General features: G+C 45.1%; 1 protein-coding gene and 2 long non-coding RNA genes across 7 annotated transcripts; 2 read left to right on the top strand and 1 right to left on the bottom strand.

Moving 5' to 3' along the window:
• The first annotated feature begins 4,352 nt into the window (after positions 1-4,352).
• On the top strand, positions 4,353-11,975 carry LOC123093213 (uncharacterized). Of its 2 annotated transcripts, XR_006445168.1 has the most exons (4): positions 4,353-4,494; positions 4,580-4,835; positions 10,762-11,029; positions 11,109-11,612. It is a non-coding gene; the product is annotated as an uncharacterized lncRNA (long non-coding RNA). The 2 variants fall into 2 exon arrangements; XR_006445169.1 differs by lacking the exons at positions 10,762-11,029; positions 11,109-11,612 and adding an exon at positions 11,630-11,975.
• A 5,034-nt stretch (positions 11,976-17,009) lies between these two features.
• On the top strand, positions 17,010-21,095 carry LOC123093212 (uncharacterized). Of its 4 annotated transcripts, none has more exons than XR_006445167.1 (4): positions 17,010-17,632; positions 17,725-17,797; positions 17,900-18,026; positions 18,170-21,095. It is a non-coding gene; the product is annotated as an uncharacterized lncRNA (long non-coding RNA). The 4 variants fall into 4 exon arrangements; XR_006445166.1 differs by having other exon boundaries at positions 17,900-20,235; positions 20,582-21,095; XR_006445165.1 differs by having other exon boundaries at positions 17,900-20,245; positions 20,582-21,095.
• A 20,464-nt stretch (positions 21,096-41,559) lies between these two features.
• LOC123093211 (3-ketoacyl-CoA synthase 6) lies at positions 41,560-43,451 on the bottom strand. The gene has a single exon (XM_044515125.1). It carries the CDS (start codon positions 43,182-43,184, stop codon positions 41,745-41,747), a length of 1,440 nt encoding a protein of 479 aa, XP_044371060.1. The 5' UTR covers positions 43,185-43,451; the 3' UTR covers positions 41,560-41,744.
• Positions 43,452-72,089: the final 28,638 nt, after the last annotated feature.

Here is a 72,089-nt window from a genome sequence, read left to right as displayed (position 1 = left end):
AAACTGGATCAGTCAAAGAAGGAGTTCTAGTCTGTATTGTAAGGTGTGAAGTTGAGTAAGACTCAAAGTACGACCACGACAGAAGATAGAGAGGGAATGAAAGTCATTCCCTACGCCTCAGCCATAGGTTCTATAAAGTATGCCATACTATGTATCAGACCTATTATGTACCTTGCCATGAGTTTGGCAAGGGGGTACAATAGTGATCCAGGTGTAGATTACTAGACAGTGGTCAAAATTATCCTTAGTTACCTAAAGAGGACTAAGGAAATGTTTCTTGATTATGGAGGTGATAAAGAGTTTGTCGTAAAGGGTTACGTCGTTGCAAACTTTAACACCAATCCGGATGACTCTGAGTCTCAATCCCGATACATATTGAAAGTGGGAGCAATTAGCTAGAGTAGCTCCATGCAGAGCATTGTAGACATATAAATTTGCAAAATACGTACGGATTTGAATGTAACAGACCCATTGATTAAACTTCTCTCACAAGCAAAACATGATCACACCTTAATACTCTTTGGGTGTTAATCACATGGCAATGTGAACTAGATTATTGGATATAGTAAACTCTTTGGGTGTTGATCACATGGCGATGTGAACTATGGGTGTTAATCACATCGCAATGTGAACTAGATTACTGACTCCAGTGCAAGTGGGAGACCGAAGGAAATATGCCCTAGAGGCAATAGTAAAGTTGTTATTTTATATTTCCTTATTCATGATAAAGGTTTATTATTCATGCTAGAATTGTATTGATCGGAACATGCGTGAATACATAAACAAATACTATGTCCCTAGTAAGCCTCTACTAGACTAGCTCATTGATCAAAGATGGTTAGGGTTTCCTAACTATGTACATGTGTTGTCATTTGATAACGGGATCACATCTTTAGGAGAATGATGTGATGGACAAGACCCATCTGTTAGCTTAGCATATTGATCGTTCAGTTTATTGCTATTGCTTTCTTCATGTCAAATACATATTCCTTCGACTATAAGATTACACAACTCCCGGATACCTGAGGAATACCTTGTGTGCTAACCTCACAACATAGCTGGGTGATCATAAATATGCTCTACAGGTATCTCCGAAGGTGTTTGTTGAGTTGGCATAGATCGAGATTAGGATTTGTCACTCCGAGTATCGAAGAGGTATCTCTGGTCCCTCTCGGTAATACACATCATAAGCTTGCAAGAAAATGACTAACGGGTTAGTTACGAGGTGATGTATTACGGAACGAGTAAAGATACTTGTGGGTAATGAGATTGAACTAGGTATGAAGATACCGATGATCGAATCTCAGGGCAAGTAACATACCGATGGACAAAGGGAATTACGTTTGTTGTCATAACGGTTCGACCGATAAAGATCTTCGTAGAATATGTAGGAGCCAATATGGGCATCCAGGTTTCGCTATTGGTTATTGACTGGAGAGGTGTCTCGGTCATGTCTACATAGTTCTCGAACCCGTAGGGTCTGCACGCTTAACGTTCGTTGACGATATTGTGTTATATGAGTTATATGATTTGGTGACCGAATGTTGTTCGGAGTCCCGGATGATATCACATACATGACTAGGAGTCCCTAAATGGTCAAGAGGTAAAGATTGATATATAGGACGATGGTATTCGAACACCGGAAGTGTTTCGCGGGTTACCGGGTACTTATCGGGTCACCGAAAGGGTTCTGGGCAACCCCGACAAAGATATGGGCCTAATGGGCCAAAGGGGGAACAGACCAGCCCCTGGTGCGCCCCTTATTTGGACATCAGGCCCTAAGGGAAGGAAAAGGGGGACGGCTAGCCCTTCCTGCCTTTCCCTCTCATGGGAGAAAGGAAAAGGGGGGCGTCACCCTCCCTGCCTTTTCCCCACACCTATATAAGGCAGGAAGGGCGCGCGGCTTGGGATGGACTCCAAGCAGGATTCCTCCTACTTGGGAGCCTCCTATGGCTGCTCCTCCCTCCCCCCACCTATATATATGTGGAAGGGGGGCACCTAGGACATAACAGGCAATTGCCTAGCCGTGTGTAGCGCCCCCTCCACCGTTTACACCCACTGTCATATTTTCATAGTGCTTAGGTGAAGCCCTGCGAGATCACTTCACCATCACCATCACCATGCCGTCGTGATGTTGGAACTCATCTACTACCTCGCCGTCTTGCTAGATCAAGAAGGCGGAGGACGTCACCGAGCTGGACATGTGCAGAACGCGGAGGTGCCATACGTTCGGTACTTGATCGGTTGGATCGCAAAGAAGTCCGACTACATCAACCGCGTTATCTAACATTTCCGCTTATGGTCTATGAGGGTACGTAGACATACTCTCGCCCTCGTTGCTATGCATCTCCATGGATAGATCATTGCGTGTGCGTAGAATTTTTTTAGTTTTCTAGGCTACGTTTCCCAACATTCCCTTGCCGCCCTCCGTGTGCCTCTCCAGGCTGGGCGGGGGCTCCGGCATCTATTCGATCTGCACCCCCTGCGGAAGCGTTGTCTGCCTCGCAGCCCCCTGTGCCCTGGAGGCCTTCTTCACCTTCGATGAAGGGTCCCTGCGCTGCCAAGGGGGCTCAACCCATCGCCTCTTCTTCAGCTTCACGTCGGAGCGGCTGATGCTGCAGTTGTCGCTCCCTCGGGGCTCGCTCGAGCTGGCTCCTGAGGCCTCAGGCATGGGGCCTGCCAGGGCCTCCTCCCATGGTCTCGGCGAGCGCGCCTGATATGTCTCCAACGTATCTACAATTTTTATTGTTCCATCCTATTATATTATCTGCTTTGGATGTTTTATATGCATTAATATGCTATTTTATATTATTTCTGGGACTAATCTATTAACCTAGAGCCTAGTGCTACTTTCTTGTTTCCCTTGTTTTTTAGTTTTACAGAAAAAGAATATCAAACGAAGTCCAAACGGAATAAAACTTTCGTGATGATTTCTCTTGGACCAGAAGACACCCATAGGACTTGGAGATGAAGTCAGAGGAGTCCCGAGGCGACCACAAGCCTCAGGGGCGTGCCCTAGGGGGCGCCCTGAGGGCTTGTGGGCCCCTCGGAGCTCCTCCAACCCTAATTCCTGGCCTATAAATTTAGAAATATCCCCCCCAACAGCAGAAGCATCCACGAAAATACTTTTCCACCGCTGCAAGCCTCTGTTCCCATGAGATCCCATCTTGGAGCCTTTTCCGGCACCCTGCCAGAGGGGGATTCGATCATGGAGGGCATCTACATCAACCCTATTGCCCTATCGATGAAGCGTGAGTAGTTTACCACAGACCTACGGGTCCATAGCTAGTAGCTAGATGGCTTTCTCTCTCTTTGATCTTCAATACACTGTTCTCCTCGATGTTCTTGGAGTTCTATCCGATGTAATATTCTTTTGCGGTGTGGTTGTCGAGATCCGATGAATTGTGGATTTATGATCATATTATCTATTAATATTATTTGAGTCTTTTCTGATTCTTATATGCATGATTGAATATCTTTCTATTTCTCTTCAAATTACTGGTTTGGTTTTGCCAACTAGATTGATTCTTCTTGCAATGGGAGAGGTGCTTAGTTTTGGGTCAAAAGCCAGGTTAAAACAGTGTATATCACGGAAACCCATTCCACCTTGGTCTTTTGGAACACACATCTTCCACCACGCCATCCAGTGCATCCTTTTCTGATTGTCCTCGTCACCCCACCAGAATTGCGACATCGCGTCTATGATTCCTTTGCAATTTTTTTTAGAAATTTTAAAGACGGACATTGCATATGTTGGGATAGTTTGAACAACAGACTTAAGCAAAATTTCCTTTCCACCAGCCGATAACATCTTCTCTTTCCATTCACTAATCTTCATAATAATACGATCAATCAAGAATTGGAAACAATCGCTTTTGTCCATGCCCACATTGGCAGGTAGTCCCAAATATTTATCGTTAAGTGCCTCAGTCATAATATTTAAAATTATACAGATTTGCACTTTGTCCTCCACTTTTGTATTGGGACTAAAAAATATACTGAATTTTTCTACACTCACCATTTGCCCAGTCATGTTGAGTTAAGTGATTTCTGGTGGAGAAATCAATTTGAGCCATTGCAGCATCGGTACATGCCTTGAACATGCACGCAATCAATCGGATCCTTTTTTCTTGGTATATTCAAAAGAAATTATATTAACAAGGGACGAGGTGATTCGGAGCCCAGGCTCAGATACACGTGAAATACTGGGCGTTGAATTCTGCGTTGGGATGCTAGAAAATGGCCCTGGCCTGTCAGAGCGCTTGCATGGGAAAATGGCATACGAGAGGTATACCTGGGTGAACAGTGCGGTACGGTGAGGCATCACGTGGGTTGTTCCGTCAGTTGCTGGATATGAGCCGTAGCACAGGACGTCTGCATTCAATTGAGCCGTGGCACAGGATGTTGCATCAGGACCTGCGGCGACGTGTAGTTTCTCCGACGACCGCAACTGGAATCGAACGGGTTGGAGTTCTTACTCGATCCGGCAGATAGGTGAGCTAATCCCTCTTGTTCTCGCCTCCAGATTCCACTTTTACGGTAGATTGATTTTGTGTTCCGTCGGTGGTGTTCCCGGCAGGTTTCCTCTGAGATCTAAAGGAGGAGTTCGCCGACAGCTTGAAGCAGCCGAATCCTGTGCCCCTGGCGCTGCTCCCACGGGGTGCAGCCGAATCCTCGGCTGGAGCTGAATATAGTGGCGCCACCGGGTGTGCGCTCAATGCGGGACTTCCGACCAGAAGCGGAGAAGAAGTGCGGCGAAGGAAGAATGCATCGTTGACGCAGTCTGTCCAGTCCACGGGGAAGGTGAAGCCGGAAGCACCGGGCTGGATGAAGAGGTAACATGGTTGCTGCTCTTCTTAGTTGTATCTCTGAACCACCGATTCCGTAGAGTGTGTGCTGGGTAGAATTGCAGACTCTGTAGCAACGTGTTCCAGCAAAGGAGTATATTGTCTTGTTTGGGGTGCAGCAAAATAAATATAGCATATTTCGTGGTTTGCATACTCCTGATTTATGCTTGGCTTGTTAACTGTGGAAATGGTTTTAAGGCTTCGCCTTGGTAGTGCACCTCCAGACAGAATCCTTGAGATTCCCGAATTAGCGCTCATGAGAAATCGATCAGGAAATACGCCGAGGAACCATCAGAGTGCAATTAGGCCGGAACTGGGAATTGTGCGAGCGGAAAACGTCTTACCCTTGACGAGGGGCGACGTGCGTTTATATATTGCGGAGGAGAAGATTACATGCGATCTCAGGAGAGAAGAGATAAGAGAGATAGATCGGTACATCTTGGGAAACAAGAAAGAGAAGATAAAGAGAAGATAGTTACAAGAATATCTCTATGCAAACTACTTCCTAGACTTATCTCCATGATGCACCTAGCCGCACCGACCGAACCATATCTCCTGTACATAATGATGTTTAACACACCCCCTTAATCACAACTTCATGAGGTTGAGATTATGCTTAAATTCTTCAAAGCTTCGCATAGGCAGGGCTTTAGTAAATCCATCTGCAACTTGATCTCTAGAATGAATAAACCGAATATCAAGCTGTTTTTGTGCAACTCTTTCTTTGACAAAGTGAAAATCTATCTCTATATGCTTTGTTCTGGCATGAAAGACTGGATTTGCAGACAAGTAGGTGGCACCAAGATTGTCACACCACAGACATGGAGCTTGAGAACTGCGTATACCAAGTTCCTTTAACATTGACTGAACCCATATAATTTCAGCTGTGGCATTTGCTAAGGCCTTGTATTCTGCCTCTGTGCTAGATCTAGACACTGTAGCCTGTTTTCTTGCACACCACGAAATCAAATTTGGTCCAAAAAATATTGCAAATCCACCAGTAGAGCGTCTGTCATCCAGACAGCCTGCCCAGTCATAATCAGAAAAGGCACTGACAAGAGTTGAAGATGACTTGCTGAAACTAAGACCAATGCTCAAGGTATGTTTCACATATCTGACAATGCGTTTTGCAGCAGTCCAATGCACAGTAGTAGGAGCATGCAAGAACTGACATACCTTGTTAACAGCAAAAGAAATATCAGGCCTTGTTAAAGTCAAGTACTGAAGTGCACCTACTAAGCTCCGGTACTTTGTACTGTCCTCTTGATTCAAGAGTTGCCCTTCTGTAAGAGATAATTTTTCTGTGCTGGATAATGGAGTGAATGATGGTTTACAACCTTGCAGACCTGCCTTTCTTACCACATCAGTTGCATATTTCTCTTGAGAGAGATGAAGTCCATCTTTGTGTTTCTTCACTTCAATCCCAAGGAAAAAATGCAAATCTCCAAGATCCTTGAGAGCAAATTCCGCACTTAGATCCTTCAACAATGATGCAATGGCCTCACTAGATGAGCTTGTAACAATAATATCATCAACATAGATGAGAAAAAATATGCATGTACTGAGCTTATTGTAAATAAACAGTGAGGTGTCTGACTTGGAAGGAACAAAACCAAGTGATTGCATCTTGTGACTGAGACGTGAGTACCACGCTCTTGGTGCTTGCTTCAAGCCATAGAGTGCTTTATCAAGTTTGCACACAAATGATGGATTAGACTTACTCTCAAACCCAGGAGGCTGTTTCATGTAGACCTCTTCTTCCAGAACACCATGAAGGAACGCATTCTGTACATCTAGCTGTCTGAGACTCCATCCCCTAGAGACAGCAATAGACAGAACAAGACGAATGGTAGCAGCTTTCACAACTAGACTGAATGTATCCTCATAATCAATCCCATATCTCTATTTAAAAACTTTGGCAACAAGCCATGCCTTGTATCTGTCAACAGTTCCATCAGATTTTCTCTTAACTCTGAACACCCACTTGCAGTCTATGAGATTTTTACCTTGCCGTGGGGGAACTAGGTGCCATGTTTTATTCTTTTTTCAGTGCCATAAATTCTTCCATCATTGCTTTTCTCCACTTTTCATCTCCAAAGGCCTCGTCCAAAGTTCTGGGTTCAACTTGTGCATCTGTACCGGAACAGACGAGACCATATTTGCTCATATGTTTATAATTGAGCGGTTTAGTTACACCTTTTTGCAGCCGGGTGAACCGCCGAGATTGTGCTGCAGAGTCAACTGGCGCAAAGGATCCATAATCGCACACAGGAGTTCCTGCCATGGGCGATCCCGAGACAGATTCGCCCGCCAGCTGCACGGGATCTTCTGTGGCTTCAGTAGTTGATGGAGACGTCGCAGCAGCCGTAGAATATCCCGGCGCACCGGTCGGCTCATCACGAGCCCATGATTGCGCGGGGCCCCGTAGATCTGCACCAGATCCCGCGTCCTCCTGGACAGGCGAATCAGCACGAGATTCCACGCCTGTCGGCCGCACCTGGACGCTGGGTTCCGCGCCGGTCAGCTCCGCCTGGGCCCGCCTCGTGTAGCACCGCGGTTGGTCACCAAACCGCGCCCCGCCTGGGCCATCAGGGTGCTGCCACATGGCATCTGGCGATTGGCGCGGAGACGAGGCGGGGCTTCCGCCAGCCGCAAACTGGCGCGTGGCAGGCGCGGAGCCATGGGAGCCCGCACGCGCAGCAGATTCTGCTGCGGTCGGGGCTGACGCGTCTACGGGCGCTGATCCCGGTGCGGATCGCCTGGGCGCCTGATCTGGCGCTGATCCCGAAGGGGATTTGCTCCCTGATCCGTGACACAGCAAATATGGCGCCTGGAAACCGAGTTCTGCGCTGTTTTCGTCGCTGATTTTTCCTGCAACATCACCAGAAGACTCGTCTGTGCCATTAGGAGGGTTAGTCAGCATTGAATCATCACAAGTATTTCCCCCATGATCAAGGCCAGTGAGATGAGATGGCAAGAGAAGAATTTCTTTTCGAAGCAGGGCACCTACGTTGGGATGAAGGGCAGCAAACGGGAATTTTGTTTCGTCAAAAACAACATCACGGGAAATATATACTCGTCCCGTAGACACATCAAGGCATTTTACACCTTTGTGTTGAACACTGTATCCAAGAAACACACATTGTTTTGAGCGAAACATGAGTTTGCGTTGATTATATGGACGAAGATTGGGCCAACATGCACACCCAAAGACACGAAGAGATGTGTAATCAGGTTTGGTGTGAAGGAGTCGTTCTACTGGAGTTTCATTATTAATGACACAACTGGGAAGCATGTTAATGATATGAATGGCAGTGAGAAAAGCTTCATCCCAGAATTTAAGAGGCATGGAGGCGCCAGCTAAGAGAGCTAAGTCAACCTCAACGATGTGCCTGTGCTTGCGTTCAGCTGAGCCGTTTTGTTGGTGAGCGTGAGGGCATGACACAAGATGGGAGATGCCAACAGTTTGAAAGAAAGAGTTTAATTTCTCATACTCCTCCCCCCCCAGTCCGATTGGACAGCAAGTATCTTGCTGTCAAACTTGCGTTCAATGAGGGCTTGGAAATTTTTAAAGACTTGAAAGACAACGGATCTTTTCTTAAGTAGATAAATCCAAGAAATTTTACTGTAGTCATCAATAAAGCTCACATAATACGTATGTCTACCAACTGAGTTGGGGGCAAGACCCCAAACATCGAAAAAATTAATTGCAGTGGTTTGGTAGACACACTAGTTGATATAGGATAGGGTAGCTTATGACTCTTAGCACGTTGACAGGAATCACAAATAGTTTCAATATTGCGCTCACCAACAAACGGGAGCTTATTCTTTCTAAGTAATTTTTCAACTAAGGAAAAAGAAGCATGTCCTAAACGATCATGCCATCGTGTGGATGAGAGCTTGATAGCACCACAAGCTTATTTATTTAGTCTCCTAAGCTCCGGAATCAACGGGTAGAGCCCACGAACGCATCTACCTCGATAGAGAATTTTCTACGTCGCCTGATCCTTGATCAAAAAGAAAAAGGGGTGAAATTCAAGGAAGACATGATTGTCAAGAGCAATTTTGTGGACAGAAAGAAGACTTTTGTCGGCTCTAGGAACATGCAAAATTTTCCTAAGATGAATTCTACGAGAAAGGGTACTAAAACTTGAATGACCAATGTGACGGATCTCCATACCTTCACCACTAGCTGTGTGGATTTGGTCTTTGCCATGGTACTTCTCCTTCATGGTCACCTTCTCGAGCTCGTTGGTGATGTGGTTGGTGGCGCCACTGTTGACATACCAGTTTGTGTCTACTCCGTAGGAGCCATCCGCGGCTGCCACCACCTTGTCATCATCTTGAGAGGAGTCCTCATCCTCTTCATAGCGGTACCAGCAATCTTTTGCTGTGTGCCCCACCTTGCCATATATCTGGCACCGCGGAGCGTCGGGACGTGCACGAGGGTTGCCACCGCCGCGGCGATTTTTGTTGGAGTTGCGCCCGCCGTTGCGGGTGTTGGAGACGCCGCCGTTGCCGCTGCCAAACCTTCCCCTGCCACGGCCGCCACCGCCGCGGCGAGAGAAGCCACCATGACCACGAGACGCCGAGTTCGCGGAGGACTTGAAGCTGCCGCCGCCGTTGCCATGGAAGTGTGCCATCCGCTGGTCAAAGTTTGACAGCATGGCGAAGAGCTCATCGATGGTGACGGGCGTGACGCGGGCATCTAGGGCAGAGACCAGCGGCTGGTAGTCGGCGTCGAGCCCGTGGATGATGTAGGAGATGAGCTCGTTGTCGAGGATGGCCTTGCCCGCCGCAGCCAGCTCATCGACGTAGCCGCGCATGGTGGCGAAGTAGGTGGCGACGGAGAGGTGGCCCTTCTGCGCATTGATGAGAGAGGTACGGATGTTGTTGATTCGACTCACCGATTGCGACGAGTACATGCCCGCGAGCGTCGTCCAGAGCGCGCCCGCGCTGGTGACCGTGGTCACCGTGAGGAGCACCTCCTTGGTGAGGTTGCTCAGCAGGTAGCCGAGGACCTGTTGGTCCTCTCGGACCCAGATCGGGTGGAGAGGGTTGGGCGTTGATGTCTCCTTGCCTTCCTTGGTGGTGACGAGGAGGCGCGCCGGCTCCGGATGGGTGCCGTCGACGTAGCCGAAGACCCCGGCGCCACGCAGCTGCGGTATGATCTGCGTGCGCCATAGCACGTAGTTCATGCGGGATAGCTTCTCGATGACCTGGCCATTGAGGCTAGGATGGAAGGAAGCGCCGGAGGAGAAAGACATGGTGAGGCTTCGACACAGGTGGTTCTGGTAGCTAGATGAGATGAAGAAGAGGGGCTCTGATTACCATGTGCGAGCGGAAAACGTTTTACCCTTGACGAGGGGCAACGTGCGTTTATATATTGCGGAGGAGAAGATTACATGCGATCTCAGGAGAGAAGAGATAAGAGAGATAGATCGGTACATCTTGGGAAACAAGAAAGAGAAGATAAAGAGAAGATAGCTACAAGAATATCTCTATACAAACTACTTCCTAGACTTATCTCCATGCTGCACCGAGCCGCACCAACCGAACCATATCTCCTGTACATAATGATGTTTAACAGGAATTACTCCCTCCGTCCCATAATGTAAGATGTTTTTTGACCCTAGTGTAATGTCAAAAAACGTCTTAAATTATGGGACGGAGGGAGTAGTTCCAACTCGCGGTGTCAGAGATATGACTTCTTCAACATGTATTCTTGGGAGATAGGGTTTGATATACGTTATGGGAGGAGCAGACTAAACCCAGAGATGACTAAATCCATGCAGGAGATTGTTTGCGGGTGTTCAGTGAGTCTTGCGTACTTTGTTGCTAAATTATGTCACCATTTGTAAGTGCATCCTAGAGTATGGACCTAATGGTGTTCCAATTTGTTATGCAAGGGAAGCTAGAGGCACAGAACAGGCTGTCTTGCAGATCAGACTGTTCCTCTTTTGTTCCAATTTGTTCGGTGAGTCTTGCGTACTTTGTTGCTGAATACTGGACCAATCTGTAGGACATGCCCTCCGACCTTTTTGTAGGAGCGAGCAATCATTTTCAGAGCATTATGTTGGCTGAATTTTTTATGAGGGATGAGCAAGTCGAGAGTCTTGAGTGGGTATTTTCTGAGTTCCTAAATACGATGGGCAGGTTGGTGCTGAAGTCCATCTTCACAGGTATGCAAATTCAGATAATTAGTATGTCTCAAGGTTGTTATGGTTCGTGTCTCAAGGATTTTTAATGTACACTCCACAGATCACAATAGAGCCATGGAGGTAGCTATCAGGAAAGTATATCCAGGGAAATGAACAATTGTAGCTCACCTTGCTGGTGGGTCTGCTCTTAATGTTTATTATTTCATTGCTCGCAGTTCTTTCGTTAGATCTGTTGTGTGATGATACAATGCGTATGTGTATTTGAGGAAAATGACAATTGACTGCAAGTGAACTCCTTGGTATGTTTAGCTGAAATTTGCTGAACTGAGCACTGGTGTGTAGTAACATCGAAACCATCATGTATTGGCCGAAGAGTTCAGTCCTTTAGATTGTTTCTGAAATAGTTATAACTAAAAGATTGCCTTCATTTAATATTGATTTCGAGAGTACTGTTGTTTTGAACAATACTAGTTTAGCAGCATGTTATGTTGACATGCACTTCTTGAAAACAGTCCCTGCCTAGGAACACTAGAAGCTGGAGAGAACGGAGAAGCCCAGTTTTTAGAATTAAAAGAGAAACTAAAAGTTGTGGACTTGATCGGTCGCTCTATTGCGTTGTAGGCAACCGAGGGACAGATGAGGCCCAGGCATTGCAGCAGCCGTAGTCGCCAGAAGTGAGGGTGTTGGGAAAGAACTACAAGAAGCTCTGCACCTGCAATAGTGTCGCCATTTGGGAATCGAGCCAAATTCTCCACGATGGATTTTCACCCGCAATATGTTATACACACAAGTAAATGTAGAAACAAGCAACCAGTTACTGAACATTTGGGATAAGCGTGAATACATTTGATGAATAAAGCTTGTTTCGATGGAGCTTGCCAATGGTTTTCTTCAGTAAGTGCTACTCCTGTGCTGCTGCACGCAGCTGATTCTTCAACCTTGCTTACGAAGGGGCCAGGGCACAACTGTTTGCTCCCAGCCTCAGAACCCCCTGTTCCATGCGACGACGCCACCGTGGTGGCGTGCTCCTCGCTTGGGGGCTGCTCGAGCGGTGGTGGTGTTGGCGGCGGTTCGTGGGCGGCGTGTGGTGGCCAGGTTTCATCGTCGGCAGCTAGTTTGTGCTGCCATTCTCGGCCTTCTCCGTGGTTCGGCACCTTCGTTCAACATCTCTCGTCCGGCGTTCTGTCTCGCCACTGCCGTCGACGGTGCTTGGGTGGTACGGTCTTCGTTGCGTGTGGGTCTGCCCCTGATGTCACCCCTTGGGCAGCTTGGGCGCCTTGATTTGGGTTCTTGGGGAACCACTCTGCTGGTCGCCGGTGCGGCACCCATCGAGCCTGGGTGAAAGGGTAGTGGCCCTTTGCGACCGCAGAGACAAATCTGATGGCATTCTGCGATCACAATACTCGCACGGTGGTGCCCTCCACCCGTGGCCTTAGTTGGTTGTTGGTGTAGGTGTAGCGACGGGTGTTGGCAACGGCGTGTTGTTTGTTGCCTTAGAGTTGTTCTACTTTGCACCTTGTATCCCTTGTTTTCGCTTTTTTTCTTTATGTTTGTTGTTCCCTGTAATCCTGGCCGGTTGACGGCTTTGTTAATTTAAAGCCGGGTTAGGTTCGAGCTCCCCTGGGGCTCGGCGGACGCCTTTTCTCTAAAAAAAGTGGCAGCCATGAGAGAACCAGGGGACTCCGGACTATGTGAACGCCATCGCTCCATGGCAGAGCTCTCCATACTTTGGTCTCTTCTGAGCGACCTTGGTTTTCATGTTGATCTTGTAGGCAAGTTTCTGGTTTCCGCTGCTGAAGTGCAGGGTGCTTGGCTCGACGATGACCGTGCCTTTGAACTGTGTGACCTTGACATGGTAAGCCGAGGACAGACGACCGACATTTATCACGGTGCGGCGCACCAGCAGGTTTGATGGCTGGTCGGCGAAGACGGCCAAGATGGCCGGGTAGTTGAGGTCGCTGTGCAAACTAAATATGTGCTTGCCTTTTTTTTTTTTTTGAACAACTGAAAGGCGCATAGCACGCCAAATCATTCATTATAACAACAGCTTACATGATTAATGGCATAACCCTTTTGTGATACATCTTGGATAACCTGCTTCAGGGAATGATGCCAGCGTTGATGTTCAGCAATAGTACAAGTAGTTACACAGTGTTGATTTGGATTAAATTCCTGCGAATAAGCTAGCTTTGCTGCATCATGAGCTACCGAGTTTTGGTTCCTTCTTACATGGAATACCTGGACATGGCTTGAGCTTGTGAGGGCACAGAAATCTGCTAATATACCTCTAATCATCCAGTGTCCAGGCTGCCTGGTTGGTTCCCTTGCCGCTGCTGCTTTTGCTAAAGTTAAATTATCCGTTAGAATGGCAGCCTCATGTATTCCTGCCATGTTTATGATGATGGCTGCTAACTTGATCGCCAAGGCTTCGGCATGTATCGCTGATTGAGCTTGCATTGCTGTTGCGGAAATCTTGATCTGCCATTTTGTTCGTCTTTCTTGTCCTTCTATGGATATCCCTATACCTGTTTTCCCTGTTCCGTTCACACTTGATTGTTCCTGTTTATTCCAAGCTGCATCCGTGAATATTTTCGTTGAGGTTGAAATTTCAGTCAGATTAACTGTATTCCCTTGAACATATTTGTCTTCCTTATGCTTGCAATCCTTTCCTGTTTCAGAAGTAGCTGTTTCCTGCATATTTATATTTTGTTCCAAAGACAAACTGTTTATGATTGCTTGAGCCGCATGGAAGACCTGTATTGGAGATGCATCTTTTCTTTGAAAAACTTTGTCATTCCTGAACTTCCAAAGGCACCACAAAAAGTGAAAATATTACTTAAGGTTGCATTTGGATGATTTGAATTAGCTAAGTTTAAGATGGTAGTAACTAAAGAATCTAAATTCTGACACAACAAATCAGTTCTAATGTACCAGGGGTTTGCAAACCATGCAGCTCTAGCATAAACACAGTTGAAAAATATGTGCATCTCATCCTCTTCTAAGCCACATCTTGAGCAGAACTTACTAATGTGCTTAGAATACTTACCTGCTCTCTTCCCTGTAGGTAAAGCTTTTCTTACCAGTCTCCATGCAAATGTTTGGATTCTAGGAGCCATATTTCTGTCCTTCCATACCTGCTTTAAGAGTTCTTTTAAATTATTGTTTAGAGTTCTAGGTTGTGGCTCTCCTTCCTCTTGCAAGACCTGGAAACAAGTTTTATATGCACTTTTTGTAGTGAATTTCCCTGTTGGTGTGTGTTTCCAACATAAAATATCTTCACCTTCTTCCTGTATGATTGGCACCTGCTTGATGGAATTAGCTGTATCAGAATCAAATAAAAGATCTATGAGATTAGCATTCCATTTTTTCTGCCCTGGAATCCAAAGATCTCTAATAAGAGCCGGATAGATAAAATCATTATCTTGAATTATGAGATGATCATAAATACTTTCCCAAGTGTTAAACCACGGAGAGCTCCAAAGAGAGATATTGCCAGCCCTGATTTGGAAAAAAGAATTTCTAATAAGAATTGGCCTAACTTTAAGAATGGAGGCCCAAAAGGCAGATTTGGGAACATTATAATTGGCTCTCCAAAGAGAGGAGTCAGGAAAGTATTTAGATTTGAAGATTTTTGATAGATGGCTGTCAGGCTTTTCAACAATTCTCCAAGCAGCTGCAAGAATGAGACACCTGTTGGTAGCTTGAATATTCTTGATTCCTAGCCCCCCTTCATTTTTTGGAGCACAAATGTCCTACCAAGCTCTAAGACAAAGAGATTTGGCATTAGCTTCTTCCCTAACTCCTGTCCACCAGAAGTTCCTAATGATAGCAGTAAGTTTAGCCAAGAATTTTTTGGGGAAGAGAATATTTGACATATAATAAATGGGAATAGAAGCAAAAACTGAATTAATAAGAGTGAGTCTACCAGCATGTGAAAGCTTTGAGCTGGACTTCCTGGTGAAGGCTTTGAGCTGCTTCGGCGTCAGGTTCTTCGTGTGCATGAACTCCAATAGCCTGTAGAATGGCGTGGACGCCTCGCCAGTCGCCGCGTCCTTCAGCACACGGTAGGAGTTGTCGTAGACGTACGCGGTGGTCATCAGCGCCGGGCTCTGGTCGGGATGGAGCAGCGCGGCCACGCCGGCCGCGTTTGGGCTCCCGTCACAGACCAGCGGCTCAGGCTAGCTCACGAAATGCTCCCGAATGTGATCCAAACTTCCGGTCCGGCTGCACCGTCAGGTCACCTACCCTTCATAATGACTGGGTTGTATTCTTTATTTCCCAACCATACGGTGTGGATACGACTCATAATACATGTAAAGCCTTGAATCCCAATGTGTATGAGCGGCTGTAATATAGGGAGCATCTGAGCCCGAGCTCAGAAACTAATGTTCGTATTAACAAGGCACTCCCTACTCTTTAGAAAAGAATTATTTATACGCGAGCACCCATCATATATAAGTGCTTCTATATGCATCTTTTCTCCGGTGTTCATGTCTCATAACAAGATTTTTTTCCCTTATGTATAAGTATATCAGGCATGCACGTGGGATAAATCATAATGCAAGATAATAGTCAATTATGCAATTTGATAGAGCTTTCCAAGAAGATTTCCTATGAAAAAATTGTCCCGGGTTTAGAAAATATAACTATTTGTTTTTCCGGTTTTTGATTTTTGATTAATGAACCAGGGAGAACAGTTAACCTATCACAATATGACAGGCCCTTCTATTTCTCACGCTACACATGTCTAGCATTAACCATGGATAATTAGTACACCACTGTCAGTGGATAGCACATGAAATAGTGGAGGTCAAACTAAAATAGAAAAGTTGCAAACAAAACAATCCATACATCCCATAGCAGTTTGCCAAAAATGATTTCGTTGAAAGCTTAATTCTTTTCCATGTAAGGAAAAATTGATACTTATTCGGGTAGGGGAGTGCAACATTTTTTTCTCCCAGTTGCAACGCACGGGCATATGTGCTAGTCTCTACCTAATAATAAAACAAATTGGGTTTCTGCTCGTCCGTCATGTCATTTTGCAAAAAAGTCCCTGCAATTTATTGAAATCAACCCGCAGTCATATGTTAAGTGGAATCGTTTTCTGGATTTTACACAAAACCCCCTACACTTTCAGGTAATCAACCTGCAGTTCACTTTTTTGCGCTTTTACAGAAAACATCATGTCATTTATACTAATTAACCCACAGTCTACGTACAATAAATATTTTTATTTTGAAATATCCATATCTTTTAAACCATAATTTCAAATTTAACATGTTATATATGAAATTTGATTAGAAAAATGTGTAGAATCCGAATATAATGTTATCTTTTACCACTTAATCATTTTTATAATGCTATTTACAGTGAAACCAGTCTACGTACAATAAATATTTTTATTTTGAAATATTCATATCTTTTAAACCATAACTTCAAATTTAACATGTTATATATGAAATTTGATTAGAAAAATGTGTAGAATCCGAATATGATATTATTTTTTACCACTTAAACATTTTGAAAATACTATTTACAGTGAAATCTTAATAAATAGCGCATAAATAAATTGAAGACGAAATAAATATAGCAAGAAAAAAAATCTCATCTTATGTCACAAGAGAGACGGCTTACAATTGACCACATTAAAGCATGTTGTGGTTCTGTAAGCACTATGATCATCATATGCGAGAATGCGATGACGGACAAATGACAACAAGATGGGATGTCATGTTGAAATAAAAAACATGGACCTATTGGTTTCTTGACTCATGTTTTTTGGTTACGGATACGTGATATCTTTTTCTCCCGTTGCAACGCACGGGCTCTTTTGCTAGTCTTTATCTTTACCTCTTTACGTACTAATAAACCAGCTATTGCTTATGGTCGTACGTCATTGCAATTTTTACAGAAAAGTCCCTCCGTTTCTGAGAAATTAACCCGCGGTCCTCATCATAAGTCACCCCGAACCGGTATACGGGCGAGAAAAAAAAAAGAAAACAGCCCAGCCAGCCGCACGACCCTGCCTCACGCCCACACCTCCTGCCCGACCCGCCTCACCGCGCGCCGCGCCGCCGCCGGCCACCCCCCGCCGTTGAGCACCGCCACCGGCTACCCTCCTCCCGTCGGGATCCCCGAGCACCTGACCCGGCCTTCGTTCGTCGTCAGCACCTGCGGATACGGCCGCCCCTCGCCTTCCCTGTCGGTTGCACCTCCGAGCGCTGTCGCCCCTGCCAAGCTCCGCCGCCTGGATCCACATCCCCACGGCCGGAACGGGTCCCCCTCGAGGAGCCGCGCATCCTCTACCTGCTCCAACTGCACACGCGTCCTCCGCTAGGTTGACTCCCGCCGCCTACGACGATCGATGCCGTCAGATCTGCTCTGCTCCAATTTGAGCGCCCCCCCCCCCCCAAATTTTATGTTCCCCGATCCAGTGGGATTTCCATGAGTGTCATGCAACAAATCGGGAAGTAGCAGGGCCCGTCTAGCTGGTGCTCCAGTGATGAATTTTGTTGAACTAGGTAAAGCTTTAGATGTCAGACATGCTGTGAACTTTACTGCACAAGCATTCGACAGCATGGTTCTATTAGTGACCGAGGGATTTGGAGGTACAAGTACTGAAGGGTAATGGATTTGAAGGTTGCTATATCTTGAATTGTCCCATTTTGTCTTACTAAATTCAGGATTCAACTTAGGAGAGTGTACATAATATGCAGGTTTGTATTGCTTCCGATGAATGTTGGTCATGCATCGGATGTCACTCAGTTTCTAGGAAATTCAAGATGTCATGTAAGCTTCTCTATTTGATGTATTTTTACTTTCTCAAAATCTCTTTATTAATGCCAATGGTGATTTTATTTCTGCCTGATGACATGGTGTCATATTGTTTAGCAAAGAAACAGACAAACAAGGAGACAAAACTTAAACAAGAGAGATGTATGAGGATGTCAGTGTCTCATCAAACACGTATTGTGTGAGGACACCCTTCGTCCGACCTAATCTTGACGATCATCCGTAGGTACACACATACATGTTCTTCCCTGCCGCCTCTTGGTTTAGTTCACATGTCTTGAATTACTTTGATCCTTTTGGTAACATCAAACTGGGTTGCATAGAAGTAACTGCTAACTGGGTTTGACCTTTGTGAGGAATCTACAACAGCACTTCAAAACTCCCAGGCTGTTTTCATCAGCAAGCTTACAGCTGACCACATGATGGAACTCGATAATACAACACTGTACGATGTACTTGAGATCCAATGAATACCTGTTGAAGCGATGTGGTCATCAGCATGTATGCTCTCAATCTCCTGGTAGGGTATTTTCTCTTAAACGATGCTACTGTCACATGATGCATATCATGGTTTTATTGCGTGGTAATTTGACCAGCACAACACTTGTTGCTATTATCCTTTCGAGGATGCAGAATGACTCTTCAATTTGGGGTGCCAACTATGCTAGCTTTATATTGCTGAATGTAGGAGCTTATTTATTTTTCTTGTTAGTTATTCAATGATATTGAGCAGGGCATCTCAATGAACTATTCTTTCTGATTCCTGGAGTTACATGTGTGATTGCTTAGACTCTTCTAATAGTGTCATAGTCTGGTTGGTTGCTTGGCTGAAATAGTTTCTTACTGGTCTCGTTCTGGACCTGTTCCCGCGTATATAGAATATATTTTCTACTGGTTTCATCAAACAAAGAAGTCATAAACATTAAATATTTAAAGTTTTGTCTCGTTCATACTTTCTAGAATCTGAAACTATATTGAAATCATCATCGAAATTCCGCAAGAATATTAAAGACACCCGTGTCATTCATCCCTACTAGATGATGAATGCTATTGCTAATTTTTTTTCTCAAAGATGCCTCATTTTCATGAAGAAGAAAGCTCAATAGACCAAAATTCCATATCATTTCTTCTTTCTTAAGGAAAACTGACTGCAGGCAGCAATCACAGATGTGCAGCCTATTTTCAGTTGACAATATACTGAATAATTTGGCAGTGAACAAGTACAGAAAACGCTGTTAAGAGGCGATAGTTTTGAACCTGAGTTTATAAAAGAAAATGTACCAACTCGTGTTGAAAATATCTTAGGTATCAAGTTCACCAGGTTTGAGATGTTCACAGAAACATGTTAGTTTCAGGCAGCTACAATTCAGAATTGTTTGCCACACTGTAACGTTTCAGGAAATCAGAAACATTTCCCATGATGTTAATATGTTGACTAGGGGCCGTTTGTAGCTACTTTAATGAAAATTGTAGTACCAAAGTGTCCTGCTGCATATATTAAATTGCAAAGGGAAAGTAAAAAAACTTAGGACTTGATTGTCTATCTGATCCATCAGTAAGCAAGCAAGGGCCATGTTGTCAAGGAACAGAGTTCAAAAACCATCAATCTCAGGAACACTCTGACCATGCATTTGATTCTGTTAAAGACCCAATATATGATAAGATGCTATTTTCATTTGCTAGGCAACCATGAGAACGTTTCTGTCCAATTCATAATTTAAATTAGTCCTGTGTGTTCTTTTATCCAGTTATTACAAATTTACTCCTGTGTCTTCTTTTATTTAGTTCTGTGAGGAAGAAGGGATTACATTGATGTGTAATATGTTTTTTGTTCTACAACCATACCTACATGGGATTATAGTTCAGTTAGAAATCTGAGATTATTTTCCTCTAGAAATGAGCATTAGCCCTCAGAACAGAAACGAACTGCACAACTATGCTCCTACTTAATTATGTATTAATCAATATGTTCATTATTACAGTAAGTTTAGAAACTGCATTTGTGTATTTGTACCAAGCTTCCTTGCTCATCTCATTATGTGCCTACCATGTTGTATGTCGGAAAGCAGTGGTTTTGATATAGAGCTATAGTTCTTCTATATGTTTCTGCTGCTTATATATTATTGATGTGTTTCCCTCACCTGCTATTTGAATGACATAATCCTTCAGATCTTTCCCAATTTTTGTGTTAAAGCTAACAAGACCCCCCCTTCCTGTAAATACAACTTTGAACGAAGGGAAGCAATATAGGGCCGCCTTTATATCTTGGGTCACTCCATAGCAGGGAGCAAGAGTGGGCACATCCGAGTTTAGATATTCAGTCACTGTTTTCCAATCCATCTGAAGCTCCACGGGTCCTCTGAAAACTTTTGTCAGAGCATGCAGCCAAACCAGGGCTATCCAGGCTTCAGCTTCCTCCACACTATCATAAACTGGTAACTCACAGTATGTCGACAGATACACTTAGCCTCTAATGACTATTCCGAAGGGACGCTGCATGTTCCTAGATGCATAGATTTTCATATATAGATTTCATTACACTGAGATTTTTTTTAGGGATAACAATGGGATTTAAGACATATTTTTTTCTGTAGAATTCTCAAATTGAAATCTGAATAAACCATACCTTCAAAGGCCAACATAGTGGCACTTAAAATAAATGCTAATCTGCACTCGCGCTGCTATCTGGTGCCCATTCTTCTGGTGATTTGGTCAAAGCTACAACCAAGCAAAGAAATTTTACATGCTATAAGAACTAAGTTATGGATTTTGTGTTCCCAGGTCTATATTATGCATGCTTTGCCGGTTCCCTGCAAGCGCTTTCGGCCATGACATCAAGTTCAGCAGCTAGGCCGTGAATGTTTTGATCCTTCTCACTGTCCACCGATGATGGCCCGACAGAAATCAGGGAAGGAGAAAAGGATGTTGTTGTCATGGTCGTCGGAATGACTTGCCGTGGACGCAGTCACGCACTGGATGACATCGACGGCTAGCCATGGATGAGCACCTTGCCGCGTCCGCAAAATGTGGATGCACGGGATTCTGCTACTAACATTTCAGTGTGTTCTGTTGCGGTGCTGTGACATATACACCTTCAGTGTGTGTATAATGTTGTCAGATACTACTTTAGATAAATAACCACTCTATTCTATTGTATGTGTAATTGAAATGTTCATATGTGTTTAACCATCTGGCAAAGAGGCTCACTGGATGTTTCTTATAATATTCTATCTGTAATAGACATGTACGCATGTATTTAACCATCTGGCAAAGAGGCTCATTGGATGTTTCAAAATTTACCTTTCTGGAACACCATTTCTTTTCTTCTGAACCAAGAGGTTCCAAGCCAATATGTTGCCAAACCATTCACTATGTGGGCAAACTTTTACTCCCTCTGTTCGGAATTACTTGTCGGAGAAATGAATGTATCTAGACGTATTTTAGTTCTAGATATATCCATTTTTATTCATTTTTGCGACAAGTAATTCCAAACAGAGGGAGTACTTTCGAATGAGGCTCTGACTATTGCCACTCCTACCCATCACTTGCAATCAATTCTTGAAGGGAACCATGCAGCCTAGCTGTGCCATCCGTGTGTGTTAAATTAGTTAATTTCTCCCCTGGCTGGATCGTGCCGAACTCCGCATGTAAAACATTTCCCGTCTAATATATTTTGCACAGAGCTCACATACACAGTTCTAAGAAACATGATCTTGATGTATCTGAAGTTGTACAAATTTGTGCAGGAGAACAATATGTGCTTTCTGAATGTTTGCCTGCACACAACCAAGTTCTCTAGATGAGTGTGTACGAAACTCTACAATCTGAAGAATTAGCTCCTGCAAAATAGGTCATCCACGTGGTTGTTGTGAATGTTTGTGGCACAATCCAAAATTCATAATGCACCAAAGTTATTGTGGTGATGATCTGATCTAAAGCTTTTAAATAATGGATTGTACAAATCAGCATTCGAATTTGTACTCAAGGTCGTGAGTCATCCCGAGGGATGCACCGTGTATACTTGCACAATATTGTCTTTCATTTCACTTTTCTGAGTATTGCACAAGCCTAAGATTGATGGATGGGATTGACAGCTGAGATTTTTGTGTTATATAGTAGGATCTTTTAACTATCCGTCCGTCACAGCCCTCGCCTTGCGTGTGCATGGTTTCCGACGTCTCACCTAAGACCCCGCATGGAAAAACAGTAGAAATGAAAATCGGGAAAACCGACCCACGCACGCAAACGAGCTAATGAAAAAGTCCTGACAACCAACAAAAGATTCCCGAGCCCACGTGCCCACACAATAGTAGAAAAGGAAAAACATGTCACCCCAATCCGATCGTTCCATGGCCATTGCGTCCATGGCGCTCCAAGCGTTTCAGGCCGAGCCTGCCATTGCTCCTCTGTTCCTGCCTCGGGCGGATCTCTGTTTATGGTGCCCTCAAGCGTGCCAAGGCCGGGAGGAGCACCCGCAAAAGAGGATCATGCACGTGGCCGAGACTACAGTGGGAATCTTGGATAACAATTTTTGTTTTCAAAGATCTGATTCATGGGAAAATTACATGCTAAAGACTTCTCTTATGTCCATAAGCCAAAACATGGAATAAACTTTGTTCTCTCTTGTTGTAACGCACTGGCATATTTGTTATCTATTTCTATATTTATATCTATACCTACTAATAAACTATCGATTGCTTCTAACCATTCATTGTCAGCATTTTTACAAAAAAGACAATGCAGTTCTGGGTAATTACCCCGCAATACTGTTTTAAGTTAAAATCCTTTCGTCTTGCATGCTGGTTCATTTTTCTTTCTTCTCTCCCGACTTTTTAACACGAGCTATGTGGTGCTAGGCACGAGACGAGCGGCTGACGGCGGCTGCGGGGCGTGCAGGCGAGGTGTGGGAACACATGGACAGATTGGGCCTGGCGCGAAGCCTGGCGGCAGAGCACGTGCCGTGGAGAGGTTGCGCAGAGGCAGGTGACGTTGAGCTCGTCGGGAGAGAGCCTTGGGGCAGGAACAACCAGCATGCTGGAGGCGGTTGAGGCATGCGTGGCTGGGGCGGCATCGGATGCGCGCTCGCATAGGAGCATGGAGGTAAGAGGGGCGACTTGAAGGTGGTCGTCGGTGTGCGAAGACGCTTTGCCATGGCGAAGCAGAGGTTGTCGAGACGTCCGCAACGGCGGGAGTGCCTGCTCGCTTTAGGGACCCCGACGGTAGGGAGGCAGAGCCGCGGGAGCCAGTGAGGTCAACGGAAAGGATGAGGAAGAAATGAAAAGAGGTGGGGAAGGGAACTAGCAGAGGCGCCGGAGCTGGGCAAGTAGGCCCGGGGGCCGCGCTAGGTTGGGATCGATGGGAAGACTGCGTGTGGTTGTGAGCATGTCCATCACAGCGAAAATGTTTGCAAATAGTTTAAAATGTTAATGAGTTAAAAAAATGTTCTTGATTTTAGAAAATGTTCAAAAATTTGTAAAAGTGTTTATGAATTTAAAAAATGTTCGCGAGTTTAAAATAATGTTCATAATTTCACGAAGTTGAGAGCTACATTGTATCTCGGTGATGCAGCATAATGTGATCATGTCTTAAAGTTATGATTTTTTTTCTCCCGTTGCAACGCACGGGCCCTTTTGCTAGTAATAATAAAGCATGGATTGACTTCGTCGGGTTCACCGTCGTAATACGCTTTCTTCTCATGTCATAGTACGCTTCTTCCTATCCATTTATTCTTAATTTTGATATTTTTCTTAATATCCGAGGTGGTACTATCTATTTCTTCAACAGTGCGTTTGATTTTCATGTACATTGCTCCATTGGGCCTCCGCATGGCTGCTTTCTTCACTTAGTTGCGCCTCTGGCTGGGCTGCATCGATGCCTCCGTCACATATATCGTAGGCTGCTGGTAATTGAGCTATAGAAATTATCAATACACCGGTCACGGTATACAGAATAGCCCCCCACCTTGCTCCATTGAACCGACTCAAACCAATTATATACGTTGCAGTTTATCTGTAGTATCAACCAACCTAAGAACTGAGGAGAGACCATGAACAAGCACGGGCAGAGTCTTGGTTGGCCGGCTGGTTGGCTCGGGGCCAGAGGAGGAAGGCGCGGGAGAGGGGACAAGTCAATAGATGACTACGGCATCGACGGATGTTGTTGAATGCGGCGGCGCGAAGATGAGCTTCCGAGGTCGACGAAGCTCGTCAGAAGATGACGAAGGCAGCGATGGAGGGGACAATTCAGAAGGCACGGGATTCGGCAGTGGTCAAACGCGACGACACGAAGCTGGCGGCGGCGCGAGACGCGGAGCAAGATCCTCATGGAGGCCGGCAAAGTGGCGGCGGTTGGGACGGGCCGCGCGAGGCTGAGGAGGCGCAAGGCACTCGGTCGCTCCTGCGCTGCTCTCCTGGATGCCTGGCGATGCGTGAGGGAAGAGACTAGAGGGAGGTGAGGGGTGAGGAAGATAAGTGGGGATCGGGCTAGGTTTCTAGAGGGGGGCTAGCTGGGCCGCTGGTGGGCCGGTTCGGAGGCTAGGGAGAGAGAGAAAATGCTTGGTGTCAGCCGGCCCACCATTTAAAGAATAGAAAATGCAAAAAGTTCAAAGGGAGGGGTTTAGAGATGGAATTTATTCATGAGACTCCAAGATTTATCCCATAAAATTGGTTCCACAAATGTTTGGAAGGTTTGAGATAGAAATATCCAAAATTGTGAAAGTGGACCTTCGTTATATGGCAAAAAATAATTACGGGCAAAGTTATATGATTTGTAAAAAGCTATGCGGCTTTGTGAAAATGGACAAGAATAGAAATTGATGTGAAAGAAATAATTGGAAACATGAAAGTAATTCAAAAACCAACTCACACAATCATCCATAACTTTATTAAAATTACAAATAGATCCTTTGTGGCAAGTAATAGGTTTGTGTTGTTACAACATCGAAGGGGAGCAAGTCACGGGGCGACATCGACATCGGTTGTGATATGTTTTCTTCTCCCGGCACGGGCATTTTTGCTAGTACTTACTATATCTATATCTATACTTAATAACAAAAAGGCTATCGTTTCTTATCACCGTAATTCCGTCCGTTTTTGGTCCTTCCATCTTGCTCTCATATCTATACCTACTAATAAAAGAAATAGGTATACTTAGTCCGTTTTACTATTTTATAAAAAAAACCTAATGTTTTTTGACATTAAACCCGTGGTACACATTAATTGGTTTTTTAAAATAATCATATCTTCTAAACCGTAACTTCAAATTTAACATGTTATATTAACATGTTATATAGAAAATTTGATTAGAAAAATATATGTGAGGTTATATAGAATCTGAATATGATGTTATTTTAGTAGGTATAACATGTTAAATTTTCTATATAACATGTTAAATTTGAATCTGAATATGAGAGCAAGATGGGATGTCCGCTATGAAAGAAATAAAAGAGAAAATGCAGTGGAGATCAGATAAAGATGAAATATTGCGCTATTCTCTTATATATAAGAAGAAAAAAGACAGGATGTGCATGAAAAAAAGTAAAAAGAAGGCATGCATGACAAAAAATAAAATAAAAGACAAGTTTGATAAGATATAAATAGTGATGAAACGGGGACCAATACCTATGACATGTATGGCAGGAAATAGTGATGAAATAGGGGTGCAAGTACATGCGTCCACAGGAGACCATACAAAAATGTTCTTTTTCAGACAAAACGAATCTCTTTTTATGATTAAAAAATCATGTATCTTTTTAACAACCTCTTTAACAACTCTTCATGTATTTAAGAAATATGCATGTGACAAAATTTTCAAGAGTTACCCTAAGTTGGTGATTCTTAAACTGTAAAGTGCCATTGATGTACACATGTTAATGTGCCATCGTTTGTTTTTGTCGTTTTTTCTTTACTCACCGGTAACAACACCCCATTCCGAACATGACATGAATAAACGCATGATCGCTTGCATGTTTCTTTGTACAAATTATATTTACATGCAAGCCGTGTTGAAATAAGACACCTGTAGAATCTTAAACCGCGCTTTTATAAGTTAAGACCATCTTTATTTGGATCGTAGCTACAAATTCTCAGATTATAGACCATTTTTTGTAAATTAAGAGCGTGTGATACTTTTTTCCTTCCGTTGCAATGCACGGGCCCTTTTGCTAGTTATAGTTTAAGAATCTATAAGGTGGTACTGAAATTTCTGCCTGTCCAAGATTTTCCCTACACCACTCTCAGCGTCGTTTTCAGCCCAACGAAGCACGGTCCAGTGCAGTCCGGTTTCGTTTTCCTACACCACATCTACCTGCATCGTTGTCAGCCCATCTTCTGCAACCCAACAAAGGATGGCCCAGTGCAGTCCGGGGGAGGCAAAAAAAATAGTGGCTAGTTTGGTGATTTGAAATCGTGACCTGATAGCAAACAACTACTGTCACAACCAGCTATGCTACCTCGCACTATGTGTTGTAAGAAAAGCTTGATTCATATATTAGTCCCACCTTTTTCCCTTGCACGCAATCCTCTCAACTTAATTTTTTTTGGGTATCAACGAGCCTTCTCAGGAACCAATAAGGAAGGAAATAATTTGTCATGTTCAGATAAATAAGGAAGGAAAGGAGAATAAGCCGCTGGTCCGTTCCTCTACATGATTGGAAAGAGAATAAGGAAGGAAATAAGTTGTCTGGGCGAAAAGAGAGAAAATAAGGATGGACCCTGCTCCTGAAATTAAGGAAGGAAGCAAAATTGAATCCTACTCTCAAATTAAGGAAGGAAACGGAGGATTTCATCTCGAAAATCAGTAAGTGAAGGGTAAAAATTGACTTCTGGCTCTTTGGAGAGGATTTCAACCGACCATGTTGTGACGCCCCCGATTCAATTGTACACTAATCATGCACGCAAATGTATACGATCAAGATCAGGGACTCACGGGAAAATATCACAACACAACTCTAAAACATAAATAAGTCATACAAGCATCATAATACAAGCCAGGGGCCTCGAGGGCTCGAATACAAGTGCTCGATCATAGACGAGTCAGCGGAAGCAACAATATCTGAGTACAGACATAAGTTAAACAAGTTTGCCTTAAGAAGGCTAGCACAAACTGGGATACAGATCGAAAGAGGCGCAGGCCTCCTGCCTAGGATCCTCCTAACTACTCCTGGTCGTCGTCAGCGGGCTGCACGTAGTAGTAGGCACCTTCGGTGTAGTAGGGGTCGTCGTCGACGGTGGCGCCTGGCTCCTGGACTCCAGCATCTGGTTGCGACAACCAGAAAGAAAGGAAAGGGGGAAAAAGGGGGGAGAAAGCAACCGTGAGTACTCATCCAAAGTACTCGCAAGCAAGGAACTACACTACATATGCATGGGTATATGTGTAAGGAGGCCATATCAGTGGACTGAACTGCAGAATGCCAGAATAAGAGGGGGATAGCTAGTCCTATCGAAGACTACGCTTCTGGCAGCCTCCGTCTTGCAGCATGTAGAAAAGAGTAGATTAAAGTCGTCCAAGTAGCATCTCCAAGTAGCATCTCCAGTAGCATCGCATAGCATAATCCTACCCGGCGATCCTCCCCTCGTCGCCCTGTGGAAAAGCGATGACCGGGTTGTCCGTGGAACTTGGAAGGGTGTGTTTTATTAAGTATCCGGTTCTAGTTGTCATAAGGTCAAGGTACAACTCCAAGTCGTCCTGTTTCCGAAGATCACGGCTATTCGAATAGATTAACTTCCCTGCAGGGGTGCACCACATAACCCAACACGCTCGATCCCATTTGGCCGGACACACTTTCTTGGGTCATGCCCGGCCTCGGAAGATCAACACGTCGCAGCCCCACCTAGGCACAACAGAGAGGTCAGCACGCCGGTCTAAACCTAAGCGCACAAGGGTCTGGGCCCATCGCCCTGAGCACACCTGCACGTTGCGTGGGCGGCCAGAAGCAGACCTAGCCTAGTGGCGTTCCAGTCCAATCTGGCGCGCGCCGCTCAGTCGCTGACATCACGAAGTGCTTCGGTTGATACCATGACGCCGGGATACCCATAACTACTCCTGCGTAGATGGTTAGTGCGTATAGACCAAATGGCCAGACTCAGATCAAATACCAAGATCTCGTTAAGCGTGTTAAGTATCCGCGAACGCCGACCAGGGCCAGACCCACCTCTCTCCTAGGCGGTCTCAACCTGCCTGTCGCTCCGCCACAAAGTAACAGTCGGGGGCCGCCGGGAACCCAGGCCCACCTCTACCGGGATGGAGCCACCTGTCCTTTCAGCCCCCTCATCAGAATCACTTGCGGGCATTCATCGAGCTGACCCGACTTTAGTCTCCATCTGTATAGTATGTATGTATATATAGTATATACCCGTGATCACCTCCCGAGTGATCACGGCCCAATAGTATAGCAAGGCAGACTGACAAGAATGTAGGGCCAATGATGGTAAACTAGCATCCTATACTAAGTATTTAGGATTGCAGGTAAGGTATCAACAGATGTAGCAACAATGTCAGGCTATGCAACCGAATAGGAGTAACCGAACAGTAACATGCTACACTACTCTAATGCAAGCAGTATAGAGAAGAATAGGCGATATCTGGTGATCAAGGGGGGGCTTGCCTGGTTGCTCAGACAAGAAGGGGTCGTCAACACCGTAGTCGATCGGGGTACCAGCAGCAGCATCAGCCTCGTAGTCTACCGAAGAGAAGAGGGGGAAGAAACAATAAATACAATGCAAGATAAGCATGACGATGCGTGACAAAGCAAACGGTGGTGTTAGGTGTGCCCTCACGCGGTATTAGGTGATACCGGCGAAGGGGGAAAAACATCCGGGAAAGTATCCTCGGTGTTTCGCGTTTTCGGGCAGATGAACCGGAGGTGAAATGTTGCAGGTTCACTATGCTATGGACGCGTGGTGGACGAACGGGCTGTGTATCCGGATTCGTCTCGTCGTTCTGAGCAACTTTCATGTAGAAAGTATTTTCATCTGAGCTACGGTTTATTTTATATGATTTTCTAAAGTTCTAATCATTTTTAGAATTTATTTACTATTAATTAAATTAACATTATCCAGAATAGTGTTTGCTGACGTCAGCATGATGTCAGCATGGCGTCAGCAGTCATCGTTGACCGTTGACCTGGTCAACCTGACAGGTGGGTCCCATTTGTCATTGACTGAGATTAACTAAACAGGTTAGTTAGCTTAATTACTTGATTAGGTTAACTAATTCTAATTAATTTAGTTAAACCAAATTAATGAACTTAATTAATTCACTAATTAATTAATTAATTAATTAATTAATTAATTAATTAATACTTTTACTAATTTCATTTTCGTTTTCGTTTTTCTCTACTCTTTTCTTTTTATCTGATTTACAAGGGGGAGGGCCCCACCTGTAAGTGGCTCAGGCCACCTCCCTCCTATGCACTAACGCGCACAGAGGAGGGGCAGCGGCGGCCAGACCTGGCCCGAGCGAGGCCATGGTCGAGGCCGGCAGCGGGGTTGGCGGAGCAGGGCAGAGGGCGGCCGGAGCCGGCCAGTAGCCGAGGGCCGGCCACGGTGCGGAAGCGACGCGGCACCAAGGCAGAACGGAGTGGAGGCCAGGGGCAGAGCGGACACGACCGCGGCCGCAGGTGAGGGCGCGGTGCGGGCGAAGGTGCGGTGCGTGCGCTGGCCGCGGGCGCATGCCGTGGGCGCGGTCGTCCCGGCACAGGTGGCAGTGGCCGGAGCCGGAGAGGGGGTCACGGCTGGAGGGAGAGAGGGGGAGAGGCCGGGGCTCACGGCGGTTGTAGGGTCTTGGCAGTGTGCTCGGGGAGGTCGGGGACGACCGGGTGACGGGGAGGAGGCGCGTGGAGCTCCGGGCGGCGGCGGATCGGTCCAGCAAGTCGGGAAGGGGACGAGAAGGCCACAACGAGGTCGAGGATGGCGACCGGCGAGGCGAAGTAGAGGTGCGGGGCAGAGGCGGCCATCCTCGGGCGCGGGCTCGCCGGCGAGATGGTTCTTCGACGCGGCAAGGGGGCCGGGCACGGGGTGCTTGGCGATGGGGACGGGGCGCCGGCGTCGCGGGGGGGGGGGGGGGCGTCGGCTCGATCCAGATCCAGAACTGGATCGGGGGAAGGGGGAGAGAGCGAGTGGGGGTGTGGGTGGTTAGGGTTTGGGTGCCCAGGGGAATAAGGGAGTGCGTGGGGGCCTAAGTCGGCCAGTGGCGTGGGCCGGCCGGCTGGGCCAAGGCCCAGTTGGGCCGAGGGGGTTTTCTTTTCTTTTTCTGTTTGTTTTTTTATTCTAATTCTTTTCTGTTTTCTTTAGTTTAGTTTTATAAAATTTAAAAGCGACAACTAATTTGGTGGTATTAATTAAGTCACATCCCCAAATATTTTGGAACCTTAAATAAAGTATTTTGCATTTGCTTATTATTTAAAAGCATTTTAGATAATTGTGTTATCATTGTTTTAGTTTATTTAGTGCATTTAAGTGTTTTATTAAAAGATGATTTCTTCACCAACATTTATCAAGGGTCATTTGACACATGAGGAACAATTTAGTTTTGACTTTTGAAAACTTTAATTGTTTTGACTTTAATTCAGTTAATGAATCTGGATCGGTTCTGAACTAACGCAAGATTATCAACAATAATCGAGGTGACGTGGCATCATTACCACAGGGTTACTTTAGCTTGATTACCCGGGCGTCACAATTCTCCTCCACTACAAGAAATCTCATCCCGAGATTTAAGCGGTGGAGTAAGGGGGGGGGGGAAGGTGCTGGTAGCGAAAAACCTAACGAGTCTTCTCGGTCTTGGCTGCCCTTTCGAAGGGGTTGATCCCTTTCGTTGATGTCTTCATTTCTCTGCTTCCGGTCATCATGATGAAGTCGACATCCTTTATTCGGGATCTTCATCGTACTTACGAATAGGTAACAGGGCAGATCGGCAACGACAGAATGCTATAAGGGTAATAATCTAGGATTAACCCATGAATGAGTATAAGAGTACCTCTCGAGTTGAACAAATAAAACACATCGAGAGTGAGGTTCGAAGGTACAATAAGAGGTTCCAAGCAGATAGATAGTGGCTCGAAGTCTGAACCAGAGTGAGAAAGGGGTTCAGAGTAGCGAGAGTAAGTATAGCGTCTGATACCAGAATAGAGCACTCGGAAGGTGGCCCGTGAATTAAATACAAAGCCAAGCATGGGGAATAACCATTAGAAACAGGGTTGTACAGGTGAGTCAAGTTTCGATCCTGTGAAACTGTGGGTTATGGGCCCACCATGTGGGTTAAGTAGGAAGGGCAGTAATGTCTTGCACGATCGTGTAAGCAAGGCCTGTCAGAGGATAGCCTATCAGTTATGTTGGCAACAATATCGGTACCAAGGGCGAGGGACGAAGAGAACCATTTTCCTGCTCGTTGAACGAGGCGGACCAATAGGCAAAGTTCTCGTCCATCAGTGGTTAGCAGAATGCTATCAACAAATGCAACAGGGTCTTGCTGACAGAATTGTACACCGGGGTGTTTACATAAGCAGGATAATATTACTGCTTAGATTATATAGATCACAAGAAACGTTAAACCAACCAATGGAAAGGAAAATATGATTACCAAATTAAACAGAACAATGGAAGGGAAAATGTGTTTAAACACATATTTCAAGGGTATATCCTTCCCAAGGACAAGCAGAGCATGATATCCATGTCAGGATATAATGTAGAGAACTCTTTAGGTAGGGGATAGAAATTTTCCCGACATTACCCATACAACAGTGTTTGGATAATTGAGCAGGAAACATTTAGCATTGGGCTTCAAATGTTCTTGTTGAAAATCGGAGTACCACATACATGCTTCGAGATAGCATTGACATGGCCATCATGTAAGGGTCAGATTTAGGATACACAATTGACCCATCAGGAACAACTTATAGAATATGTCTGACGATTTCCTCATGGAAGAATAGGTCCTACGGCCAGGTGTGCTAGGCATGACATCATCTTACCGGGTCAAATAAAAGACCAATGTTATAATGGTGATTTGATAACCAAAAGACTTAGAATGAAACTATCAGCCATTCACTTCAAAGAAATAGGGTTGCTAGAAGTTTTGAATTTGCACATCATAGTTCGATTGTCGGGTTTCCGGTTAGAATAACACGGAGACCAAGAAAAGAATGGTGATGTTAATAAGTATCACTTGTATCAATAATTCTTAGGGGTGGTGAAATTCTCGCTACATTCTTGTCATAAAAGATGGCAGTACTCAAAGGTAAAGGAGAACAAATGCTGGATAGCAAGGATCTCAAGGTATACACAAAACACGAACAAGTTTGTGTTGAACGGAAGTCAATAAAGTGGCCGATGATAACACCAATCATCGAGGGCAAGGATGGTATTTCTCATCATGAATTCGATTGATATCATGTAAGAGCTCATTAGGTTGACGATGATCACGACACATTTGTCGAGAGATTTCATGAAGATGCAATCAATCAGCGACGACAACAAGTCAAAGGAATGATGAAGCGGAAGGTTATTGGAACCACGGTTACGACACAAACTCGAAATCAAGCTTGCGATTCAAGGCGAAATGATATGATGAGGAAAATCGATGTAAGCTTAGCTCATCATCAAAAATTGTGCTCCGAAAGGACCAGGTAGCACAGTTAAAATTAACAAGATAATGATGTAGCCGATCAGGCTAGGAATGAGGTGATCGGGTACAAACTCGTAAGTAAGGAAGATTACTAAGAGTTGTTGAACCATAGTGCGGACTCGATTCATTTATTGGGGTACTCGAGTGACTAACCACTCAAAACCCAGGAAAAATTGGAATCAATGAGAATGTAGTACTTGACGAAGAACTCATAAGAGGTTATGCAGTTCCATGATAATCTCGAGATACCAGGGGGTAATACTCAACGACAGATCAAAGTAGAGGTTGGATTGGGGTATTGCTCTGCAGAAGAGAAGTGCTTAAACTTGCACGGGAAATGGTATTTAAAGGAGAACATGGTCGGAACCACGATTGGAAAAGGCCATATCCCAGATATAAGATGAACTTATACCAAGGGAATAATTAATTTTAAAAGAAGCTTCGATGAGAAGATCTACATCGTGTCTATGGGCATGAACACAAAGTTCAAGGTCGACTCCCACTTCTCCAATGCATAACCTTTCATTTTCTTCTCGCGTTCGATGAAGTTTTAGTGTTGAAATTTTATCTTGGTAAAATACCAGAAGATAAACTAGCATCCTATACTAAGTATTTAGGATTGCAGGTAAGGTATCAACAGATGTAGCAACAATGTCAGGCTATGCAACAGAATAGGAGTAACCGAACAGTAACATGCTACACTACTCTAATGCAAGCACTATAGAGAAGAATAGGCGATATCTGGTGATCAAGGGGGGGGGGGCTTGCCTGGTTGCTCAGACAAGAAGGAGGGGTCGTCAACACCGTAGTCGATCGGGGTACCAGCAGCAGCATCAGCCTCGTAGTCTACCGAAGAGAAGAGGGGGAAGAAACAATAAATACAATGCAAGATAAGCATGACGATGCGTGACAAAGCAAACGGCGGTGTTAGGTGTGCCCTCACGCGGTATTAGGTGATACCGGCGAAGGGGGAAAAACATCCGGGAAAGTATCCCCGGTGTTTCGCGTTTTCGGGCAGATGAACCGGAGGTGAAATGTTGCAGGTTCACTATGCTAGGGACGCATGGCGGACGAACGGGCTGCGTATCCAGATTCGTCTCGTCGTTCTGAGCAACTTTCATGTAGAAAGTATTTTCATCTGAGCTACGGTTTATTTTATTTGATTTTCTAAAGTTCTAATCATCTTTAGAATTCATTTAACTATTAATTAAATTAACATTATCCAGAATAGTGTTTGCTGACGTCAGCATGACGTCAGCATGGCGTCAGCAGTCATCGTTGACCGTTGACCTGGTCAACCTGACAGGTGCGTCCCATTTGTCATTGACTGAGATTAACTAAACAGGTTAGTTAGCTCAATTACTTGATTAGGTTAACTAATTCTAATTAATTTAGTTAAACCAAATTAATGAACTTAATTAATTCACTAATTAATTAATTAATTAATTAATTATTACTTTTACTAATTTCATTTTCATTTTCGTTTTTCTCTACTCTTTTCTTTTTATCTGATTTACAAGGGGGAGGGCCCCACCTGTAAGTGGCTCAGGCCACCTCCCTCCTATGCACTAACGCGCACAGAGGAGGGGCAGCGGCGGCCGGACCTGGCCCCAGCGAGGCCATGGTCGAGGCCGGCAGCGGGGTTGGTGGAGCAGGGTAGTGGGCGGCCGGAGCCGGCCAGTAGCCGAGGGCCGGCCACGGCGCGGAAGCGACGCGGCACCAAGGAAGAACAGAGTGGAGGCCAGGGGCAGAGCAGACACGACCGCGGCCGCAGGTGAGGGCGCGGTGCGGGCGAAGGCGCGTCGAGTAGGACCGTGGCGGGCGCGGCGCATGTGTGCACTGGCCAAGGGCGCATGCTGTGGGCGCGGTCGTCCCGGCACAGGTGGCAGTGGCCGGAGCCGGAGAGGGGGTCACGGCTGGAGGGAGAGAGGGGGAGAGGCCGGGGCTCACGGCGGTTGTAGGGTCTTGGCAGTGTGCTCGGGGAGGTCAGGGACGATCGGGCGACGGGGAGGAGGCGCGTGGAGCTCCGGGCGGCGGCGGATCGGTCCGGCGAGTCGGGGAGGGGACGAGGAGGCCACGGCGAGGTCGAGGATGGCGACCGGCGAGGCGAAGTAGAGGTGCGGGGCGGAGGCGGCCATCCTCGGGCGCGGGCTCACCGGCGAGGTAGTTCTTCGACGCGGCGAGGGGGCCGGGCACGGGGTGCTTGGCGATGGGGACGGGGCGCTGGCGTCGCGGGGTGGGGGGGCGTCGGCTCGATCCAGATCCCGAACTGGATTGGGGGAAGGGGAAGAGAGCGAGTGGGGGTGTGGGTGGTTAGGGTTTGGTTGCCCAGGGGAATAAGGGAGTGCGTGGGGGCCTAAGTAGGCCAGTGGCGTGGGCCGGCCGGCTGGGCCAAGGCCCAGTTGGGCCGAGGGTGTTTTCTTTTCTTTTTCTGTTTGTTTTTTTATTCTAATTCTTTTCTGTTTTCTTTTATTTTAGTTTTATAAAATTTAAAAGCGACAACTAATTTGGTGGTATTAATTAAGTCACATCCCCAAATATTTTGGCACCTTAAATAAAGTATTTTTCATTTGCTTATTATTTAAAAGCATTTTAGATAATTGTTTTATCATTGTTTTAGTTTATTTAGTGCATTTAAGTGTTTTATTAAAAGATGATTTCTTCACCAACATTTATTAAGGGTCATTTGACACATGAGGAACAATTTAGTTTTGACTTTTGAAAACTTTAATTGTTTTGACTTTAATTCAGTTAATGAATTTGGATCGGTTCTGAACTAACGCAAGATTATCAACAATAATCGAGGTGACGTGGCATCATTACCAGAGGGTTACTGTAGCTTGATTACCCGGGCGTCACACGTGTGCAGCAAGAGAAATAAAGAAGGAAGGATAATAAGGAAATTTAGACATAATAAGGAAAGCAGTGGTGAACCAACCTGTGGTTGAGATGGTTAGGTCGACAGTGGTATCCCCAACCCACCAGGGTTCAAATCCTGGTGCTCGCATTATTCCTGGATTTATTTCAGGGCTTCTGGTAATGTGCTTTCAGTGGGACGAGACGTTCCCGTCGACGCGTAAATCTCAAGATGATATGCCGGCTCAGTCTCTCGGAGGTGCTCATAGGGGTAGAGTGTATGTGTACGTTCATAGGGGTGAGTGTATGCGTGTGTATATGAGCGCTTGTGTGAAAGAACTTGCGGTGCCCCCATGTTTGGTTTTGGTAATTGATGACAATCTCTATGGACTAATGGTTGTCTTGAGTTATATTTGAAGGATCTGTCTATAGGCTTCTCTTGAAGTCCATGTGTTGGTTTCAAGGAGTTTATGAGTTGACCAAGGTGCTATTAAGGAATTATCCAAAGATTGGTCATGTGAGTGTTGAGCTTATTGCAAGCATGTCTTGAAGAAGAAGATTGTGTGATCATTCATGTTTACCTTCAAGACATCATCCAAATGAAGAGAGTTGGAAAGATTCAAGGTTGATCAAGACTAAGTCAAAGAGTGAATCAAGTTGATCAACACACAAAGCATAGAATATGTACCGAGAGGGATTAAGCGATCCCATGGTATGGTAAGCACTGTCAATTATGCTGTGTGTACTAACCCATGATCTTCGTGAGAGTTCTTTGTGGGGTTAGGTTGTGGTGTGCAAGTTCAAGTGAAGCATCACGAAGAGATCAAATGCTTGAAGCTTGCCGTCCATTGTGGTGACAATGGACTTGTGAAGATGTGCGAAGAGAGGCTCACCCACAGTGGAGTATGGGGGAGCAATCATCTAGTCTTCATCGTGCCAACACAATCAAGAAAGGTGGTCCAACTTGAGGGAGTCAAGATCGTCATCATCTAGCTCAAGTGGACTTTGTGCAAGGCAAAGGTTTGCCCTTGATAGGTTTTCTATTTTACCGGTCTCATGGTCGTAGTTGGGAGACCGGGTTTTAGGATCGATTGTCGTACTATCAAGGGGGGCTCTCGATGAGTTGCTTGATCGTATCGTTCGTAGAGAGCTCAAACCATTGCATCCTTGCATCATCTTTATTGGTTCTTCTTTGGTTCTTCTCCTTGTGAGATTTGGAGCTTATTGTTCGTAGAGAGCTCAAACCATTACATCCTTGCATCATCTTTATTGGTTCTTCTTTGGTTCTTCTCCTTGTGAGATTTGGAGCTTATGGTCATCTTGATGACAAGCTCGAGTTCATCGAAAACGGAGTTCACATGCATCTTCTATGATGTTTTTGATGTTGGAGGTTCTGCCGGTTCTTCTCTGATGGAGTGTTCACTCCTCTGCCGGTTTTTGATGTTTTTGATGCTACTCGTTGTCTTGTATCCAACAAGCTTGAGTTTGCTCAATTCGGAGCTCATATGAAGAAGTTATGGCAGTTCTGTTTTCTCCTTGCGGTAGTACCGCGATGGTAGCGGTAGTACCGCTTGTAGTGCCAAGCGCTAGTACCGCTCCAGTACCGCTCTACTACCGCCTCGATTTTGGGTCTTGCTCTTTTCGTGTCGGGTTTAGCAGTAGTTGCACGACAGTAAGGCATGACAGTTCCGCCTATAAGCGGTAGTACCGCCCCGATTGGGCGGTAGTACCGCCTATAAGCGGTAGAACCGCTCTGGTCGGGCAGTAGTACCGCTACTGCATTACTGCCGCCATACTCTGCTCTGCCCTGCCTCTTTTGGACCCGTGTTCTGCTCCTCCAGCGGTAGTACTGCTGGGGTGAGCGGTAGTACCGCTTATAAGCAGTACTACCGCCCCAAGGTTCATGTTTTGCTGCTCCTTTTCCCTGCTTCTTCCACCCGAGCGGTAGTACTGCTCATGGAGCGGTAGTACCGCTCGTGTGCGGGCTGAGCACATAACGGTTGGATTTTCCCCCTTCTATAAAAGGGGGTCTTTTTCCCCAATGAACCTCATCCTGAGAGCTCGTGTTCTTCCCCCATTGTTGACCTTCTTCAAGCTCGCTAACTCTCAATCCCTTCATGGATTCTTGCTAGTTTTTGAGGGAAAAAAGAGAGGAGATCTAGATCCACATTTCCACCAATCACTTTCTCCTCTATGTGAGGGGAACCCCTTGGATCTTGATCTTGGAGTTCTTGGTGTTCTCCTTCTTGTTCTTCCTCTCATTTTCCTCCCTAGCATTAGTTGCTTCGGTGGGATTTGAGAGAGAAGGACTTGAACACTCCGTGTGCCCTTGCCATTGCATTTGGTGCATCGATTTGAGTTCTCCACGGTGATACGTGGAAGTTACAAGTTGAGAAGCTTATACTCTTGGGTGCTTGGTACCTTTGAGCTTGTTCCTCTTGGGTGCTTGGGCGCCCTAGACGGTTGGTGGTGTTCGGAGCTCAATCATTATGGTGTAAAGCTCCGGGCAAGCGTCGGGGTCTCCAATTAGGTTGTGGAGATCGCCCCGAGCAATTTGACGGGTACCGGTGACCGCCCCAAGGGTTGCCAAAGTGTACGGGTTCGGTGACTGCCCCCAAGGGTTGCCATTTGTACGGGTTCGGTGACCGCCCTCAAGGGCCCCTTAGTGGATTCACGGCATCTTGCATTGTGCGAGGGCGTGAGGAGATTACGGTGGCCCTAGTGGCTTCTTGGGGAGCATTGTGCCTCCACACCGCTCCAAACGGAGATTAGCATCCGCAAGGGTGTGAACTTCGGGATACATCGTCGTCTCCGCGTGCTTCGGTTATCTCTTACCCGAGCCCTTTACTTATGCACTTTACTTTGTGATAGCCATATTGTTTCTTGTCATATATCTTGCTATCACCTAGTAGTTTATGTTGCTTAGCATAAGTTGTTGGTGCACATAGGTGAGCCTAGTTGTTGTAGGTTTTGTGCTTGACAAATTAACCGCTAGGATTATTCCGCATTTATTCAAGCCTAAACCGTAATTATTTTAAAACGCCTATTCACCCCCTCTAGGCGACATCCACGATCTTTCATTGCGTCTGTACTGATGCTAAAAAAAAGGAAAGCAGTGCAAGCCTGCCTCAACATGCACGTTGGGCATAATAAGGAAGATTTGAAAAGGGCATAATATTGGGAGAGAGCCGGACCTTGGGGTGTTATAACATGCACGTTGCGCATTAAAATACTCTACTGTAAGCTGGTTTTCTGGGTTTTTTTTTTCAAAAGCATTATGGTGTTACTCATTAGCGAAGCATGGGCCGCAAGTTGAACAATACATATATTTCCCCCCAGAAAAAATATGTAATTTCGTTATATGTTTTGTAAAGATGGTCGGCTTGAAAGAACAATTTTTCATCATATGCTAGGGGCATTTGACTATACTTCTTTTAGAAACAATGATAATTGGATTAGAAGTGTTGGAGTACGATTAATTTTTATCATGTTTTAATGCACAACATAGATGTAGTTTTTGATACTTCGAATGCTCTTTATATCGTCATGATATTTGATAAATAGATCGAAAGTTTTTCCTAGAAAAAATATTATCAGTCAGATCAATTTACTTCGAATCATACACCATGTCCTAAGCTCTAGGTGGTGATCCTCAAATTATGCATCTTTTCTTGTCATAAGCGACCGTTGTCCCTTGACATAGTTCCTTGACCTGGCAAATCGTGATTCATAAAAACTGGTATTTTCTCCCGTTGAAATGCACAAGCATTTGTGCTAATATATATAAACATAAAGCAAAGATGGCTAAAGGTGGTGTTGCCTTCACTCGCCAACTTGTGCATTAATGTCATTTGAGTCGGTACGTGATGCGGCCGGGAATAGCGCTTGATTGCCCGGCTAGCAAATCATTTGACGTACGTCAACGACATCTTTGCCACGTCCGTCGTCAAGGCATTGATCACAGTGAGAGTGGCTTGCCACATGGGCATGTAAGGTTGATAAGCCCAGGGGCACTGTCCGGCAGCTGGTGTCCTGTACGGGACAACCACCGGCACCCGGCGGCTACGCACGGCCAATTAATCAAGGGCTTGACGGCCTTGAAGGTCTCCGACTTCCAACCGTAAACCGCAACCTAATTCCCGTGTGTGTGACATATAGGCTACAGGCTCCAAATTGGCCTAGGTGTACTGCATTCCATTATGAAAGTTTTGAACGTTCATTAGGACGAGAGCGAAGGTAGTTATTATTTTCGGCAATGTCCATGTCGAGCAACGAGTGAGACGGACAGGGATCACGCTCAGCTTGTATGTAAGCAATCATTCATGCCTTTTGCAACAACAAACACGCCGACGAACTTGCATATTGGCATGCACCATGTTGAGCAACTACTAGTTCGTATTAACCCTTCCTTACGTACATATAGGTCAATTAAATAGTTCTTTTTTCTAGTTCAGGTAACTAGAATTCCGGCGCTGGAAACGTGGTAAAAATAGAGTAAAATTGGACCTCATATGCAAGAACCACTGAATTAATTATAAACGAAGAATGTTGAGCTGTGGTTTGGGCGAGGTAGCTAGAGGTGTGGTGGCTAGATATAGCTTCCAAACTTAGGACCATAATTCTATCGTCCCTCTCGCTAAATATAGGTGTTTCTATATAATGAGTTTTTGCGTTAGAGGTTAATCAGAATTTCAATTGGGTGTTGGATTTGGAAATGTTTGACGTCCTGTTGATTCGGTCCGCTCCTCTAGTTTTAAGCTTTGTGGGTTTAGTTGTGTCATTTTCTCTGCTTCACTCTCTGCTCCAGGCCCATGTCCTTGAGTTAGGCGAAGCAGAAGGCGGAGGCGGCGGCTCGGCTGGCCAAACTCAAGCGCCAGCAGGACCGGGTCGTCTAGCGCCTCAAGGGCATCGTCATCGTCTCCTCCTCCTCGTCCGACGACGACGGCTCCTCGCCTGACGAATCGGATGATCCTCCACGAGCTGCCAACGGCTACAGCTACGCCGGCGGCCAGAAGGGGGAAAGTGCCGGCCCGGAAGTGGTGAAGTTCAATTTCATTTCAAGTTTTAGATGTAGTATAAATTTTTCTGTCGTTTATGTGAACTTTGGTGGACCTATGAACAGCCAACAGCTGTTCATGATCTTTTGGTGAACTATTGTGTTGTCCTATGTCTGATTCTATGTCTGGTCACTTGATCTACGTAGTTGATTGACGTTGCATGATTTAATATGAATACAGGCGTTCGGATATGAGATACACAGATGTGAACGATGTGATTTAATATGGATACATGCGTTTGAGGGGTCAGATTTGCCAAGTCCGACTGTAAATGCTCTAACCCGATTACTAGTTTGTGGTGGCTTTTTGCAAGGTGTGTGATAATATATGCAGACTAAATTGAATGAATATTAGCAGTACTTGCATCCTATTTGTCTCCTAATATGGGTCGAACTCAAACTATGAGTGCATGTCATTCTTGTCTATTTATAGTTTGACCACCATTTCTCCATGCGGCTTGAGATCCCTTCTACGTAAACTAAAAAACCGTGAGTAGCATGACCATTTATTTTTCATAATCCGACTACCCGAGAGGTCAAAACTTCTCTTCCACAATCATGTAGGGGCAAGTCTCTATATTCATCGACCATGACGCGCATGATGCTTCACAAGATAGCCAAAAACACATTTATAATTTTTTAGTACTACAAGAGTAGCATTTCGTGACATCTAATTAGGCAATTATAGAGACGAACAATAATGTAATAGATTGTTTTCACGGGGCTCAATTGATGGGATCAATTGATGGCAATGGCATGTAGGAATAGATCGTTCTCGCGGGGTCTCAAACCATGTCGACCCAACCCCGAGTGTTCTAGCATGCATTTGTACTGTTATCAGTTTAATGATGTCATGTGCCCATCAACCAATACGTAGCTAGTGTACATTCATATGTGCGTCCTGCGATATTTATTGAAGAGCAATGCTACATCCACGCAAAGTTACGTAGGTTTATGAAGGGATTGCCCAGTTGGCGTTTTTTCATTGGAGATTGGAGGGAAGGAGGGACCCACCCCCGTTGAAATCAGGGGGGGGGGGGGCGAGAGGATTAGAAGGAACGTTACGTAGGTTATTCGTAACAGTTTCGTAGGTGGATCATTATTGTTTATCGAATGAGATTAGTTTTAAGCTAATAACCAATACAACTATGAAATTATTATTTTTACAAACAAGTTAGTAGTACTTGACAATAAATATTAAAGCATTGTTCATTGAACAAAATACTAAACAGAAACATTAATAAGTCATTTTTTTTCAAAGAGCAATAGCATGCTGTATATTATTTGACACAACGTGAACATGATGAATAGTAATCCTTCGGGCTGCAAACGGTTAATGGAGTAAACAGATTACTTGAGGAAACACGAGCATGACGAACTGTAATCCTCTCGATGGCCAACGGTGGTGGGTTAATGGCTGAGCACGTCGGGAATGTCCACCGGGTATCTGTGGATGGACGTCGCCCACGGCCCATCGGTGTTGCGCGCGGGCTGGATGCACTCCCACGCCGCGCCGTTGCACTTGAACCCGGACCCGAAGCCGATCATCCACACGCGGTCGCCCTTGCGCATGCGGCCCTTGGCCTCGATGTACCCCAGCTCGTACCACAGCGAGCTGCTCGACGTGTTCCCAAACTTGTGCAGCGTCATCCGCGACGCCTCCACCTGCTCGTCGGACAACCCGAGGTTCTTCTGCAGCTCGTCGATGATTGCGCGCCCGCCGGCGTGGATGCAGAAATGCTCGAACGCCGTGCGGAAGTCGGGGATGTACGGCTTCACCCGCCTGTTGATCACCTTCCGCGCGACGAAGGAGAAGGCGAACTTGAGCTGCTCGCTGGCCGGCAGGACGAGCGGCCCCATCGCGGTGATGTTGGCCTTGAGCGCGTCGCCGGCGATGTTCATCAGGTCCTTGCTGAGGTTGATCCCCCGGTGACCCTCCCCGTCCTCCTCCTGGAACACGCACCGGTACGCGTTGTCCTGTGCGCCGGTGAGCGTGCGGATGAGGTGCTTCAGGCGGAACCGGGCCTTCGCCGGGGACGTCGACAGCAGCGCGGCCGCCCCGCCGATGCGGAAGAGGCAGTTGGGCAGGAGCATTGCGCGCTCGGTGCCGAGGTAGTAGTTGGGCGTGATGGTCTCCGTGGAGACCACGAGCGCGTGCGCGCTGTGGGGGGCCACCTGCAGCAGGTTCCTCGCGAGCCCCACGGCGGTGAGCCCCGCGCTGCACCCCATGCCGGAGAGGTGCATGCTGCGGATGTCGCTCCGCAGCTTGTACTTGTTCACGATCATGTCGACCAGGGACGGCGTGGGGCAGAACAGGCTGCAGTTGACGATGAGTATGTCGATGGCCTCGGGGGCGATGCCGGTCTTGGCGAGCAGGTCGTCGATGGCCGAGAAGGCGACGAGCTCGAACTCGGCGCGGGCGGCGTCGACGGTGCAGTACTTGTGCGTGCCGATGTAGTGGTGCGCCGGCGGCAGGCAGGTCTCCTCCCCGAGCCCGGAGCGCTCCAGCAGCCGCGTCATGAACCGGATGCTGCGCTCGTTTAGCTGGGGCACCAGCTTGGCGTGCTCCAGGAAGCTGGCGAAGGGGATGCGGCAGGTGTGCGGGGTGCGGAAGCCAGCGTAGTCGACGAGGTACACCGCGCGGGGACGCAGCATGAGGTACACGACGGTCGCCGCGGCCGGAAGGAAGCAGGCCAAGAAGAGGTGCACCGGCCGGACCTCGGAGAGCCGGCTGGCCAGCTCCTCCGGCCCGACCCGCACCATGGCGACGAGGGCGGCGGCGACGGTGACGATGGACGGGTTCATGCTGCTCGATCGTATAGCCAACTCGGCGAGTGTAGTGTAAAGCATGGATATTTTTGGTGCGTTTGTTAGTGCCAATTATAGTGCCAAGCGAGCGCTAGCACAGTACGCGCAGGTCATATCATCATCAATCCGCCGCGCAATCACTACATTTCATACGTGGGCAGCTTGATTTTTCAAGGGTATCGATTGGCTCAGTGCTGCTCCTATACAGAAAAGCTGTTGATGCGCGGCATGGAACGGGTCTAGCTCAACTCTAACAACCTTTCCAGAAAAAAAAAACTCAACCCTAACAAACTCATTCGCCGATATATTTTCCTAGCTACGGGCCTACACAAACCCTTTAAGACACAGGTCCTCGCGAAGGCGACATGTAACCAACGTGACTAGAGGTTGTTAAGAGTTTGGATAGCTTGTTAGTTAATCATGTTTTGAAGTGTTAGGATAACTTGTCTTAAGCCTTAACAGAAATACTCCTTCCGTCCGAAAAAACTTGTCATCAAATTAGACAAAAAGGGATGTATCTAGAACTAAAATACATCTAGATACATCCCCTTTTATTCATTTTGATGACAAGTATTTCCGGTCGGAGGGAGTAGGATATTGATCTAATGATTAGAACACCACATTAGATAGGACGGCAATGGCCATCAGAGGCAAAGACGCGGTCGAAAAAGTTTTTCTACCGGTAGCACCAATGGAGCATCCACCATTGGAGTGATTTGGGCCCTTGTTTTGTGTATCAGAGAGATGAATTGAAATACATGTGGGCTTCTCCTTGTCAGCTTTATGAAAGGATTGAGAGAAGACTGCGTGCATGCATATGCTAAAATACCCCCCCCCCCCCCCCCCCCCCACAATCAAAAGACTTCCATTTAATTTCATTGTGGAAATTTGGATGATAAATATTTTTTGAACCAAAACTTCAATTTTTGATACTCTTTACTCCCTCCGTTCCTAAATATAAGTCTTTGTAGAGATTCTACTAGGTGGACTACATATGGAACAAAAGGAATGAATCTAAACTTAAAATGCATCTATATACATCCGTATGCGGTTTGTAGTGGAATCTCTACAAAGACTTACATTTTGGAACGGAGGGAGTATATATTTGAATTCATAGCGAGAAGATCTTCAGAACCAGATCAATTCTGGATACACTTGAACTAGTTCTAATTTCAATGGTTCCAAAAAACAGATTTCACTCAATTCAAAACATAAATTTCACTTATATCGAAAACTTAAATTGTTGCATAAAACTCATTTTCCTTATTTTAGAATATAATTTCACTCATTTAAAAAACGTATTTCAATTTACGAAACAGATTTCACATGTTTGGCAAAAAAACTGATTTCAGTCAATTCGATTTACTAATTTCAATTATTTCAAAAAACATATTTCAATTATTTCCAAAAACAATTTCACTCACTTCATAAAGCATATTTCACTCATTGTAAAAAAAGTTTTCAAATAATAAGTTTCACATGTTTGAAATAACTAGTTCCAAATACTGATTTTCCTGAAATTTAAATAAGTTGAGTGAAATAACTTTTACATGTTGACAAATATAAGTTTCACATTTTAAAATAACCAGTTTCACATCTTTTCACACAGCGGAATATGCAAACTTGACAAAGACATTGAAATAAGTTCCATAAAAAAATCCACTCGTTTTAGAAAACGGATTTCACTCATTTGACAAAACATATTTCACTCAAATTTTAACCATATTTCACTCATTGAAACAAGCAATTTCACTTATTTCAAATGATTTCACTCATTTCAAAAAACATGTTTCACTAATTTCAATGAAAAGTTACGTTATAATTACACAAAAAAAATCCAATTTCACTATGTTCCAAAAAATGATTTCCCTGAAATTCAAATAAGTTTGAAATATGTTTCATAAGTTAAAAAAATACCATTTCATATATTTGAAATATTCAATTTCACGCATTGAAAAAATAATCAAATTCACATGTTTGGAGAACATGTTTCACATATTTTCACTCATTTCGAATAGCAGATTTCACTAGAATATGTGTGAAATTAGACGTAAAATTTAAATGTGTTGGAAATCTATCCAATATTGATCTTGTTCTAAAGATCTTAGTGTCAGGAGTTCAAATATATAAAATATTTCAAAAAATAAATTACTTTTAAAAATATATAAATGATCGGAAATGTTAAAGAGAAAATAAAAGCCATGAATTTACAGGATGAGAGATGAGACAGATGTGTCGCTTTCGTGAATTTGCATAAGGGAGTGGATGTCTCATGCACGCATGCATGCATGGGCGGTACCTACGTGTGATGCGACGTAATGGTGGATACGACGGGCAAAGTTGGAATACGCTGAGATATAATGATGTGGGCCACCAAACCGCATGAATCGCAAACTAGACCAATGGTGGATGCGTCACCGGTACCTCCCGCCACCGGTAAAAAGAGGTCGGCGGGTATATGCGGTAGAGATGGTCTTAGCCTCTCTCAGCACCACCTTAGGATCAACATAGGGGGAACCACACTTGCCATGTAAAATCGTTAGTACTCCCTCCGTTCCTAAATGTAAGTTATTTTAAAGATTTTAATATAAACCACATACGGAGCAAAATTGAGTGAATCTACACTCTAAAACATATCTATATACATCTGTATGTAGTCACTAGAGAAATCTCTAAAAAGACATATATTTAGAAACGAAGGGAGTATTAAACTGATGGGATTCTTCCCTTTATATATCAGGTACTACAAAGTCAAAACCAAAACCAAATCGTTGGTTGGCACCACCGACCATGGACTCATGGTGTACGTACGTGGCGTGTGGTGGGTCACATCCCGTTGACTTTCTATCTCGGCTGCTAGCCGAGATCAATATCCAACATCCTATTCTTGATCGTAAGATTAACAAACATCATATGCCCACCCTCGATAGAAATAACACGCCAACATAAAGTGTTAAAGTGACCAGTGAGATGCCACTTAACAACAGTACTCAGAATGTATAGTATATCATTCTATATCCAAATGAAAAATCATTCTATATCCAAATGAAAAACATAATACTTATGGTAGTTAGTTATTTCACGGTCCTCATTTCCAGAATCAAGATGCTTTCTAAACCAACGCCGACAACATAATCAAAAAGAATGGATTGTGAGCCTGTAGGAGCGGAACCGCAAAAACTTATAAGTCCAGTATCATAAGTTTGATCATGCACTCTATCTTTCACAACGGAGACATAATGGCAATGGCTTTGCCAACACCAATTGACTTGCTATTACTCGCATAGAGGAATGCATGCTCATAACCACATTAGGTAGTTTAATGATGTTGTCTACCACTTTCAAATTTGAAAAAAAAAATCCTTTGGCATACAACATGCTCGATAGCCTCTTAACATGCCACAAAATAATTTCGCATCACTAATGATGCCATGATTGTTCTTTTGGAGCATTTTCGCAATTTAGCTCCATGTGTGAGGATGTAGATGTAATATTACATGGAATTATTAATATATGCACACCTCGCCAAACAATATCCAACTAAACCGGATTTTCTGATTTTTTAGACTCCTCATAAGTGAGCATGCATTATTTATTGCCTTTCATATATTGCAAAGCTTGATAAAGGTTTTCGAGTGGTCCACGTTTTGATTGAATGCATATTTGTAAGGTATCCTAACCATAAATAAGGACATGTTCATACTTAATACATATTATGCGCCTGGCAACTTAAACATAAGGAACTCACATTGTCTGATCGGTTTAAAATTAGTTTTTTGAACATTAAAATGTATAGCTTTATTGCCCCTGACTTTACAAGCGAGTAAGGTTGAGTATTGACATCATGTTTTTCTTTCGCACCCTGTCCATGTATGCGATCATAACAAACTTATACTCCTTTCGGACCTACGTCCCAGTGAATCTCAATACAAATAGTGCATGAGGTATCGCCAAGACCATTTAAGTCATAACTGGGAGATATAAACATTTTGGTTGGCTAATGAGATTTCTTCCACACAGAAGTAGTGGACTTATTCCCCCTATACATAACATAGGTAACATCATACAAATGATTGTCTTAGTTCATAAAATGAATTATATTCTTTAGACAACATGCCTTATGTTACCTTTATTTCATGACCAAACCTTCTAGTTGAGTCACATAAAACATTCTTAACTAAATCAACATAAAAACATGCCACAATTATAACACAAGCATCATGACAATTCCTTAGTTCAGATGGAGAAAAGGTTGGCATTACAATCACCCACCGAAGTTTTCCCCTAGTTGGGGACCACACGAATCCTTTAAAACACAAGTCCTTGCGAAGGAGACATGCAACCAACGTGACTAATCTTCATATGGCTTACACAAATCTCACTAGTATCAAGAAAATATCTTATTTGTGGAGAGACTAGGTTGTCATGTTATAATCGTACATGCTTGAGGAAAATAAAAAGCTTAACCTTACTTGATGTTGGAATAATTAGTGAGTTTATAATAATGTAATACGGAATAAAACATGGTAGGTGTGCTAGCAATATTATCACATACTGGAACTTAGACATGTGAGTATGTGAGAAGAGATTGAATTATCACATCTTTGAAATTGGCATGAACAACATGCACATGGATCAATAATAAGGTGGTCAGGACATACGTGGTTGGGGTGATCGCAGTCGTGACATTGTCACTGCTGGCAATGGATATAGACTTGTGTTCTCTAAGAGTTCATCGCCATTGGTCCTCCATAGAATAGCCACTTCCCTGTCATGACACAAATTTATTTTCTTTGCATTAATGTACATCCATATAGGGGGAGATGGAGTTGTGCTCTTGCTAGTGGATCGAAAGAAGGCAAAAATATTATCTTTTTTCACTAGTTGAATGAAGTGGATATGTGGAAAGTATTCAAGCTGAAAAACTGCATCCTATAGTGGAAATCACATCCATTTCATTGATAGCCAGTGGATCTTTTTTTCGAAAAATAGCCAGTGGATCTGATCTGTAAGACACCAACAAGCAACATAACTCCATGCTTGTTGCAATGGATTCTTTTGACGAGTGAACTAGCTTCATACCCTCCCCCATTGTTGAAGGTTAAGAGAGAGAGAGAGAGAGAGAGAGAGAGAGAGAGAGTTGTGTCGGTATTTTGAAGATTCACAAGATAAACATACCTAGAAAATATGAATCCTAACTATCACACAATCTCCCAAAAACTAGCACTAGTGGAAAAACGGCTAGCCACAACTTTTGTTGGTGGTGCACCATTTTCCATCAACGCCAACACTGTTTTTTTTTCAAAGAGTGCTGGCGTCAACCAAATCAGCACGTCAGCTTTAGATGCTTAGTTGTAACGCCCCGGATTCGATGCGCCAGGTGTCTGCCAGTTATTCGTCGTCGTTGCTATGTCAGCTGCTTGCGTGTTGCATTTTGCCATGTCATCATTTGCATTGTGTCATCATGTGCATCTCATTTTGCATACGTGTTCGTCTCATGCATTCGAGCATTTTCTCCGTTGTCCGTTTTGCAATCCGGCACTCCTATATCCGCCGGCGTCCCCCTTTTGACTCTTGTTGTGAGAGGGTGTTAAACATTCTCGGAATGGACCGTGATTTGCCAAGCGGCCTTGATACACCACCGGTAGACCGCCTGTCAAATCTCGTGCCATTTGGAGGTCGTTTGATACTCCAACGGTTAACCGGGTAACCGTAAAGCCCCCTTTTGTCTTGCAGCCCAACATCCCTCCAAAGTGGCCCAAAACCCATCCAAACCCCCTCCATGTTCTCGGTCGTTCGATCATGATCGTGTGGGCGAAAACCGCACCTCATTTGGAGTCTCCTAACTCCCTCTACCTATAAATATGTGCTTCCTCCGGATTTTTCGCGCAGTCCAACCCTAGTCTTCTTCCACCTTCCACCGCCGGACATGTCCGTCCCGAGTCGGACGTGTCCGCTCCGCTGCCCGCAGCCAACGGGAAGCCGCCACGTAGCGCTCCCCGCCACCAGCCGCCGCGCCCCGCCGCCAGGCCCATCGGGGCCTGAGGCCGTCCCGCCCCGGGTCCGATCTGGGCCGCGCCCCGCTCGCAAGCGCCCGCGGCCGCCCGGGTCTGCCGCCGCCGAACCCCGTCCGCCACCGCCCGGATCTCGCTCTGCCGCCCGGATGCCGGCCGCCGCCTTGCCGGCGCCTCCCTGCACCGCCGCGTCCCTCGGGACCCCGCCGCCGCTCCTCCCGGCCGGCCGCCGCCCGTCTCCGTGCGCCGCCGCCGCGGATCGAGCGCCGCCGCGCCCCACCCTCGCCCTCGTGCCCCGCCGCCCTCCAGCAACCTCCAGCGGCGCCGCCCCGCGCCGTCTCCTCCTCGTCGGCGCCCGAACCGGCCTCCCTGGCCCCAACTCCGGCGAGCCCGGCCCGCCTCGACCCGCGCCGTGCCAGATCCAGATCCAGAGGTCGAACCCCCCCTCGTTTTCCACCAAGTCATTTTTCCCGTGATATTTTTATGCCCTGTTCATCATGCCATAACTCTCTGCATACTGATCTGTTTTGCGTGCATAAGATATCAAAATGTTCATTGAGAGATTCTCTACATTTCATTACATTGTGTCATGTTTGTTTGAGGTCATCTTGATGCCCTAATCTCTGTTGCAAGAGTGCTATATAATGTTGTCTGCTGTCTGTTAATAGAACATGCTCATTTGTCATTTTTGCCATGTTTAATGTGTGCCTCCTATGAGCATGAGCTCTACATGTGTTTTGATCTACATCATGCCATCTTTACAGGGGTGCCATCCTTGTATTTTTGTGAGTCTTGTACGGAGTGCATCAAGCTTGTTAAGTAGTGTACTTGCTGTTGCTGTTTTGCTAGGCTGAATCTACTATATTATGATGCTATGTAAACCTGCTACTACAAGTCATTCTATGCGTAATCTGGAGGTGTTCACTAAGGATGTTTTGTTCTACATGTTATGATCTATCCATCCATTCCCCTGGTTGCATTTATAGCCTGCTGTAACTTGTTGTAATCTTGCTCCAAAGTTGCTAAATAATGTTTCTGTCAGCCTGTTAACATTAAGTTCAGTTTTGCCATGTGTTTTTCTAGTGATCCATGCACCCTATGAACTTTCTCTTGCCATGCTTACCTTCATAAACATGTATTCTTACTGTGGTTCACCTTGTCATGCCATGTATTGCTCTGTGGTGAGTGGTACAAGCTCACCAACATGCTTACTTATTGTTGTTCCTGCCATGTTTGCATCTGTCATATCTTTTGCCATGTTTACATGGATGCCATCATATCGTCTGATCCTTTTTGGCTCATGGTCAGTAAAGGACTTTTGTTCAATGAAATTAGTAGATTCATGCCATGCCTTAAGTTTCTATGATATGTTCCTGTAGCATGTTGTTTGATAGCTCTAAACATTGCAACCTGATGTTATTTCTGCTAAGCCTGAAACCGTTATTATTTGCAATCTTGCCATGTCTGTTTGAGCATGTTCTAGTGATTTCTGGAGTTAGCTCAGTGTTCATGTTTTGTTATGCTTTACCTGTAAATCATGTCCACGCCTTTTGTTTTTATATTGTGGTACTGTAGCATGTTGTTTTGGTGTTTGCAATATGCCTAGTTGCTGTTTTGGACAGATTGTTGTTATATCATGTTTGGAGTGTATGTGTTGAACCGTTGCTCCGTTTTGAGTGTGTTCTATATGAAACTTGCTTGATTTTGCATGAAGTTTCATATTATCATGTTGCATCCATGTTTTGAGGTGTTTGCTTGATGTTTGTATGCATTTTGCATCAATGCCATGTTTAACTTGTTTTGCTCATATCTTCTAGGCCGGAGCTTCGAATTAAATGAACTTTATATGTAACTTGACTAGAATCTCGTGTAGATCATCTTGGTGCATCTTAACTGGCTGTTTAACAACTTGAACATAAGGTTTATTCAGATCTGGAGCAATTTCGACATTTGCATATGAGGACTTACCGGAATTGTTATATGTTGTTCCCGGCCTCATTTAAACTTGCCTTGATGTGTTGCCCTTGTTTGCATCATCTCTTGCCATGAGTAGCTTCATGTAGCCTTTGTCATGCATCATGCTTGGTTGTGCATCATGCCTTGTTATGTGTGGTGTGTTTACTATGTTGTGTGCTTCTTCTCGATAGTTCCTGTTTCGTTGCGAACGTGAGGATTCGTTCGTCTACGCTTGGTTCGTCTTCGTGGCTTCATCTTCTTCATGGACTCGCTCTTCTTCCTAGCAGGATTTCAGGCAAGATGACCGCTACCCTGGATCTCACTACTATCATTGCTATGCTAGTTGCTTCGTTCTATCGCTATGCTGCGCTTCCTATCACTTGTTCTTCAAGCCTCCCAAATTGCCATGTCAGCCTCTAACCTTTTTCACCCTTCCTAGCAAACCGTTGATTGGCTATGTTACCGCTTTGCTCAGCCCCTCTTATAGCGTTGTTAGTTGCAGGTGAAGTTGAAGATTGCTCCATGGTGGACAGGATTATGTTGGGATATCACAATATCTCTTATATTATTAATGCATCTATATACTTGGTAAAGGGTGGAAGACTCGGCCTTATGCCTGGTGTTTTGTTCCACTCTTGCCACCCTAGTTTCCGTCATAACAGCGTTATGTTCCCGGATTTTGCGTTCCTTACGCGGTTGGGTGATTTATGGGACCCCCTTGACAGTTCGCTTTGAATAAAACTCCTCCAGCAAGGCCCAACCTTGGTATTACCATTTGCCTCACCTAGCCCTTTTTCCCTTGGGTTTCCGGAGCCCGAGGGTCATCTTTATTTACCCCACCCCCCGGGCCAGTGCTCCTCCAAGTGTTGGTCCAAACTAGAGCACCATGCGGGACCATTCTTTGGCAACTTGGATTACGTCGATTCCTGTACACTTCGCTTATCCGGTGTGCCCTGAGAACGAGATATGTGCAGCTCCTATCGGGATTTGTCGGCACATCGGGCGTCTTTGCTGGTCTTGTTTTACCATTGTCGAAATGTCTTGTAAACCGGGATTTCGAGTCTGATCGGGTCTTCCTGGGAGAAGGTATATCCTTCGTTGATCGCGAGAGCTTATCATGGGCTAAGTTGGGACACCCCTGCAGGGTATAAACTTTCGAAAGTCGTGCCCGCGGTTATGTGGCAGATGGGAATTTGTTAATGTCCGGTTGTAGATAACTTGACACCAGATCCGAATTAAAATGCATCAACCGTGTGTGTAGCCATGATGGTCTCTTTTCGGCGGAGTCCGGGAAGTGAACACGGTTTTTTGGGTTATGTTTGACGTAAGTAGGAGTTCAGGATCACTTCTTGATCATTGCTAGCTTCACGATCATTCCGCTTGCTCTCTTCTCGCTCTTATTTGCGTATGTTAGCCACCATATATGCTTAGTCGCTGCTGCAACCTCACCACTTTACCCCTTCCTTACCCATTAAGCTTTGCTAGTCTTGATACCCATGGTAATGGGATTGCTGAGTCCTCGTGGCTCACAGATTACTACAACAACAGTTGCAGGTACAGGTTTTGCGATGATCATGACGCGAAAGCGATGTTACTTGTTTTGGAGTTCTTCTTCTGCTTCTACTTCGATCAGAGGATAGGTTCCAGGTCGGCAGCCTGGGCTAGCAGGGTGGATGTCGTTTGAGTTTTTGTTTGTGTTTCATCCGTAGTCGGATGGTGCTCTTATGTAAGATGATGTTGTATTCGTATGACATTGTATGCCTGTTGTATGCATCCCCATCTATTATGTAATGTTGATGTAATGGTATCCACCTTGCAAAAGCGTATCAATATGCGGTTCTATCCTTGGTGGGACCTGTGAGTCTCTTTAGGATAGTATCACATATTGGGCGTGATAAGTTGGTATCAGAGCCTCGACCGACCTTAGGATCCCCCCTTCGATTGATCGTGTAGTTTGGCCGTTGTCGAGTCTAGAAGAAAACCGTTTTCGGAGTTTAGTTATATCGGAGAGTAGGAATTCTTTTTACTCCTCAGCCCCCTTCGTCGCTCTGGTGAGGAATCTTGACGTAGGTGTTTTGAATTACTCCTCTTCCCTTTCAAACTTTCTTTAGGATCACGCAGTTGGTTTTTCGATCGTTGTTTCTCACCTCTTCTCATCCGGTGCATTTCTCGTCAAGTTGACTCGAGCCTCTTCATCTTTGAGTTCAATCCTCAGTTGTTTTCTTTTCCCACCCGCCCACCCCTTTTTCTTCTCGGAGCCGGAGTCCGTAATCGAGAATCCATCCTACTCGTGCGAAGTCTTTTCCTTCTTTCCTCAATGATTTCAACCGGTGCTTTCTCTTCAAGTTATTCGTCGGTTCCCCCTTCCAAGTTGCCTTCGTTTTCCCGCCCTCCCACCCTCTTCTTCCCGGAGCCCCTTTAGTCTTTCATCAATTGTTTCAACCGGTGAATTCTCGTCTCGGTGGACATTCTTCATCTCTTTTTCTTCTCCGGTAGATTCAATTCAAGTTTTTTTTCGGTGTTGATTGTATTCTTTCCCTTGGTTAAAGTGTTTTCCCTGTTCATTCGCCTCTCACCAGTTTATTCTTCCGGAGTGCTCAAGACATCTCAGGAGATTCGTCTGTGATCCAATTAATTCATGGTTGTCACCTCATTCAAATATTTCAATTGTTCCGGTGCTTCACCTATCCGTTCAACAATCCTTTCCAACAGTGTTTTCTTTTAGTGGGCCCATAACCCACAGGTCTTTTCCCAGGATCTTACCTGACTCTTCTAATTTTCTGGAGCTATTCTTAAATTCTTTTCAAAGTGTGACGTAAGTATGAATTTCATCAGTCAGATGCTTTTCCAAGATCTCGTTTAAATTCTTTTCATTGTTGGCTCAACCTTTTCGGTTTTCATTCTTCCGGAGTATCTCAGTAATTTTGGTGGTGTTTCTCGTCGTCATTTGAAGACCGAAGAAGAGTTTTTCCTCTCAATCTTGCCTGTTCTCCCGAAGATTCGTGGTTCTAGCTTTGTGTTACCCTCTTGTCGTGGAATTGTCACGTCAGATGTCCTCGTGAAAGGACTTAGTTGTGGAGCCATCGCAACTAGGAAGCTTGAAAGGGTTAATCGGGATAAAGGACACGAGAGGTTTTATACTAGTTCGGCCCCTTATGGTGAAGGTAAGGCCTACGTCTAGTTGGGTTGGTATTGATGTTTTGATGACCAGGGAGCGAGATACGCTATGCCCGGTTCTCGATGAGTTGTTTCCTACCCTAAGCCGCCAGCAGGTCGTCCCCTTATATACACGGGTTGACGCCTTGTGGCCTGCAGAGTCCCGGCCGGCTTATAACAGTATCTGGCTCGGTGACTAGTTAAAACTACCTTATGATACAAGTCATGCCATTATGGCGGGTTACTACAACGGGCCTTAAGTCGCATGTGGGCCTTAAGCCCTCTATGGACCGCCATCTTCATGCTTTGGTCTTGGGGATTCTCTCTGATAAGTCTTCTTTGCGTAACCCGGCCCCTCCTGGGCGGCTTACTCAAATAGTTATATCCCCAACATTAGGCCCCAGATTGATTTGAACCTGTTCATGTCAATCTTAAAATACCTCATGGAACTGTCCTTAGTTTTTTGTCTTGCATGAAGGTTTTAACCCGCCGTGACATCATCATCTGGATCCGGGTTAAGTCTTCGTGACGTCATCTTCAATAAAATTTATTTTGACTCCGTCATATCTTCCAACGAATCTTTGCCTTTACTGACCATCCCGAGAATCGAGGCGTCGGGGCCGCTGGATAATGATGTTTTGGTCTCCTCGTTTCTCATGCCATCTCGGTCAGTCTGTCCTTATAAATAGAGCGACCTAGGTCTTTCACTCCTCCTCCTCTCAGTCGTCCTCTTTCTCTTCTTCCTCTCGATCTCCGCCGCTGCCGCCGTCCAACCCTTCGTCTTCACCGACTCGGGCCGCTGCATCAACCTAACTCTGACCAGAGATCGACGGCGAACCTCCGCAGGTCGTCCGCCTCCGTGAGTTCTTCTCCTTCCCTTTCTTAGATCTGCATTGAGACTTTGTCGAGTTCGTCGGCGTTCATCACTGCCCGACGCAAACCCTCACTAGTTCTTACCCCCAATGCCCTATTTAGATCATAAAAGTTACGTAGAACTGCTGCGGTACTTGTTTGTGTTAATCTTGCATAGAAATAGATCTCATTTCCCTTGTTTGGAAACCCTCTTCGAGTGTATGAACTTCTGTGCCCTGTTTTTAGGTCTAGAAGTTTTTTTCCTTTTAGAGCAATATTTTGATCCTGATGAATAACTGTCATCTGTGAAACTTGTTTTTATCACCCGGAAAACTTCTTTCTGGTAAATGCCCTTAAACATAACTGTCGAGGTGTCCGGTTTAAATAAATGACACAGAACCTTAGTTGCTCCTCATGACCTGAAGAATTTTGAACTGCGCTTGATACTTGTAGCGGCTTAAATATTGTTGCACAGTCATTCTTATATCATTAGGCCCCTCAATAAGCCGCCACCTTGAATAATTGAGGATTTTTCTCCCGGGTTAAAATTGAACCGGATCTTCTTGTTTTTCCATAGGCTAATTGTTGTCATGGCTCCTAAGGCTACTAAAGCTCCTATGACCTGCAACTGGGTTAAGTCCACTGTCACAGAGAGTATCTTGGCTGACTTCGTGAAACCCGACCATCTGCCCAAGAAGGAAATCATGTCCTATCGTGCTCCTAATCCGTCGGAGGAGAAACCTCTACCCAAAAAAGGGGAAGTAATAATATTCACCAGTCACATGACCCGGGGCTTTGCTCTGCCCGGTTCAAAGTTCTTCAGGGATGTGTTGCATTTCTTTGATCTCAGACCCCAAGCATCGGACCCAACTCTATGTCAAATATCTGCAACTTCCAACTCTTCTGCGAGGTGTATCTTGGAGAAGAACCTAATATCCCATTATTCAGAGAACTGTTCTACTTAAACCGGCAGAATGAACGTGCCAATGGGCCCAGTCTTGAACTTGGTGGTATCTCAATTCAACGGCGAAGAGACTGTCTTTTCCCTTATGCTGAACTACCGAGTCATCCAAAGGAGTGGAACCAGACATGGTTCTACTGCCAGGATACTTCTCTGGCTGAGGAAAACCCTTTGCCCGGCTTCCGCGCCCTGCGCCTTGAGTCCAACCACCTACTGCCGGATAAGTTGACTGCTATTGAACGTCTGCCACTTGCTCCTACCATTAGAAGAATCAAAGCTCTTCTGGGAAATGGCCTAGATGGCATCGACTTAGTCCGAGTCTGGGTTACTTGGCGAATACTTCAGTTAAGCCGCCGACCCGGTTTAATGTGCACTTATTCCGGCGAAAAAGATGACCCAATGCGTCATAGCTCCGAAGACTTGTGAGAAGATGCGGTAGAGGCGACGACCCAATCATTGTTGAAAGAAGGCACAGTGATAAGTAATGCCTTTGGCTTACTCCCCTTTTGTCAGAAAAACCCGACTCCTGCTGTAAGTCACCAACCTCTGATGAATATTTTATATTATACCTTGCCTTTACTTATAACCTCCTATCACTTTTCACAGGCTGATGATCACTTTTGGAAGGCCAAATATAACCATGAAGCAGCAAAACAAGCTAGAGCAGCCAAAAGAGCTAAAAGGAAAGCCGCCACCGCAGGAACTTCAAGGAAGAAGAAACCTAGCGCCTCAGATTTATTCAAATTAGATGACACTTCCGATGAAGAAGAGGTAATCCTTTAACTCTCCTGACTTCTTTATCATTACTTTGTTGACACTCTATCTCTCCAGGAAGACACAGGGAACAGTCAAGCAGCCAATGAAGAGGTAACTATAATCTCCTCCGACTCAGAACCTTTGCCAAAGCAAAAGATCCGAAGGGTGACCCGGAAAGTAAGATTTTCACATGCTCTTGCTTATCAAGATCCTCAATTTCTTTTGAAGCAACAACAGCTTGAGAACCGGAGGCAGACCCGGAACAACAAGGATGCGGAACTCTCCTCTGGCTTACCTGATATAACCAGGAAACGTCGGACTGAGGTTATCTCTGATCTACATTCCGTCTTACCTTTAGTGGGCTTAATTCGTCTGACTCCAATTATCAGGATCCTCTCCTTCTTCCGGTGAATCCATGCAGTCAAATATGCCGGCTTTCAAAACTGCTCCCGGGTAATGTAACCTTATGTACCTTGGTCATTTATTTTACCCATGCTTGCGTATTCATCCTTTTGCCTTTGTTTAACAGCATGCAAGTGAAACCCAGCAAGAGGGCGAAGAAGAATAGGCTGTCCCAAGATCCGATTGTGACTGAACCGGTGATTAATGCGTCTACTCCAGACAACTCTATCCATCAGCCGCCGCCTGATTCGGCTTCTGATATTCCAGTGTCAACCTTTAATCCGTCTGCTGAGGATACTCTCGCCACAGATGACCCGGAGATTCCTAGCCCGGTCAAGACAAACGAACCGGAAGTTGAGATTGTGAGGTCTCAGTTTGTTGAACCAGGGCGGCCTACTGTCCTTGCCAAGTGTTCCGCCAAAGAAGAACTTGCCGAACGCCGGAAAGCCAAGCAGGACATTACTGATTATACTCACTTAAGCATTGGTGATATAGTCTCAGGCTATCTGAATCAAGTGCATAATAGCCGTGACCTGGAAATTGACATGGTAAAACAAATACATCACAAATCTGAGGTATAACTTATACTTTTTTACCTGAGTCTTACATACTGTACCAGCCCCCAAGTCTATTGCTTATGAATAAATATGCTATAGACTTAGAAATCTGCTTTACTTATTAATTGAACCGGTTCAAAGAGAATATATTTAACCCGGTTATAACATGATAGTTGAAAATTTTGCAATATACATTAGTCCCCAAGTGTCAAGTATCTTTACTTGTAAAGTGCTTCAGACTTAATATGTGTGACCCAGTAGGATAAGGTTAAAATTCTTCAGCATACATTAGCCCCCAAGTGCCATGTATCTTTACTTGTAAAGTGCTTGGGACTTGAATGTTACCTTACTATAATCCTTACCATAAGCTGGTGTCAATGCAGGCTGCCATAAGTCAGTTTGAATCAGAAGTTGCTGTCCTGAAGAGCCGTCTGGAAACTCAAGAACTTGAGACGTAGAAGGCTAACTCCAAATTTGAATTCAGTGTCTCTGAAAATGAGAAGCTGAAGAAGAATTTTGAGTCAAAGAAGAAAACTTGGGTTGATGAAAAGGCTTCCCTGGTGACTCGGGCCAAAACAGCAGAAGCATCCCTTGCAGAAGCAACAACCGAGCTGTCCGACTTAAAACAGCAGATATCTCAAATGGCTTCAGCCATCTTCGGTAAGTTATCGTGCAAAACTTCCAACCTTGTAACCTTACAATGACTATGGTAATAATTACTTCCGGCTGACTGTTATACTTGTGCACATACAGGCGCCAGGAGTATCAACCTAAAGCAAAACATGCTGATCAAGCTCAAAGTAGTTTACACCTTAGTGGAACAGCTATACTCCGGGTAACAACGTGCCTTGGTCGTTGTAGCTTTATCAACTCCACATCCCCGCCTTCTGCAAGACGTATTGAAGATCCTCGCCTTTCTTCCTCAGCGAATCCAAGACTTAAGGCTGGCGTCCTCAAGAGCCGGAGCCGTAGCCGCATTGAGCCGGGCTAAAGCATGGCTCCCAGAACTAGACCCGGCCGACCTTGCCGTTGGATACCCAAGCCTGAAAGAGGACGTCACTGCTTTTGACGATCATGACTTCACTGCCTGTGTCAAAGCCATACGTCCCGTGGCAACCCTTATTGGAAACGACACTGATCTTAGCAAGTATGCACCGGCTTATGACAGTGAAAACCGGAGAATCCCAAACACTCCATATGATCAAATCAGCCTGATCCCTCCAATTCGTAAGCATACTTTTGCCCCTGAAGTGGACCCAGCCGGTTTAATAGATGATGAAGCTGAGTTTGAAGCTTTGAGCGGCATTGACTGGGCTTCATCAACTTTCCAGGACAAAACAGCCAACGGAGAAGCGGAGAAGGATAACCCGGAAGCTTCAAGCCCGCCGAAGGAGTAAATCGCCAGATGCTTTGTAAAAAACAATGCTTCATTTATTCAGACTCGGAGAGTCCTGTAATAAGGTAGAAAAACCTCTCAACTTTGTCATGCCTTCGCGCATGTTTATGGCGCTTAATACTTTCATAAGCCGCCATTGCTATATACTTCTAGCTTATGTTGACCATTTGCCTCCCTGATGCTAAATTTACTTGTCTTATCCTGCACATAAAACAAACAAAACTCCCTTGGCGGATTATCACATCGGGTGTCACATAAGGTATTTGTAACCCGGAAACGAACCAAAGGCACCCTACACAGGCTAGTTTACAACTATATTGTTGCTAAACATAAACATAATAGCATGCCTACAATTCCTTGATAACCTTTCCTGCTTATTTGATGCTCACCTGGTACTTAATAACCTAGTGTGACCAATATTAAACCGGAAAGATAAAAAACATCTCATAATGTTTTCCCAAAGTCTCAAGATAGTCAAATAATTTACAGGCTTCTGATTCGAATGAGATCAGTAAACCGTTCCAAAGGGGTTAAGCTAAGATTCGGATACGATCATATAGCCCCCAGTGGCTTGGCGATGCCGATCAAGTGGGTATCGACAGCTATGTTCTCTTTGGTTCGAATACGACCTATGTTTGAACAAGAAGCCCCCAAGTGACCATAAGATTTGTTTAATAACGCCGATTCGTATACGATCCACGTCAGACCCAAAGGGGTTAAGCTATGATTCAAATATGATCAAGAAGCCCCCAAGTGGGTTTGGCAGTATGTCGATCAAGCGGGTTTCGAAAGCTATGTTCTCTTTGGTTCGGATACGACCTATATTTGAACAGGAAGCCCCCAAGTGACCATGGCTAGATTCAGATATCATCATAGGCCGGACCAAAGGTAAAGCCGGATTCAGATATGATCCGCTCCCTGTTGGTTGTTTCACCATCTGTCAAAAAGACATGAACTTTTGAGGGTGAAAAAAGGATAGAGGTCCTGCTTTATTACCTTATATAATATATACATTATCAAAAAAAATATCTCAAGAGCCGGTGGTTTAAATATAGCAAGGCAGAAGATGGGTTATACCCCATGGCCGGCGGGGTGAATTGTGCTGGATATCACTTAGCAAAGCTGCCTCTACTCCATAAACCATGAAGAAAGGTGTATAACCCGCCGGATCGAGGCCACTTACCCTTATGTCTCTGATTGTTACCCTGTGTAATAACGTTGGCCACAAGCTCCGGGTTGTCATCCGCCTTACGCCTTTTGCCAGTTTGATTCACCGGGTTATGCTGTTGGTCCTTTCTACCATCGTTTTGTTTTCCCTTCTCTATCTTTTCATCGTCAGACTCGGGATCTTTGGTACTATCAGAATCGGCATACTTGACCAGAGCCGCCATTAATGTACCCATATCCTTGCAGCCACATTTAAGGCGCCCCAGTTTCTGCCTCGGTGGCTTGAAGCTGCAATTATTTTCCAATATAAGGACTGCAGATCCGGCATCCATCTTATCAGATGAATGAATTATCTCCTTGACCCGGCGTACCCAATGGGTGGTAGATTCACCTTCCCCCTGCTTACAATTCGTCAAGTCCACGATCATCATAGACTGCTTACAGGTGTCTTTGAAGTTCCGGATGAAACGGGCTTTTAGCTCTTCCCACGAACCAATGGAATCGGGTGGTAAGCCTTTAAACCAAGACCGGGTCGTTCCATCTAACATCATGGTAAAATATTTAGCCATTGCCGTGTCACTAACCTCCAATAGTTCCATGGCCATATCATAACTCTCGATCCATGCTTCAGGCTGTAAGTCGGCCGTGTAATTCGGCACCTTTCGAGGTCCCTTGAAATCCTTGGGCAGGCGCACGTTACGCAAAGCCGGTATCAAACAAGGAACACCACCAGTTCTGGTGGCTACTCCCATCTCAGTGGAAGTCGTCGGATACTCTGTAACATTCCGTCGTGCCGCCGATTGAGCCGCTAGCTGAGCCGCCAACTGAGCCGCCTGCTCGTTCTCCTGACGTACTCGGTCCTGCACCGGGTTATAGCCGCCATGTTGGTCGCGGCGCTGGGCGTTGCTTGGCAAAGCTTCAGACTCCATGTGCCTGCTGTAACTCGGACTCCGGTTCTGACGAGGCGGTGCTAACCAAGGCGGAGGAGTTGAATGAATCCTATCCCGTCTGTAGGAATAGGTCTCTTGCTGAGCCAGGGCCGTCTGGACAAGTTCCCTGATTTTCCGGGTCTTCACCGCTGTTGGATCATCACCATGCACTGGGAGAGCCGCCAGACGCGCTGATGCTACGATTAAGTTCTCCATGGGGTTGGAAAACTGACCCGGCGGTATCAGTACATAACGTGGTGGCGCCATGCTCACATGAGGAGGCGGCATCTCTCGATGCTGAGACGGTCCTCCTGCTCCGGATGCCATAGCTGATTGGCATCTAGCGGGTTACTTGGGCCGGCTCCGGGTGTAGCGAAAAGAACCCGAGGGTCGTAATTCGGAGGTAACCTGGATTGGGTCTTCTGGTGTCTCCTCCTCATTACCTCATTGGACGCGTTTAAGCTCATCGTGAGCTGGTAAGCTTCTGACTGCAACCGCTGTGCTCGGGCGTCGAGAGCCGCCCGCTCCGTAGCTAGTCTAGTATCCTCAGCTGCCAAGGCCTCCTTGGCCTAAGCTATCTCCTCACGTACCTGTGCCACCTCCGTGTCATGCTCATCCTTGTTCGCAGGGATAACCATGGCGGTTAACAGGGTCGTAAGCTTGTCCATGAGGTCTATCAGCACTTGAGCCGGCGGGCGCACAGGGCCTCCTGCCCCGGCTGGTCCTACCCCGGACGTAACTGCAGTAACGGCTGTAGAGTTTTGACCGGGTTGAGTCCCAGCCATGAAGACTCCTGCCCAATTCGGCGACTCACAGGGGTCCGGAGTACTGAAGCCATCGGAACAGCCCCCGAGCACACCATCTTGAACTTGATACAGAGAATCTGTTGAACCGGCGGACGAATCACCGTCAGAGTGGACGGCCGTCTCACCACCATCTTCAGGACTTTCAGAAAGCTCTTCTCCGTGGACGCAGCCCACAAAGACACGCTTCATGCCGGGTTTCGCACGCTGAGCCGTCTCGATGAGGTCGGTGCAGTTGTCCGGCTCAGGCCCCGGCTTGCCAATCCGGCCGATGAAGACGTGGATCCCTCCGAAGGGTACCCGGTACCCGTACTCAATTGAGCCGGCGTCGGGGCCCCAGCCTTCGTCGTTGATGTAGATCTTGCCGCGATGACTCTTGGTCATCCGGCCCACTACATATCCCTTGAGCCCTTCGAAGTTTCCCTTCAAGAACTCAAATCCACCATGCGCTGGCCCCACGGTGGGCGCCAACTATCATGGAATTGTCACATCAGATGTCCTCGTGAAAGGACTTAGTTGTGGAGCCATCGCAACTAGGAAGCTTGAAGGGGTTAATCGGGACAAAGGACACGAGAGGTTTTATACTAGTTCGGCCCCTTACGGTGAAGGTAAGGCCTACGTCTAGTTGGGTTGGTATTGATGTTTCGATGACCAGGGAGTGAGATATGCTATGCCCGGTTCTCGATGAGTTGTTTCCTGCCCTAAGCCGCCAGCAGGTCGTCCCCTTATATACACGGGTTGACGCCCTGTGGCCTGCAGAGTCTCGGCCGGCTTATAACAGTGTTCGGCTCGGTGACTAGTTAAAACTACCTTATGATACAAGTCATGCCATTATGGCGGGTTACTACAATGGGCCTTAAGTCGCCTGTGGGCCTTAAGCCCTCTATGAACCGCCATCCTCATACTATGGTCTTGGGGCTTCTCTCTGATAAGTCTTCTTTGCGTAACCCAGCCCCTCCTGGGCGGCTTACTCAAATAGTTATATCCCCAACACCTCTCGAATCATTCCGTTTGTCGGAAATTCCTTTTTCTCAACCATCCGGAGTATTTCAGGAGTTGATTTCTGTTTCTTTTCACCGGAGGCCATCATTTCAGCTATCGTTCTCTAATTATCCCGGTGCTTCGTTCAAGTGTTATTTAATCAGCTCATGATCTCTTTGTTCTTTTGCAGCTAAATCCCCTCTAACATATTGGTTCTTCTAAGTCTTCCCGGTGATTCATTGTCTTTCATCATTCAATTTTCGAATTATTATGGTGGTTCATTCAGATTCTTTTTCCTTTGTCATCATATAAATCCTTTCATTCTTTTTAATCCTACCGGTGGTTCGTGAAAGACCTTCTCAAGTTTGCGATATGTCATTTCTCAATCCTTTTCAAGAGGAATAAGTTGCATGCCAAATCCGCTCGTCACCCATTATATTGGTTGAGGATAAGCATAACGTAATTCTTATTCTTATTGCATCATCGTCTATTAATCCCTTCCTTCAGAGTTTGTTCTTGATGAATAAATTCTAGTTCCAAGTGTTTTCATATTTTCTTTTCCGGCGTTCAAATTTCCTCGGCCATTTCATCGGAACCTCCATCTAAATCACCGCAAGGCTCATCTTATTCTTTCATCCTTCAATTTTATCTCGTCATTCTTTTGTTACCGGAGTTCATGGTGGTTCTTCATGATTTAATTACTTCTTCAAGTTTTCATAAAGATTTTGTTGGTGGAGTTCAAATATCTTTCCTTCTTCCTTTTCAAAGTGCAATTAATTCTCCGTATTCTTTTGAAGTGGAGTTTTGCATTTCTTCGTTCTTCTAAGCTATCCAATCATTTCTGTTTGCGGCCGGTTATCACCTTATGATCTTGAGATGTTACCGATAAATCCACAACAAGCTTATTCCTTCATTGTTGAATTTCCAACAACTCCGTTCAATCCTTTCTTCTAAGGTTGCTTTCTATTTCACTCGTGGCACAAGTTGTCATTTTCTTCTCCGTTCTTTTCATTCAATTCTTTCAATTCTTCCGGAGGTTTTGTGTTGTTCCTCTCATCAAGTATTTTCCATCCTCACAAGTTCATGTTCTTTCCATGTTCAGTCAGAGTTCTGCCTAAATCCTTTTAGTCTTATTCGTGTCTTATCTCGTTCTAACAGGAGTGCTTTCATAGTCTATATGATTCCGTGAGCTTTCGATACTGGTCATTCTCGTTGTTCCTCTCTTCTTCTCGAGTGCTCTCGATTCTTTGTATTTTCTCTTGCGTTCTTACTTCACCTCATCCCTTTTCCCTTCCGTCTCGGTCCTAAGATCTCGGGACGAGATCTCTTGTTAGTGGAGGAGTGTTGTAACGCCCCGGATTCGATGTGCCAGGTGTCTGCCAGTTATTCGCCGTCGTTGCCATGTCAGCTGCTTGCGTGTTGCATTTTTCCATGTCATCATTTGCATTGTGTCATCATGTGCATCTCATTTTGCAAATGTGTTCGTCTCATCCATCCGAGCATTTTCCCCGTTGTCCGTTTTGCAATCTGGCACTCCAATGTCCTCCGGCGTCCCCCTTTTGACTCTTGTTGTGAGCGGGTGTTAAACATTCTCGGAATGGACCGTGATTTTCCAAGCGGCCTTGGTACACCACCGGTAGACCGCCTGTCAAGTTTCGTGCCATTTGATGGTCGTTTGATACTCCAACGGTTAACCGGGTAACCGTAAAGCCCCCTTTTGTCTTGCAGCCCAACACCCCTCCAAAGTGGCCCAAAACCCATCCAAACCCCCTCCATGTTCTCGGTTGTTCGATCACGATCGTGTGGGCGAAACCGCACCTCATTTGGAGTCTCCTAGCTCCCTCTACCTATAAATATGTGCTCCCCCCCGGATTTTTCGCGCAGTCCAACCCTAGTCTTCTTCCACCTTCCGCCGCCGGACATGTCCGTCCCGAGTCAGACGTGTCCGCGTCGCCGCCCGCAGCCAACGGGAAGCCACCACGTGGCGTTCCCCGCCACCAGCCGCCGCGCCCCGCCGCCAGGCCCATCGGGGCCCGAGGTCGGCCCGCCCCGGGTCCGATCTGTGTTGCGCCGCCCGCAAGCGCCCGCGGCCGCCCGGGTCCGCCGCCGCCGAAGCCCGTCCGCCGCCGCCCGGATCTCGCTCCGCCGCCCGGATGCCGGCCGCCGCCTCGCCGGCGCCTCCATGCGCCGCCGCGTCCCTCCGGGACCCCGCCGCCGCTCCTCCCGGCCGGCCGCCGCCCGTCTCCGTGCGCCGCCGCCGCGGATCGAGCGCCGCCGCGCCCCGCCCTCGCCCCGTGCCCCGCCGCCCTCCGGCGACCTCCAGCGGCGCCGCCCCTCGCCGTCTCCTCCTCGCCGGCGCCTGAACCGGCCTCCCTGGCCCCAACTCCGGCGAGCCCGGCCCGCCTCGACCCGCGTCGTGCCAGATCCAGATCCAGAGGTCGAACCCCCCTCGTTTTCCAGTCATTTTTCCTGTGATATTTTTATGCCCTGTTCATCATGCCATAACTCTCTGCACACTGCTCTGTTTTGTGTGCATAAGATATCAAAATGTTCATCGAGAGATGCTCTACATTTCATTCCATGGTGCCATGTTTGTTTGAGTTCATCTTGAGGCCCTAATTTCTGTTGCAGGAGTGCTATATAATGTTATCTGCTGTCTGTTAACAGAACATGCTCATTTGTCATTTTTGCCATGTTTTATGTGTGCCTCCTATGAGCATGAGCTCTAGAGGTCTTTTGATCTACATCATGCCATCTTTACAGGGGTTCAATCCATGTATTTTGGTGAGTCTTGTACTGAGTGCATCAAGCTTGTTAAGTAGTGTACTTGTTGTTGCTGTTTTGCTAGGCTGAATCTGCTATATTATGATGCTATGTAAACCTGCTGCTACAAGTCATTCTATGCATAATCTGGAGATGTTCACTAAGGATGTTTTGTTCTACATATTATTCTTTATCCATCCATTCCCCTGGTTGTATTTATAGCCTGCTGTAACTTGTTGTAATCTTGCTTCAAAGTTGCTAAATAATGTTGCTGTCAGCCTGTTAACATTAAGTTCAGTTTTTACATGTGTGTTTCTAGTGATCCATGCACCCTATGAACTTGCTCTTGCCATGCTTAGCTTCATAAACATGTATTCTTACTGTGGGTCACCTCGTCATGCCATGTATTGCTCTGTGGTGAGTGGTACAAGCACACCAACATGCTTACTTATCGTTGTTCCTGCCATGTTTGCATCTGTAATATCTTTTGCCATGTTTACATGGGTGCCATCATATGCAATTAGTAGTTCATGCCATTCCTTAAGTTTCTATGATATGTTCCTGTAGCATGTTGTTTGATAGCTCTAAACATTGCAACCTGATGTTATTTCTGCTAAGCCTGAAACTGTTATTATTTGCAATCTTGCCATGTCTGTTTGAGCATGTTCTAGTGATTTCTGGAGTTAGCTCAGTGTTCATGTTTTGTTACACTTTACCTGTTCATCATGTCTAAGCCTTTTGTTTTTATATTGTGGTACTGTAGCATGTTGTTTTGGTGTTTGCAATATGCCTAGTTGCTGTTTTGGGCAGATTGTTGTTATATCATGTTTGGAGTGTATGTGTTGAACCGTTGCTCCGTTTTGAGTGTGCTCTATATGAAACTTGCTTGATTTTGCATGAAGTTTCATATCATCATGTTGCATCCATGTTTTGAGGTGTTTGCTTGATGTTTGTATGCATTTTGCATCAATGCCATGTTTAACTTGTTTTGCTTATATCTTCTAGGCCGTAGCTCTGAATTAAATGAACTTTATATGTAACTTGACTAGAATCTCGTGTAGATATTCTTGGTGCATCTTAACTTGCTGTTTAACAACTTGAACATAAGGTTTATTCAGATCTGGACCAATTTCGAAATTTGCATATGAGGACTTACCGGAATTGTTATATGTTGTTCCCGGCCTCATTTAAACTTGCCTTGATGTGTTGCCCTTGTTTGCATCATCTCTTGCCATGAGTAGCTTCATGTAGCCTTTGTCATGCATCATGCTTGGTTGTGCATCATGCCTTGTTATGTGTGGTGTGTTTATTATGTTGTGTGCTTCTTCTCGATAGTTCCTGTTTCGTTGCGATCGTGAGGATTCGTTCGTCTACTCTTGGTTCGTCTTCGTGGCTTCATCTTCTTCATGGACTCGTTCTTCTTCCTAGCAGGATTTCAGGCAAGATGACCGCTACCCTCGATCTCGCTACTATCATTGCTATGCTAGTTGCTTCGTTCTATTGCTATGCTGCGCTTCCTATCACTTGTTCTTCAAGCCTCCCAAATTGCCATGTCAGCCTCTAACCTTTTTCACCCTTCCTAGCAAACCGTTGATTGACTATGTTACCGCTTTGCTCAGCCCCTCTTATAGCGTTGTTAGTTGCAGGTGAAGTTGAAGATTGCTCCATGGTGGACAGGATTATGTTGGGATATCACAATATCTCTTATATTATTAATGCATCTATATACTTGGTAAAGGGTGGAAGACTCGGCCTTATGCCTAGTGTTTTGTTCCACTCTTGCCGCCCTAGTTTCCGTCATAACAGCGTTATGTTCCCGGATTTTGCGTTCCTTACGCGGTTGGGTGATTTATGGGACCCCCTTGATAGTTCGCTTTGAATAAAACTCCTCCAGCAAGGCCCAACCTTGGTATTACCATTTGCCTCACCTAGCCCTTTTTCCCTTGGGTTTCCGGAGCCCGAGGGTCATCTTTATTTACCCCCCCCCCCCGGGCCAGTGCTCCTCCGAGTGTTGGTCCAAACTAGAGCACCGTGCGGGACCATTCCTTGGCAACTTGGATTACATCGGTTCCTGTACGCTTCGCTTATCCGGTGTGCCCTGAGAACGAGATATGTGCAGCTTCTATCGGGATTTGTCAGCACATCGGGCGGCTTTGCTGGTCTTGTTTTACCATTGTCGAAATGTCTTGTAAACCGGGATTCTGAGTCTGATCGGATCTTCCTGGGAGAAGGTATATCCTTCGTTGATCGCGAGAGCTTATCATGGGCTAAGTTGGGACACCCCTGCAGGGTATAAACTTTCAAAAGCCGTGCCTGCAGTTATGTGGCAGATGGGAATTTGTTAATGACCGGTTGTAGATAACTTGACACCAGATCTGAATTAAAATGCATCAACCGTGTGTGTAGCCGTGATGGTCTCTTTTCGGCGGAGTCCAAGAAGTGAACACGGTTTTTTTGGGTTATGTTTGACGTAAGTAGGAGTTCAGGATCACTTCTTGATCATTGCTAGCTTCACGACCATTCCGCTTGCTCTCTTGTCGCTCTTATTTGCGTATGTTAGCCACCATATATGCTTAGTCGCTGCTGCAACCTCACCACTTTACCCCTTCCTTACCCATTAAGCTTTGCTAGTCTTGATACCCATGGTAATGGGATTGATGAGTCCTCGTGGCTCACAGATTACTACAACAACAGTTGCAGGTACAGGTTTTGCGATGATCATGACGCGAGAGCGATGTTACTTGTTTTGGAGTTGTTCTTGTGCTTCTTCTTCGATCAGGGGATAGGTTCCAGGTCGGCAGCCTGGGCTAGCAGGGTGGATGTCGTTTGAGTTTCTGTTTGTGTTTCATCCGTAGTCGGATGGTGCTCTTATGTAAGATGATGTTGTATTCGTATGGCATTGTATGCCTCTTGTATGTATCCCCATCTATTATGTAATGTTGATGTAATGATATCCACCTTGCAAAAGCGTATCAATATGCGGTTCTATCCTTGGTGGGACCTGCGAGTCTCTTTAGGATAGTATCGCATATTGGGCGTGATATTAGTGTAGGCGTTGCTTTTTCTAGACACGCCACAAATTTTTTGGCCCATATGCACTCATCGTTTGAAATATAGTGGTGGCGTTGATTTTCTTTGCATCCTATAGTTAATTTGTTAGTGTTGTCGTTCGTTTTCTATGCACGCAGAAATACTTTTTCCATTTGATCAAGTGTTTTAAGTATTTAATGATTGTACTGTAACAAAATAATGTAAATTTTATATTATGCTTTTTCTCATCATTATTTTTATAGTTTTTATCATTTTAGGAATTTTATTTCTTTACCACCAATTCTAATTTTGAGTCTTTTATTTTATTAAGTGTTTTAGTAATTTTGAGTCTTTTATTTTTTAATCTTATAATATTTTAAATGGAAATACTGACATTTTTAAAATATGCACTTTGAGACTTCAATTTTATTTTGTTTTACTTTTTAGTTTGAGACTTGAAATATGTACTTTGAGACTTCATCTTTATAGTATATTGTAGTTTACTTTTTAAAATTTATATTATCTAAATGGAAATTTACATGTACATCATTTTAAATTTATATTACATTAAATGGAAATATTGATGATTTTAAATTTACGTTATTTTAAATTTATATTATTTTAAATGAAAATTCTGATGAATTTAAATTTACATTATTTAAAATGGAAATACTGATGATTTTAAATTTACATTATTTTAAATAAAAATACTGATGATTTTCAATTTAAAATATTTTAAATGGAAATATTTATGATTTAAAATTTTACATTATTTTAAATGGAAATATTGATGATTTTCAATCTATAATATTTTAAATGCAAATACTGATGATTTTAAATTTACATTATTTAAATGGAAATACTGATGATTTTAAATTTATATTATTTTAAATGGCGTATTGGGCCAAGCTCTCGGTGCTCCTCGTGGCCGCTCCGATTCCGGCCTGCTCCGGCATACAAGTAATCTTCCCTCTATATACCCCCCTGATACGTCTCCAATGTATCTACTTTTCCAAACACTTTTGCCCTTGTTTTGGACTCTAACTTGCATGATTTGAATGAAACGAACCCGGACTGACGCTGTTTTTAGGAGGACTGTTATGGTGTTGTTTATTGTGCAGAAAACAAAAGTTCTCGGAATGACTTGAAAATCCACGGAGATAACTTTTGGAAAATATCACAAATACTGGCAAAAGATCAAGGCCAGGGCCCCCCCACGCTGTCCACGAGGGTGGGGGCGCGCCCCCTCCCCCTGGGCGCACCCCCCTGTCTCATGGGCTCCCTGATGCTCCACCGACCTCAACTCCAACTCCATATATTCCGTTTCACGGAGAAAAAAATCAGAGAGAAAGTTTCATCGCGTTTTACAATACGGAGCCGCCGCCAAGCCCTAATCTCTCTCGGGAGGGCTGATCTGGAGTCCGTTCGGGGCTCCGGAGAGGGGGATTCGTCGCCGTCATCATCATCAACCATCCTCCATCACCAATTTCATCATGCTCACCGCCGTGCGTGAGTAATTCCATCGTAGGCTTGCTGGACGGTAATGGGTTGGATGAGATTTACCATGTAATCGAGTTAGTTTTGTTAGGGTTTGATCGCTAGTATCCATTATGTTCTGAGATTGATGTTGCTATGACTTTGCTATGCTTAATGCTTGTCACTAGGGCCCGAGTGCCATGATTTAAGATCTAAACCTATTATGTTTTCATGAATATATGTGAGTTCTTGATCCTATTTTGCAAGTCTATAGTCACCTATTATGTGTTATGATCCGAAAACCCCGAAGTGACAATAATCGGGATACTTCTCGGTGATAACCATAGTTTGAGGAGTTCATGTATTCACTATGTGTTAATGCTTTGGTCCGGTACTCTATTAAAAGGAGGCCTTAATATCCCTTAGTTTCCACTAGGACCCCACTGCAAACGGGAGGGTAGGACAAAAGATGTCATGCAAGTTCTTTTCCATAAGCACGTATGACTATATTTGGAATACATGCCTACATTACATTGATGAACTGGAGCTAGTTCTGTGTCACCCTATGTTATAACCATTACATGAGGAATCACATCCGACATAATTATCCATCACTAATCCAATGCCTACGAGCTTTTCACATATTGCGCTTCACTTATTTACTTTTCCGTTGCTACTGTTACAATCACTACAATACTGCTATCTTTACTTTTGCCACTGTTACCATTACTATCATACTACTTTGGTACTAAATACCTTACTGCAGATACTAAGTTATCCAGGTGTGGTTGAATTGACAACTCAACTGCTAATACTTGAGAATATTCTTTGGCTCCCCTTGTGTCGAATCAATATATTTGGGTTGAATAGTCTACCCTCGAAAGTTGTTGCGATCCCCTATACTTGTGGGTTATCAAGACTAATTTCTAGTGCCGTTGCCGGGGAGCATAGCTCTATTCTTTGAGTCACTTGGGATTTATATCTGCTGATCACTATGAAAAACCTAAAAGACGCAAGAACTAAGATTTTTCCCTCAACTACGAGGGGAGGTAAGGAACTGCCATCTAGCTCTGCACTAGATTCTCCTTCTGTTATGAGTAAGCTTGCGACACCTAAACCTGCTACTGCTATGAATTCTGATATGTCGCATGTTATTGATGATGCCACTTTTGCTATGCATGATACTTATGATGAAACTACTTCTATGCTTGATACTACTGTTCCATTAGGTGAATATCTTGATGAACAACTTGCTAGGGTTAGAGAGAATGAAATTATTGAGAATGAAATTATTGATAATAGTGATGATGAAGGTTCTCCCCCTAATTATGAATTGCATGTTCTTCCTGAGGGTTATGTTATGGATGAAGAAGTTGCTAGAGCTATTTTTGCTTGCAATGATAGATATGATCTTAAGAAGTTATTAGCTAAATGGAAGAAGCAATCCCTTAATGCTAGAATGAAACATGACCCCGCTTTTGCTACTTCACCTATCTGTGTTACTGATAAGGATTATGAATTCTCTGTTGATCCTGAGATAATTACTTTGGTTGAATCTGATCCTTTTTATGGCTATGAATCTGAAACTGTTGTGGCACATCATACCAAGTTCAATGATATAGCCACCCTGTTTACTAAAGATGAGATGTCTCGCTACTATTATATCCTTAAGATATTTTCGTTCTCATTAAAGGGTGACGCTAAAACTTGGTTTAATTCTCTTGATCTTGGTTGCGTGCGTAGTCCCA

The sequence above is a fragment of the Triticum aestivum genome, chromosome 4B (genome assembly GCF_018294505.1).
Source record: "Triticum aestivum cultivar Chinese Spring chromosome 4B, IWGSC CS RefSeq v2.1, whole genome shotgun sequence".
NCBI lineage: Eukaryota > Viridiplantae > Streptophyta > Magnoliopsida > Poales > Poaceae > Triticum > Triticum aestivum.
The sequence above is the reverse complement of the archived record's forward strand: the minus strand, read 5'-3'. Positions and strand labels throughout refer to the sequence as shown.

Bases quoted from the DNA above. Each gene is read 5' to 3' on its own strand.
- LOC123093211 (XM_044515125.1), bottom strand. From the start codon at position 43,184: ATGCTTTACACTACACTCGCCGAGTTGGCTATACGATCGAGCAGCATG.